This window comes from Babylonia areolata, chromosome 33 (assembly GCF_041734735.1).
Source record: "Babylonia areolata isolate BAREFJ2019XMU chromosome 33, ASM4173473v1, whole genome shotgun sequence".
In the NCBI taxonomy this organism is placed as follows: Eukaryota; Metazoa; Mollusca; class Gastropoda; order Neogastropoda; family Buccinidae; genus Babylonia; species Babylonia areolata.
Window position 1 is genome coordinate 14,423,227 of NC_134908.1, and position 72,089 is coordinate 14,495,315.

General features: G+C 44.6%; 1 protein-coding gene and 1 long non-coding RNA gene across 5 annotated transcripts; both read left to right on the top strand.

The window, feature by feature from the left end:
- Positions 1 to 10,983: 10,983 nt before the first annotated feature.
- On the top strand, positions 10,984 to 56,453 carry LOC143276782 (proton channel OtopLc-like). 4 transcript variants are annotated; one of them, XM_076581429.1, is made up of 11 exons: positions 10,984 to 11,030; positions 29,709 to 29,804; positions 35,125 to 35,215; positions 36,795 to 36,906; positions 38,623 to 38,735; positions 42,059 to 42,198; positions 42,959 to 43,122; positions 44,400 to 44,691; positions 48,800 to 48,952; positions 51,478 to 51,799; positions 52,890 to 56,453. In XM_076581429.1, the coding sequence occupies exons 1-11, from the start codon at positions 11,009 to 11,011 to the stop codon at positions 53,353 to 53,355; spliced, it is 1,971 nt and encodes a 656-aa protein (XP_076437544.1). In that variant the 5' UTR covers positions 10,984 to 11,008; the 3' UTR covers positions 53,356 to 56,453. The 4 variants fall into 4 exon arrangements, with proteins under 4 accessions (XP_076437544.1, XP_076437541.1, XP_076437540.1 ...); XM_076581426.1 differs by lacking the exon at positions 10,984 to 11,030 and adding an exon at positions 16,414 to 18,501 and having other exon boundaries at positions 48,803 to 48,952; XM_076581425.1 differs by lacking the exon at positions 10,984 to 11,030 and adding an exon at positions 16,417 to 18,501.
- Positions 56,454 to 57,438: 985 nt separating this feature from the next.
- Positions 57,439 to 58,689, top strand: LOC143276796 (uncharacterized). The gene is made up of 2 exons (XR_013053636.1): positions 57,439 to 57,572; positions 57,814 to 58,689. It is a non-coding gene; the product is annotated as an uncharacterized LOC143276796 (long non-coding RNA).
- The last annotated feature ends 13,400 nt before the right edge of the window (positions 58,690 to 72,089 follow it).

A 72,089-nucleotide genomic window follows, 5' to 3' on the forward strand; every position in this document is an offset into this window, starting at 1 on the left:
AGAAGAAGAAGAACAACAACAACAATTTTTTTTAAAAGAAAAAGAAAATGGAGGCTACAAAAGAGGGATGGTCATTAAATCTTTCATTCCTGACAAAACTCGGACCAAGGTCGGGTCAAGGTCAGAGCACTCCCTAAGACGACCTTCCACCACCTGACCAGCCTCCCCACCCCGTTCACACCAGTCCTCATGAAATCTGACCCACCCACCTCCACCCCAGACCACAAGTCGCCTTCTGTTTTTTTCATCTTTCTCTGCGGATGAAGTTGTCATTGTACGCTCTCGTTTATCAGATAGAACGCTGGCGCTGACCTGGCTTTCGTACGCTTTTTTTCCATTCATTTCTGTTTTCTTCTGTTCTTGTTTTGATACGTGAAGTAAGGCGTTTGTTGTCGTCTTGGGTCGTGATCCTTTTTTGACCTGTATCTAAAGGGACAGAATTATGCAAGGGTAAAAAAACTGTGGGTGGGGTAAACAGAAATAGTCCAGTGGTTAAAACGTTGGACTTTCAATCTGAGGGTCACGGGTTCGAATCTCGGGCACCTGGGGCCGTATTCAAGACAAAATTCATTTTGCCTTCAGGCAAGATATCTTTGACATGGTTGGGACCCGAGGGTACAGTTTAACTTGAAGGATAAGTTATCTTCGTATTCAAGACACACGTGGTTCGCTAACCCAGCTAACCCATCGTCTTTTTCTTTTTGGGGGGGGGGGGGGGGATTCCCAACGATTGTCTGCTCTCAGTTTCACTTCTCATCGCACCACAGCTCGGAACATTGTCGAGAGAGTTCGCAAAACACGTGCTATCCGTAAAGCACGCCTGAGTTCCCTTTAAAAAAAAAAGAAAGAAAGAAAAATGCTGCAAAAGGATCCGCCATATTTACCTCTGCTTCGTGGGCAGTCACCCTTGCCAGGTAGTAAGGATAAATTGCCTTACCATCGGGCCTTGCCTCAGGCAGATTACCCGCAGGTACACATTTACCCTCAGGCACGATGTTCTCTTGAATACGGCCCCTGGTGGGTAGAGAGTGGAGATTTTTCCGATCTCCTAGGTCAACATATGTGCAGACCTGCAAGTGCCTGAACCTCCTTCGTGTGTATACGCACGCAGAAGATCAAATACGCACATTAAAGATCCTGTAATCCATATCAGTGTTCAGTGGGTTATGGAAACAAGAACATACTTGGCATGCACACCCCCGAAAACGGAGTATGGCTGCCTATATGGCGGGCTAAATAAACAAAATGGTCATTCATGTAAAATGTTACATGTCTGTCTGAGTGTGTAATATGTGTGCCTGAAATCTGATTGAATTATACAGGAAACGAATGATGAGCGCCCAGTGGCAGCCGTCAGTCGGCTCTACCCAGGTAGGCAGCCTGTTGTGCAAATGACCCCGTATTTGTAAAGCACTTAGAGCCTGGTCTCCGACAGAGGATAGGCACTATATAAGTATCCATATCAATCAATCAAAAAATAGGGAACGATGTTGGGTGGATAAAGATGGAGCTTTCTCCCTCTATCACCCTCTCTCTGGAAAATGACTTCAAGCTTAATCAATATGGACAATTATGAAAAGATCTGGATCTGGATCTGGATGTGGTAGTGTACGTCGCAGACGCCACTTCTGGCGATAAATACGCGACGGAACTAGGAGGACGCATGTACCTAGTAGAAAAAAATAGTCTAGGAAGACCTTAGGAAAACTGTCTACCCTGGATTATGACCATCCAAACCCCCCGGTTCGGCCGGAAGGGTCCAGGCCCCACTTCCAGAAGCAAGAACTAAAAAAAAATATTAATTTTTTTTTTTATAAATTAAAAAAAAAAATCTAGTGGTTGCTGGTCACAGGCTCAGATGGTGATCTGGTCAGTGCTGATGAAAATGCACTAAGCCTGCAGTGACAGTGGCCTCACTCAGTTGGTTCCACTCCATGGCAGTCCTGATGAAGAAGGAGCTACGATATTGCTCTGTTCTCGCGTCAGGGACCCGGAATGCACGGGAGTGGTTGATGGCCTGTCTTTCAACTACATTTGTTGTTTTGAATCCCTCAAAACTGGTGGGTTTAATTCTGCGGCGATTTGTGGGGGCCGGAGTTAGGAGTTTATCTGCTGGGATAGCTGGTACAACACCCTCAGCAATCTTATAGAAGAGGCTGAGGCGTTGGTGCCTGCGTCTTTCCTCCAGGGACGGCAGGTTTAGTTCCTTCAGCAGCCACTTATGCATCCGGGATTCCTGGACTTGTAGTCTCCGGTAATAAAGCGTGCTGCTTGTGGCGTTGCACTCTCTCCAGCTTTTCGATGTCCTGTCTCTGGTGCAGGTCCCACACTGTCGCGCTGTATTCCAGCTTGGATCTGACCAGTGCTGTATATGCCAGGCGCCTGCAGTCTTTGGGACAGTTCCGGAGGTTCCGGCACAGGAATCCTAGGGTCGATCCAGCTTTGCGGCTGATATTGGAGATATATGGGGACCATTTCAAGTCGCTCGCGATTTGTACTCCTAGGGTGTCTCTTGTACTTGTTTCAGTATTACTCATCCCAGGCTATAGAGGTAGGACTAAGTGCTTTCTGGGCGTTGAATCGCATGCCCCACTTCTTTGCCCATTCTAAGATTAAAATATTCTGAGTTTCTGAGATCCGCCTGCAGGGTAAGATGGTTCTGGAAGCTGTGGATTTCCCGGTACAGCAAGCAGTCATCAGCAAAGAGCTGTACTGTTGATCTTACTGATTCCAGCAGGTCATTGATGTGGCAGAGGAAAAGTAATGGACCGAGCACTGTGCCTTGTGGGACGCAGGATACAACGGCTGCTTCTTCGGATGCCTCGCCATCCAGAACTACCCTCATCTTCCTCCCTCCCAGGAAGTTGCTGAGCCATGTGTAAACTGGGCCTCTGACACCATAGTGATCCATTTTATGCAAAAGTTTGCTATGGGGGACCGTGTCAAAGGCTTTACTGAAGTCAAGGACTATCACATCTGTCTGCCTCCCGGCATCATTTGACTTATGGAGATCATTCGTCATGGTGAGGAGTTGCATCTCGCATGATTGGCCAGCCCTGAAGCCATGGTTTTTGTCCGATAGGATTCCATGCTTCTCTAAGTGTGTTCGGAGGTGTCGGCAAACGATATGTTCCAGAAGTTTACAAGCCACTGAGGTAAGCGAAACTGGCCTGTAGTTTTTCTGCTCGGTTTTTGTCACCTTTCTTATGGATGGGCGCGATGTTTGCTGAGCGCCAGTCAGATGGTAGTTGTCCAGTCTGGAGAGAATGGTTGAAAATGGTTGTAAGGAGTGGCGCAATGGATTCTGCGCAAGTTTTCAGCACTCTGTTCGGTATGCCATCGGGGCCAGGGGATCTGGATGGATTCAAATTCCTCAGCAGTTTCAGGATGCCGTTTGCCTCCACGGACAAATTGTCGATGGTCGGGTAGGCTGGTCTGTCCATTGCTGGTAGTGCTGCTTCATCTTCTCTCGTGAATACCGAGCAGAACTGCTGCAGGAAGATCCGAGCTTTGGTGATGCTGTCACTATGAAGTGTAGAGCCTTTCTTCAGGGGTACTACTCCGACACTGTCCTGGCGTCTCGCTTTCACATATCGCCAGAATGGCTTGGAGCTGTTCTCCTTCAGGCCTTTTTTCAATTATAGCGTTTACGTACTCCCACTCGGTCCCCCTGAACTCTCTCCTGCATTCTTTTTGACAGAACTTGTAGTTTTTCCATTTACTGTATTTCTTTGCTTGTTTGTAATTCATCTTCAACAACTTCACATATATCACATAACCTCTCTTCTCTGGGAATGTTTGCATATCTTCCTCGTTCGATATTAAAAATGATAATAAAGATTTTTTATTTCGTACATTCCGAGTTCAAAGCAATGTTACTACATAGCTTGTGGATGAACAGCTGGATTGCCCACTCCCTCTTTCCCTATTCCCCGCCCCATTCCCTTATGTGTATCAAACCATCTGAATCTGTCTGTCTGTCTGTGTCTGTGTCTCTGTGTGTTTCTATCTCTGTCTGTACCACCCTGTTTATGTGACTCGCTGTCTTCCTGTCACCAGATCAACGTGTCTTTCTCTCCCGTGTCTTTGTCACTCTGTGTGTCTCTCTCTATGTCTCCCTGTCAATACATGTCTCTTCCCTCTCTTTCTTTCTTTGTGTGTCAAAGTGTCAATGTCAGTTTCACTCTCTGTCTCGCTGTCACTGTCGATGTCCATCTCTGTCTCTCTGTCACTCTGTGTCTCTCTCTGTGTCTACAACAGAGGGCACGCTGCACTGTCTATGTATTCCTCTCTCTCTCTCTCTCTGAGTCGCTATACCCAGTGCTCTGACCACCCAGCCATCATGCCCATGGATAGAAAACCATAAGAAATGAGCTTTACGGCCATCGGGGCAGTGAATTGATAGTCACTCTTTCTAAGGCACGGCATAGGAAGGCGGAGCCCAGTCCTGTCCTTTCGCTGTACTGACCTTCCCCAACCCCAGTCTGGTTCAATGCCGAAACGGGGGCCTCGAACCCTGATCACTGCTGAACGCTGGATCAGAAGTCCAACGCCTATCCAGAGACGACACATCTATCTCAGCACCTCGTGGTGTGACGACACATCTATCTCAGCACCTCGTGGTGTGACGACACATCTATCTCAGCACCTCGTGGTGTGACGACACATCTATCTCAGCACCTCGTGGTGTGACGACACATCTATCTCAGCACCTCGTGGTGTGACGACACATCTATCTCAGCACCTCGTGGTGTGACGACACATCTATCTCAGCACCTCGTGGTGTGACGACACATCTATCTCAGCACCTCATAGTGTGACGACATGTCTATCTCAGTACCTCGTGGTGTGACGACACATCTATCTCAGCACCTCGTGGTGTGACGACACATCTATCTCAGCACCTCGTGGTGTGACGACACATCTATCTCAGCACCTCGTGGTGTGACGACACAAGCTGGAGAATCAGGCGGTGGCCCAGTGGTAATGCGCCAGCCTAGGAAGCGAGTGCTTACGGGTTCGTGTCCCATATACAGACCAGAATTTTTGAATGGTGGTCTGGGTGCTAGTCTCACGGATGGGAGGATTGACCGAGGTCCCTTGTACAGTATGCACTTGGTGCAAGTAAAAAACACACGGCAATAACAACAACAAAATTTGCTGGTCCGTCATATCCATCTTTTCAATGGCATTACTCCCACGCCGCTCATTTCGAATTCCCCCACACACAATAACACCCGGGTTCGTCTGTCGCAGTTCCGGCGTCGGTAGTCCACAGGGAACCGTGGAGGTTAGGTCGCAAGGGGCCATACAACAGAGGGCACGCTGCACTGTGGCCGAGCCACTTCGTATTCAGGACAAGCCCCACTGATTGATTGATATGGATACTTATATAGCGCCTATCCTCGGTCGGAGACTAAGCTCTAAGCGCTTTACAAACACGAGGTCATTTGCACAACAGGCTGCCTACCTGGGTAGAGCCGACTGACGACTTAAATTCACATTACGTCAACAACTAAGAAATAGATAGATACAATTCTGGAAACGGAGAAAAAATGAATACAACAGATTAGACTTCTACAAAAAATTAAAAAAAACGATTATCAAATTGAGAATTATCTAACTCACAAACAAGCTCTTTGTCAACTCAGAATAAGCGCACATTATTTCAATATCGAACGAGGAAGATATACAAACATTCCCAGAGAAGAGAGGTTATGAGATATATGTGAAGTTGTTGAAGATGAATTACATTTCTTAGATACGTGTATCTTATTTCATAATTTGCGAAACCATCTACTTACAACTGTACAGCAGTATGATCATCAATCAAATGTGATCACTAGAAAAATACAAAACAATATCCTAAAACCAAGTGATTTATTCAGCTGCGATGACTGTCAAAATGCACTCGCCAATTACGTATTTCATTGCATGCGTATTAGATGGCCGTTTATTTCTTTGTTCCTTTTGTTCTTTGTTGTGTCTGTTAATCCTTCAGGATTTTTTGACAATAAATGAAGTCGAGTCGAGTCGAGTCGTATCACACACACACAGACACACACACAGACACACACACAGACACACACACACACACACACACACACACACACACACACACACACACACACACACACACACAGAGGAAAGCTAACCGAATTTCACAAAGAGAGATCTGTAATGGCATAGAGTAACACAACACAACACAACACAACACAACGCAAAGCGATGCAGTGCAAAGCAGTACAGTGTGTACAGTATGTACGCTGCCATGGAAGACGACCCGATACGACGCGACACGATGTGAAGTGAAGCGATGCCATCCAAAATGACCAGAAACAACTAAAGCACCAATGCACGACGCCGCACCAACCAAAGCACTTACCAGAATGCAGACAACCCACAAACACACTGATAAACCCAAGACACAACCAACTATCCAAGCAAGCAAGCAAGCAAGCAAGCAACCAGTCAACCAAGCAACCAACCAAGCAACCAGCACCAACCCAACCAACCAGTCAACCACAGCTACCTATTATATTTTCACCTATGAAGTAACACATGGCCTCCCCTAACCCCCCCTTTTCTTGAAAGAAGTGTCCCAAGCGTTTTTGAGTGAAAACAACAACAAAAAAGACCGCACAAAACGCGCACACACACACACAAAAAGACCGCACAGGAAGCCATGACCTTCCCCTCTCTCTTCTCGCCCCCGTGACATCAGAAATGACCCCCACCCCCTCACACACTGGACATCCTATGCCAGGTCAAAAATGACCCCCACACGAGAAAAGTACCTGGAGTTATTCTCTTTCCACACAACCCTTCCTGCCCACACCCTCTCTCTCTCTTTCTCTCTCTGTGTCTGTGTCTCTGTGTGCCTTCCTCTCCATTTCTGTATCTATCTTCACTCATTCCATCGTACCCCTCTCTTTGTTTCTTAACTATTTGTTTATTGTCCTTTTTTTCCTGTGACGTTATTATTGTGTCGTTCGTCTTTGTTGTTCCTGTCCTTGATACGTGTTTGTTCTTTTTCTTTTTAATGTGTTCGTGGGCTTTAACTACCACGTCCACATGTAAGAATGGGCTTTGATGTATATAACCACGTTTAGCCCACCATGGAGGCAGCCATTCTCCGTTTTCTATGGTATGCTGGCTGAAGGGGGTTGTGTTCGTGTTTTCATCACCCACCGAATGCTGACACGTTTTACGGGATCCCTAAGGAGCATATTTTGATCTTCTTCATGTGCATAGACAAGAAGGGGTTAGGATTAGTGCTTTCTGTACGTGTGCTGACCTTCACACACCGGGCGACTATACTGGAATCGTACTCAGGACACTCGGACTGAGAGTTCAGTACTCTATCTATCTATCTATATATTTCTCTCTCTAACTATCTATCTATTTTTAAGTTACAGATATAACTGTCCACTAAAAAGATTAAATATCTATTTACTTATATCTATATCTTTTGATTTACCTTAACACTTTCGCCCTCAGCTTCCTCAGGGAAACTTAAATTGAGAAGCAGAGTCTGAAAGAGATCAATACAGCATCCGTGTATCAAAGTGTTTAGCTATACGGTCACCATCCCACCTTGTCAAAAACAGCTCTAGCCGTCCTGTGTTTGTCCCACCCATCTTCTGTTGTTTGTTTTTTTAAATGAAACTCTTGATTAACTTTCTTGAAAATGCCTGATGGAGGAAGGTGGTACACTGGTTAAGACGTGTCATTGGCAATGCAGTGTCCATGAGGATCTGGGGCCTCACCCTGTTTCCAAAGTTGAACAAGAAAATCAAAGCGAGCGTCCAGTCATTCGGTTGAGACAATAAACCGAGGTCCCGTGTGCAGTATGCACTTGGCTGCACTGAAGAACATAAAGGCAACGTCAGTGTTGTCCTCTAGCACAAACTCCTGTCGATAGAACAGCTACACCTATTTTAATGCATGCACTCATGGCCTGACGAAGTGTATTGGGTTAAGGTGCTGGTCAGGCATCTGCCCAACAGATGTGGTGTAGCGTATATGGATACTGTCCGAACGTAGTGACGCCTCCTTGTGAAACTAAGAAACTGCTGGGACCAGTTCTGACTGGAGGGGGTACAATACTAAAGTGACATACACACACATACATACAATCCTTATCACCTTCCCTCCACCCTCTACCTCGGGTGGCAGGTAGGCGGGTATATCTGGGTGATGTTGTCTCCGCTTCAGTGACTGGTGACACAGTGGCATTGGCAGAGGCAGAGGACCCGCCGCTAAACACCGCAACGAGGGGAAATCAGCACTGATTGATACAGAGATTCGGCTATTCTCCGGCAAACAGACACACGTATTCTCTGCGGTTCTGCTGTTGTCACTGCTGCGGACCTCGGCTCCTCTGCTTCTGTTGGTTTGGGCCTGGCATTTTCCATTGCAGGCTTGTGTCACCAGCTTCCAACTGCCGTGGGGTCTTAACTTGTTCTGATCAGCTGTTATAAAAGTCGGTTGTGTCTGTCTGGTCCGACAGAAGGAGGTTCCAGCGAGAGGAGGGGGCGCCAGCAGCCATCTTGTTTTCTGTACTTTCGATTCCGTGTTGAGGTAAATGGATGAATGAGTGCGAGTGTTCATTTGTTTACAGACTTTCATGATTACACGATAAATAACTGGTGAAATGCATACATTTTTAAAACTAACGAATAGACGTTTTCTGCTCTCCTCCCCCCTCCCCCCCGGCCCCCTTGTTCCCTTCCTTCTTGTCTGTTACTGTTGTTGACATGTTTGTTTTCATTCATCTTTGCGATCAACTAGACTATTCACAATATGAGCAGCATTTCGAAAAATGATTTCTATTCTGTGCGCTGTTTCCTTTGAAGTGAAAATTTGAGATTCTGATGCTGCTGAAGATGAAGATGAAAATGATTGCTGTCATCATCATCATCGTCGTCGTCGTCGTCATTTTCTCCTCCTCCTCGTCCTTCTTCTCTTCCTCCTTCTTCATCACCCTCTTCCTATCCCGCCTCCTCCTCCTCCTTTTCCCATTTGTTCTTCTGAAAGACATTCTTGCTGCAGTTGTTGCATCGTTGTTTTAGTCGTTCTGTTCTGGAGGCGGAGAGAAGGGGCTGGAGGCTGTGAGGGGGCGGGGGGAGGTGGGACAGGGGGACGGGTGGTGGTGGTCATGGAGGATCAAGTAGTTTGGAGATGGGAGGAGGATAATATTTTGTGTGTATGTGTGTGTACGCGCGAGTGCATGTGTGTGCGTGTGCGTGCGTGCACGCGCGCGTGTGTGCGTGTGCGTGCGTGCACGCGCGTGTGTGTGTGTGTGTGCGTGCGTGTGTCTCTATGTGAGTGTATAGACAACAGACCAGTCTTGAGCCTTACAGTGATTCTGTGTACCTGTGTATAGACAATAAACCAGTATTGAGTAGTTTGTACTGCTGCTGCCTTTGTTGTGACAAACACTGGTCGGTGGTTCCAGCAATTGTTCTGTTTGTTTACCGGCGCGGCGGCCACATGCCATAATTCACACATATCTCAATGCATGAAAAAGTTATGCAATGTATTGGAAAAACGTGGCCCTAAACTTTTAATTCAAGTGGTGTGTTTTCTTTTTCTTTTCATCTGCTTCAGAGATAGCACAAGAGAAAGAGAGATGGGAGGGGGCTAGGGGGGGGGAGGGGGCGGACAGACGGGCAGAGAGAGAGAGAGAGAGAGAGATAGAAAGAGAGGAAATACTGATTTACCCAAAACCAAAAATTATTTCAGACAAACTGCACTTTGGACTGTACTTCGTGGGCATCAAAAACTTTGAAAAATAATTTGAATTCCATTTCATTTAAGTAATGTTCTCAGTACGCACACTGACAATTAATATTAGCCACACACATACAGACTATCTGTTTCAGCTAGAGACATCAAATCATGACACAATGTATCAAAAGACTGAGTTTCGTTGAAAAGTGTGCGTTTAACTATTATTTTGCACTACTGTTAACAATTGCTGCTTCTGCGTTATGTATTGCCCATCTCACCCTGAATGTCCACCTTTCCTGAACACTATCGTAGGGATTTTGTAAATGAGGGAGGGAAGGGGGAGGGAAGGAAGGGGAAAAGGTAGAGAAAGAAAGAGAGAGGAGGGGGGTTGAGGAAGCTAGGGAGAGGGGATGAAGGAGGGAGGCAGAGAAAGGGAGGGAAGGAGAGAGAGAGAGGAGCAGGGTGGTAGGGAGGGAGACAGAGCGAGACAGAGTGAGAGAGAGAGAGAGAGAGGGAGGCAGGACGGCAGAGAAAGAGAATGAGAGAGAGAATGAGGGAGGGGGGTATAGAGAGAGAAGGGGAGGGAGGGAGGTATTTAGAGGGAGGAGTGACTGACGGAGGCAGAGAAAGAGGGAGAGAGAGAGGGGGGGGGAAGGGGGATATATATATATATATATATATATATATATATAGAGAGAGAGAGAGAGAGAGAGAGAGAGAGAGAGAGAGAGAGATTCTTTATTTTCGAGGTTAATAGATAAGCAATGGCGAGCTTTTTTTTCACATCCAGTCCCCGCCCTGAAACAGGGTCTACACTACACAATGCTACATATAGATCATAGCGTGCACCACACAATACTACATCAAGTCATAAGAGAGACACACACAGAGACAGACAGACAGACGCTTTTCTTTTTTTTCCTTTTTCTTTTTGACGCTTTGGCACTTTAATGTTATTGGCCATGAGGTCCTTAGAGAGAGAGAGAGAGAGAGAGAGAGAGAGAGAGAGAGAGAGGTGTCAAACATGTTTTAATTGTCAAGCCTCTGGCCCATAACAACAGGAGTCACAGGAAAATGTAGTGCATGCAACATGTGTTGATTTACATATCGTTCAGGCATTTTCTTCACAGAGAAAGAGAGAGAGAGAGAGAGAGAGAGAGAGAGAGAGAGAGAGAGAGAATAAGTTATAATTTTGCATGCATCCACAGGTACCAAAGACCACCCAAACTTGGAAAGCGGACGAACGGAACAGAGCTTTTCATTGGTTGGAGACATGGACAAGGTACAACCTACAGGTAAGTGAGCATCATCAAGACGTCAGCCTGCGTCATCACCACGTCACCTGACCCTTCCCCATTAAACTGCGGGATTTGTCGTCTGGTGTCGCCTGGTGTCGTCTGGTGTCGCCTCGCTCCTCATTGTTGTATCGTCTTTCCAGTCTTTTTTGTTCGGGGCTTTTCGTTTTTTTTCTCTCTTTCTCTCTCTCGCTCTCTATCTTTGTGTGTGTGTGTGTGTGTGTGTGTGTGTGTGTGTGTGTGTGTGTGTGTGTGTGTGTGCACTGTAGCCTACTTCTTTTGAATCCTTAGAACAAATGCACCGAAGCCATACCGACTTTTCAGGTTCCTCAGGACAGCTTCAGTTTATCAACAGCCCCCAGGCACACAGACCATGACACCTGATGGGCTGTGTGACGTTCCTGAGGGGGTCAGGGGGTGGGGGTCAGGGGGTGGTCTTTCGTACAGACAGTCTGAGGACGTGCTCCTCTATGCTTTTCAATGCCTGGAGATTTGTTGTTGTTGTTATGACTGCATAGGTTATGACTGCATAGAAGAATCGCGAAATAACTAAATAAATAGATGAATAAATGAATACATACATAAATACAAAAATGCATAGATGAATGCATAAATTAATAAATAAATAAATAAACAAATAAATGAATCGATAAATATATGAATAATAAACTAAATGAAACAATGACGATTACAGTAGGGCAGTTGATGAATTAAAAAAGAAAAGTAAATAAGAAACAGAAATAACAGCCACAACAGAAGTAACAGCATAAGTAGCAGTAACAGTTATAGTATTACCAGTAGCAACAGCGGTAGCAGAAGCAGCAGTCGACAATAGCAGTATACAGCAGCGATAGCAGCAGCAGTAGACAGCAGCAGTAGAAAGCAGCAACAGCAGCAGTAGAAAGCGATAGAAGCAGCAGTAGAAAGCAGTAGAAAGCGATAGCAGCAGCAGCAGTAGAAAGCAGCGACAGCAGCAGCAAAAGCAGCAGCGATAGCAGCAACAGCAGTAGAAAGCAGCAACAGCAGCAATAGAAAGCAGCAGCAGCAGTAGAAAGCAGTAGAAAGCGATAGCAGCAGTAGAAAGCGATAACAGCAGTAGAAAGCGATAGCAGCAGCAGCAGTAGAAAGCAGCAGCAGTAGAAAGCAGTAGAAAGCGATAGCAGTAGAAAGCAGCAGCAATAGCAGCAACAGCATTAGAAAGCAGCAGCAGTAGAAAGCAGCGACAGCAGCAGCAGCAGTAGAAAGCAGCAGCAGCAGCAGTAGAAAGCAGCAGAAAGCGATAGCAACAGCAGTAGAATACAGCGATAGCAGCAGCAACAGCAGTAGAATACAGCGATAGCAGCAGCAGCAGTAGAAAGCAGTGACAGCAGCAGCAGTAGAAAGCAGCTACAGCAGCAGCAGTAGAAAGCAGCGACAGCAGCAGCAGCAGTAGAAAGCAGCGACAGCAGTAGAAAGCAGCGACAGCAGCAGTAGAATACAGCGACAGCAGCAGTAGAAAGCAGCGACATCAGCAGCAACAGCAGTAGAATACAGCGATAACAGCAGCAATAGCAGCAGCAGCAGCAACAGCAGTAGAAAGCAGCGATAGCAGCAGCAGCAGTAGAAAGCAATAGCAGCAGCGACAGCAGCAGCAACAGCAGTAGAATACAGCGACAGCAGCAGCAACAGCAGCAGAAAGCAGCGACAGCAGCAGCAACAGCAGTAGAATACAGCGATAGCAGCAGCAAGAACAACAGTAGAATACAGCGATAGCAGCAGCAACAGCAGCAGAAAGCAGCAGCAGCAACAACAACAGTAGAATACAGCTGCAATAACAACAGTAGAATACAGCGATAGCAGCAGCAGCAACAACAGTAGAATACAGCGATAGCAGCAGCAGCAACAACAGTAGAATACAGCGATAGCAGCAGCAGCAGTAGAAAGCAGCGACAGCAGCAGCAGCAGTAGAAAGCAGCGACAGCAGCAACAACAGCAGTAGAATACAGCGATAGCAGAAGCAACAGCAGCAGAAAGCAGCGATAGCAGCAGCAGCAGCAGCAACAACAACAGCAGAATACAGCGATAGCAGCTGCAACAACAGTAGAATACAGCGATAGCAGCAACAACAGTAGAATACAGCGATAGCAGCAGCAGCAGCAACAGCAACAACAACAACAGTAGAATACAGCGATAGCAGCAGCAGCAGTAGAAAGCAGCGACAGCAGCAGCAGCAAGAGCAGTAGAATACAGCGATAGCAGAAGCAACAGCAGCAGAAAGCAGCAGCAGCAACAACAACAGTAGAATACAGCGATAGCAGAAGCAACAGCAGCAGAAAGCAGCGATAGCAGCAGTAGAAAGCAGCGATAGCAGCAGCAGCAACAGCAGTAGAATACAGCGATAGCAGAAGCAACAGCAGCAGAAAGCAGCGATAGCAGCAGTAGCAACAACAACAACAGTAGAATACAGCGATAGCAGCAGCAACATCAGTAGAATACAGCGATAGCAGCAGTAACAGCAACAGAAAGCAGCGATAGCAGCAACAACAACAGTAGAACACAGCGATAGCAGCAGCAGCAACAACAGTAGAATAGAGCGATAGCAGCAGCAGCAGCAGTAGAATACAGCGATAGCAGAAGCAACAGCAGCAGAAAGCAGCAGCAGCAACAACAACAGTAGAATACAGGATAGCAGCAACAACAGTAGAATACAGCGATAGCAGCAGCAGCAACAACAGTAGAATACAGCGATAGCAACAGCAGCAGAAAGCAGCAGCAGGAACAGCAGTAGAAAGCAGCGATAGCAGCAGCAGTAGAAAGCAGCGATAGCAGCAGCAGCAGTAATATTAGTAACAGAGGCGGGGAGGGCGGGGGGGGGGGGGGGGGGGGAGATGAATGAAGAGGAGGAGAAGGAGGAAAAGGAGCAGTTGGAGGCGAAAGATGAGGCTTATCGGCAGCAGAAGAAGTAGCACAGTGGCAATAATTCTGTCATGAGAAATGATAGTGACGGCAGCAGCAGTGCGGTGGTACAGTCTCCCGGGTGAAGCGCGCCACACGGACTGGTGTCGAATTCCATACAGACATGTCATGACCACACAGCGCTGCGGACAAGTGTGACATATTTTCTGTGTCATAAGCTTTCTATGACATAAGCTTCTGTGACACGTTTTTTTCTGATGACAAAAGCTTTCTGTGAAATGCGGTGTTTGGCATAACTTACTGTGACGTAAGTTTCTTGTGACATAACTTTCTGTGAGATAATTTCTCTGTGACACAGCCTTCAGAGACGTAGGTAGGTTTTCGTAGACACAACCTGCTGTTTCGGTGACGTGAATTTCCTGTGACGTAACATTCTGTGGAGTGATGACCTAGAGGTAACGCGTCCACCTAGGAAGCGAGAGAATCTGTGCGCGCTGGTTCGAATCACGGCTCAGCCGCCGATATTTTCTCCCCGTCCACTAGACCTTGAGTGGTGGTCTGGACGCTAGTCATTCGGATGAGACGAGATCCCGTGTGCAGCATGCACTCAGCACACGTAAAAGAACCCACAGCAACAAAAAGGTTGTTCCTGGCAAAATTCTGTAGAAAAATCCACTTCGATGGGAAAAATAAAACTGCATGCAGGAAAAAACAAAAAAATGGGTGGCGCTGTAGTGAAGCGACGCGCTATCCCTGGGTAGAACAGCCCGGATTTCACACAGAGAAATCTGTTGTGACAAAATTAGAAAATACAAGTTCTCTGTGACAGACACTGAGACAGGGCGCTGACACGCATTTTGACCCGATGATAAAAGTCACACACGCCTCGCAACTGACAGAATGCGTGGGAGGGGAACGACCACGCTTTCTCGCAATCACACGCTTTCTCATAAATTAATACCCCACCCACACCCCCAAACCCACGATTTCTTTCAAAGCGAGAGAAATCTTGGGATTTAGAGAAAGCGTGGGCTTACACCCCCTTTCCCCTAACGGTGGACTCACGGTGAAGTGATTGACGAAATGGGTGCCACAACAACAATACTAATTGAGTATTCATATAGCGCAGAATCTAGTGTACAGACGAATCGAAGCGCTTTCACCCACACGACTTTCACGCGTATACCTTGATCTGAATCAACGGGATGAAAGACAAAACTCCTGTCACGTGACAGGATGATCTCAAACTAGGTCAGCGGGGCATCGTTCAGTTAGGGGATAGAGTGCGGTGCAGAAACAAACATCTGGACGTGTTCAGAATTGGGTCACGGGCACGTGGGTGTTTTTCACCTTCGGGGTGTCAAAGCTCAAGGCACTGTGGGCTGAAACTGATGTTCTCTCTCTCTGTGAGAGGATATGTGTGGTGTTGTGTATGCGTGTGGGTTTGGGCATATTATGTGCAATGATGTGCGAGTGTTGGTGTTGCCAATAGCAATAACATTTGTGTCATTGTCACTGTCGGTCTCTCTCCCCCCCCCCCCTCTCTGTATACCAATGTGTATGTGCAAGTTAAACGTTTCACTGTATATCCCGCTTCTAAGGTCTTTCTGAATAAACCATGTGTGTGTGTGTGTGTGTGTGTGTGTGTGTGTATGTGTGTGTGTTCCAGTTCATGCCTGTTTTCATGATTATGCCTAAAACCCAAGATGATGGAAAATTCGCCAGTCATTGATTAAATGGTTTAAAATGAAGGCTTTCTGGATTTCCCAACTTGTGCTTAATATGAAAGATCTATCTGCTTAAAACATTGTAAAATAAAACAATCTTAAGACGAGTTTAAAATGAAAGAAACCCGCTTTGTCAAAGGCTACTTGTTATGATGAAACAAAAAATCAGAAGGGAGATGCAAGTTGTGCAGCCAGAGTTTCGTATCACTGACGTCAGCAAAAGTGTCAGCGACACCGTCACATCATGAAGGCAGCACGCTCTGCAGACACCTGAGCTGAACGTCGCTCACACCTGCCGTCACCTTTCCCTTGTTGCACAGTACGGGGTGAACCCGATACCATTGTCTCCAGAGGCGCAGAGGTCACATCCCTTCTCCCTCTGCCTTCAGGACTCCATCACAGTCACGTTAAGTGCCTTTTGCAATTCAGGTCAAAAAGAAAAAGGAGAAAAAAGAAAAGAAAAGAAAAGAAAACCAAAGAAGAAAGAAGAACAAAAGAAAGAAAGAAGAAGAAGAAAAGGAAAAAAACAACGAAAGAAGCAACCACTCTTTAACTACGTATCATGTAAATGTTGGATGTCAGCAAAGAGCACCTTTTTCATTTTAGAAGTGGTGACGTACGCTTGAGGGGATGGGGAGAGAAGGGACAGGGTGGTGGTAGGTAGGGAACACGGTTTGAGGGGTGGGTTGGGTTGGGGGCGGTAAGTGGATGGGGCGATACCGAATCCAGTGAATACTGGCACACCTGGAGGAGAAAGAGGAGGAGGAGGAGGGAAGTGGAGTGTTCCGGTTCACTGGATCATGTACTTTCTTAGGCCTCCAGCCAGAACAAAAAGGGACAAAGTGACTTTTACCATGTCTGTGGGGTGTCACCAGCCGGACCGGGTTGTGTGAGGTGATCTGAGGGTGCACCACTTCAACACACCACACAGCGGACCTGGGCACACAAAGTAAGCCACAGGCACCTGATCACCCACATCCTTCAACTCAACAACAACAACAACAACGTGTACAGCGTAACAGAAACATCCCGTGTTGAGAAGGAAAGTCATGACAATGATGTAACCAGCAGGGGCCTACACTTTCCCAGACCAGCCATTTCGTGTGTCCAGTTGAAGACTTCAGTTACCGAACGAAAAAAATCCATCCGTTTCTAAAAAGTGGTGACAGAATTAATTTACCAAAGCTGCAGTATTCTTCAGGCACTTTCAAGCCACGTTTTCCTGTTCAACGCGTCGCCGGTGGGCTTCGTTGTTTTGACGCACACGAATGGTTGCATGTCCCACTGTACACTGTCTCAACAGGCGAAGTTTCTGCTTTTGAACAATCACTTTTTGCTTAGATTTTCTGTTGTATCTCTTAGCTTTTAGTTTCTTCAGAAATGGTTTGACGCGGTGATCTAATTTTCGTACTAACAGCTCGCCTTTGTGATTTGACACATATTTGTTCATTTAAATTTGTATCAAAGGTCACTGACAGTTTTATGTAGGATGGCCACAATAGAACACGTGGGCGAGGATGTATTTTACGAAGCAAATCAAGGAAATCCGGTGGCTGACAACGGTATCGTGTCTCCATGCGAGTCTGCCGACACAAAGACACATAACGAACCTTCTCACACATCAGGTTCTGAACCCACATTCAGCAGTGGCGTCGCCAAAGACAACAAGGACACAGCGAGAGAACGAGGAGAAGAGGGCACACAAGGTGAGGCACCCAGCAACAACGGCCCGGAGACCCCCGTGACCCCCGCACAGGACGGGGATAACACAAACACAAGTGAGGCCTCTCCTCTGGAACGCTTCAGCCAGGCCTTTTCTCTGCTGACGCAGAAAGCGCACGAAACGTCGTCTGGCTCCACCACTGCCCACCCCCTCACCTTCCTCACCGCCCCGGCAGACCCTAGACTGTCTCCCTCAGACCTGAAAACTCGCCGCTTTTCTCCAGCTGGACGTCAAAGCGCCGTGAAGGAACCGTTCGTTACAGTGTCTGCTGAAGCCCGCACAGAGGCCGAGGGGATTCCCGGTGACACTCATGGTTCTGAAACAGCAGGGAAGGACTCTGAAAACGAAGAAACGAATGGGTCGGAGAGCCTTCCGGCGTTACGCATCACTGAAGACAGCAACGATGCATCAGACAGTTCTGCTGAAAGCAAGAGGATTGGTGACCGGGAGAACAAGCCTGAATCTGGACAGACTGTTAGTGGTAATCAGACCAACGAAGAACATCTGAGTAACGGAGTTCAGTTGAAGGAGAACCCTACCCCCACAAACCCCGAAGAGTCATTCCATGTTCCAGGATTGTCAACACCACCAGCAGCTGCAGAAGGAAGATGGTACACAAAGAAACAACTCAGACCGATCTTTGGCATGTTTAGCCAGTCACAAAGAACCGATAACTTAGCGGGAGGAAAAGCCAGGAATGGGCTGCTGGACCCAAACCAGCCAACGAATCAACCCAGCGTCAACGCCACACCCAGGACCAGATCCTCACTGAACAGAAAAGCGGAAACTGGGACCGAACCGGATAAACCTCTAAACGGAAGCGTTCCCGTTGACGACAACACAGCCAGAGCTTCCTCTTCCTCCCTCCCCAAGTCCAGCAGCAGCACCGCTTCCTCAGCCACAGGCAGAGAAAACACGGGCTCTCTGAAGAACAAAACAAACATGGACGAGAGTTCAACCACAGCAGAGCTACAGGACCAGAGCAGTGAGAAACCCAGAGAGACCGGGCCCTGGTCTTCAGAGAAGCCGTCGGATGACAAGGACGGCGAGGACAGGGGCCAGTCTGAGGACAGGAGCGATGAAGAGGACGATGGACAGTCGTCATGTGACGAGGACCAAAGCCCAGGTGTGATCTGGTTGAGTGACGTGTTGTGGCTGAGTGACGTGTTGTGGTTGAGTGACGTGTTCTGGTGTTGTGGCTGACTGACGTGTTGTGGCTGAGTGACGTGTTGTGGTTGAGTGTCGTGTTGTGGCTGACTGACGTGTTGTGGTTGAGTGTCGTGTTGTGTGGCTGAGTGTCGTGTCGTGTTGTGGTTGAGTGACGTGTTGTGTGGCTGAGTGACGTGTTGTGGCTGAGTGTCGTGTTGTGTGGCTGAGTGTCGTGTTGTGTGGCTGAGTGTCGTGTTGTGGTTGAGTGTCGTGTTGTGGCTGAGTGACGTGTTGTGGCTGAGTGACGTGTTGTGGATGAGTGTCGTGTTGTGTGGCTGAGTGACGTGTTGTGGGCTGATGACGTGTGTGTGGTTAGTGTCGTGTTGTGTGGCTGAGTGTCGTGTTGTGGCTGAGTGTCGTGTTGTGGCTGAGTGACGTGTGTGGCTGAGTGTTGTGGCTAAGTGACGTGTTGTGGATGAGTGACGTGTTGTGGTTGAGTGTCGTGTTGTGTGGTTGAGTGTCGTGTTGTGGTTGAGTGTCGTGTTGTGTGGCTGAGTGTCGTGTTGTGGTTGAGTGTTGTGGTTGAGTGACTTGTGTGGCTGAGTGTCGTGTTGTGTCGCTGAGTGTTGTGTTGTGGTTGAGTGACTTGTCCTGGTGTTGTGACTGACTGACGTGTTGTGACTGACTGACGTGTTGTGGTTGAGTGACGTGTTGTGTGGCTGTGTCGTGTTGTGTGGCTGACTGACGTGTTGTGGCTGAGTGACGTGTTGTGGTTGAGTGTTGTGGTTGAGTGACGTGTTGTGGTTGAGTGACGTGTTGTGTGGCTGAGTGACGTGTTGTGGCTGACAGGTTGAGTGACGTGTTGTGGCTGACAGGTTGAGTGACGTGTTGTGGCTGAGTGACGTGTTGTGGCTGAGTGACGTGTTGTGGCTGACAGGTTGAGTGTCGTGTTGAGGCTGAGTGACGTGTTGTGGCTGACAGGTTGAGTGACGTTGTGGCTGAGTGACGTGTTGTGGCTGAGTGACGTGTTGTGGCTGAGCGTCGTGTTTGTTCTGTTGTTATTTCCCGCTGTAATACAGTCCGGAAAAAATGGAGCAGAGGTGGTTTTATTGTCCTGTGACCGTCTGTCAGTCTCTGTACATCTGTCTGTCTCTTTCTCTCTCCCCCTCTTTCTTTCATCCCTTCCTCATCCTTCCCTCTTTCAAGCCCTCCCCTTCTCCCCTCTCTGTATGTATGTCTGCCTCTCACTCCCTTCTGCCTGTCTCTCACCCTCTTCTGTCCATCTGTCTGTTTCTCACTCCCGTCTGTCTGTGTGTCTGTCATTCCCTTCTGTCTGTTTCTGTCTCTCACTCATGTCTGTGTCCCACTTTTCTTTCCTCTCCCCTCCTACCCTCTTTCATGCCCTCCTCTGTTAAGCAAGAGAGTGAAAGACAGACTAGACTAAAGAGAAGCAACATTTACATGCGAGTTCAGTCTCAATCTCCCGCACTCTTCCGTAAACAAGACATGTATTGCCTCTGAACCTATATAATTTAACAACAACAACAAAAAATCACAAATTGTTCTGCTTAAGCAATTAGTAGACACACGCACACTCACAAACGCAGGCATCCGATTTCGAGTCTGGGGAATGCTGACTTCTGTTCTTCAATGTTTCTGTGGGTCCACGAACTGAACAGTCAACTCATATCACCTCTGGTCTTGTGCCGCACACACAAATTTCGCGGTTCTTTAGGACGCGTCTTAGTCTTCAAGACACGTGTTGTCTCGAGGCTGCACCAGCCTCATCAGACCACAGCCAGGTCTGTCCCGCTCCAGTCTCCCCGGACTGGGCCGCTACCACGTCTCCTCGGACAGTGGGTTGATCCCGTCTCCTCGGACTGGGCTGTCCCTACGTCTGCGCCGGAACTCTGGGACGGTGTATTAAGACCCGTAAGATATATGCTCTATATAATTTCCACATTCCCCTTTCACCTAATTCATCCTTTTCCATTCATGCCCTTACTTATATTAGTTAAAATAATTATTTTTGGGATATCCACGGACTCTCCAATTATCAAATATAAGTTTCTCATGAAGGCCATGCTGCTTACATGACAAAAAGAGGAAAACATTTATTCATAATCCATGCGTCGGGACTAACAAGGGTAACGGAATATCTAACAGTGATTCCCAGGTTATTATGAAAAACATGGCCACGTTTCTCAACATTTAGAAATATAAAGATAGCAGAATTCTATACTGCCTTTGCTCTTCATGCTAGCAATTATATGAACAGAGAACATACTAGCCTTTGGTCAATTTGCGGTGTAGTCAAGTTTACGCAATAAATCGCAAAGCATAGTTCCACCAAAATATGCACAACAAATATTAACTACATTTACGGAACATAAAAAAACATGCTTACACAAAAAGACTAACTATATCTTTAAACTCTTATGAAAAATAATATGTAATTACCTGTAGCCAGAACCTCAGAGCATCAACAACCAGACATTTTTCGTCCAAGCCTCTGCCACAGACTGTGTGTCGCTAGCCAGTTGAACCGGGCAGAGAAAAATATACTCATGGACCAGCACAAAAAACACGTGCAAATAAACATTAGCACTTGAATTCTCCTGCACGAGGAAATCAGATTGTGACACTCCGTAACACCCTTCTCCTTTCTCTGTCACTGTCTGTCTGTCTGCCTGTCTCTCACTCCAGTCCATTCTGTTAGTCTGTCTCTCCCTCCCTCCCTCTGCCTCCCTTTTCCCGTTCCCTCTTCCCCCACTATGTCTCTCACTGCCTGTCTCTCTCTCTGTCTTTCTGTGGTTCGTTTTGTCCACTGTTGTCTGTCCGTTCCTCTCTCCTTTCTCTGTCCTCTCTCAGTTCTCTCTCTGTCCGTTCCTCTCTCCTTTCTCTGTCCGTTCCTCTCTCATCTCTCTGTCCGTTCCTCTCTCATTTCTCTGTCCGTTCCTCTCTCTCATTTCTCTGTCCGTTCCTCTCTCTCATTTCTCTGTCCGTTCCTCTCTCATCTCTCTGTCCGTTCCTCTCTCATCTCTCTGTCCGTTCCTCTCTCTCATTTCTCTGTCCGTTCCTCTCTCATTTCTCTGTCCGTTCCTCTCTCATTTCTCTGTCCGTTCCTCTCTCATTTCTCTGTCCCTTCCTCTCTCTCATCTCTCTGTCTGTTCCTCTCTCATCTCTCTGTCTGTTCCTCTCTCATCTCTCTGTCCGTTCCTCTCTCTCATTTCTCTGTCTGTTCCTCTCTCATTTCTCTGTCCGTTCCTCTCTCATTTCTCTGTCCCTTCCTCTCTCTCATCTCTCTGTCTGTTCCTCTCTCATCTCTCTGTCCGTTCCTCTCTCTCATTTCTCTGTCCGTTCCTCTCTCATTTCTCTGTCCGTTCCTCTCTCATTTCTCTGTCCGTTCCTCTCTCATTTCTCTGTCCGTTCCTCTCTCTGTCCGTTCCTCTCTCTTTCTCTGTCCGTTCCTCTCTCATCTGTCTGTCCGCTCCTCTCTCATCTCTCTGTCCGTTCCTCTCTCTCATTTCTCTGTCCGTTCCTCTCTCATTTCTCTATCTGTTCCTCTCTCATTTCTCTGTCCGTTCCTCTCTCATTTCTCTATCTGTTCCTCTCTCTCATTTCTCTGTCCGTTCCTCTCTCATTTCTCTATCTGTTCCTCTCTCCTTTCTCTGTCCGTTCCTCTCTCTCATTTCTCTGTCCGTTCCTCTCTCTGTCCGTTCCTCTCTCATTTCTCTGTCCGTTCCTCTCTCATCTCTCTGTCCGTTCCTCTCTCATCTCTCTGTCCGTTCCTCTCTCATTTCTCTGTCCGTTCCTCTCTCTGTCCGTTCCTCTCTCATCTCTCTGTCCGTTCCTCTCTCATTTCTCTGTCCGTTCCTCTCTCTCATTTCTCTGTCCGTTCCTCTCTCTGTCCGTTCCTCTCTCATTTCTCTGTCTGTTCCTCTCTCATCTCTCTGTCCGTTCCTCTCTCATTTCTCTGTCTGTTCCTCTCTCATCTCTCTGTCCGTTCCTCTCTCATCTCTCTGTCCGTTCCTCTCTCCTTTCTCTGTCTGTTCCTCTCTCATTTCTCTGTCCGTTCCTCTCTCATCTCTCTGTCCGTTCCTCTCTCATTTCTCTGTCCGTTCCTCTCTCATTTCTCTGTCCGTTCCTCTCTCATTTCTCTGTCCGTTCCTCTCTCTCATTTCTCTGTCCGTTCCTCTCTCTGTCCGTTCCTCTCTCATTTCTCTGTCCGTTCCTCTCTCATCTCTCTGTCCGTTCCTCTCTCATCTCTCTGTCCGTTCCTCTCTCTCATTTCTCTGTCCGTTCCTCTCTCTCATTTCTCTGTCCGTTCCTCTCTCTGTCCGTTCCTCTCTCATTTCTCTGTCCGTTCCTCTCTCTCATTTCTCTGTCCGTTCCTCTCTCTCATTTCTCTGTCCGTTCCTCTCTCTGTCCGTTCCTCTCTCATTTCTCTGTCCGTTCCTCTCTCCTTTCTCTGTCTGTTCCTCTCTCATTTCTCTGTCTGTTCCTCTCTCATTTCTCTGTCCCTTCCTCTCTCTCATCTCTCTGTCTGTTCCTCTCTCATCTCTCTGTCCGTTCCTCTCTCTCATTTCTCTGTCCGTTCCTCTCTCATTTCTCTGTCCGTTCCTCTCTCATCTCTCTATCCGTTCCTCTCTCATCTCTCTGTCCGTTCCTCTCTCATTTCTCTGTCCGTTCCTCTCTCATTTCTCTGTCCGTTCCTATCTCTGTCCGTTCCTCTCTCTTTCTCTGTCTGTTCCTCTCTCATCTCTCTGTCTGTTCCTCTCTCATCTCTCTGTCCGTTCCTCTCTCTCATTTCTCTGTCCGTTCCTCTCTCATTTCTCTATCTGTTCCTCTCTCATTTCTCTGTCCGTTCCTCTCTCATTTCTCTATCTGTTCCTCTCTCTCATTTCTCTGTCCGTTCCTCTCTCATTTCTCTATCTGTTCCTCTCTCCTTTCTCTGTCCGTTCCTCTCTCTCATTTCTCTGTCCGTTCCTCTCTCTGTCCGTTCCTCTCTCATTTCTCTGTCTGTTCCTCTCTCATCTCTCTGTCCGTTCCTCTCTCATTTCTCTGTCTGTTCCTCTCTCTCATTTCTCTGTCCGTTCCTCTCTCATCTCTCTGTCCGTTCCTCTCTCTTTCTCTGTCCGTTCCTCTCTCATTTCTCTGTCCGTTCCTCTCTCATCTCTCTGTCCGCTCCTCTCTCATTTCTCTGTCCGTTCCTCTCTCATTTCTCTGTCCGTTCCTCTCTCTCATTTCTCTGTCCGTTCCTCTCTCTGTCCGTTCCTCTCTCATTTCTCTGTCCGTTCCTCTCTCATCTCTCTGTCCGTTCCTCTCTCATCTCTCTGTCCGTTCCTCTCTCTCATTTCTCTGTCCGTTCCTCTCTCTGTCCGTTCCTCTCTCTCATTTCTCTGTCCGTTCCTCTCTCATGTCTCTGTCCGTTCCTCTCTCCCATTTCTCTGTCCGTTCCTCTCTCTGTCCGTTCCTCTCTCATGTCTCTGTCCGTTCCTCTCTCATCTCTCTGTCCGTTCCTCTCTCATTTCTCTGTCCGTTCCTCTCTCATCTCTCTGTCCGTTCCTCTCTCATCTCTCTGTCCGTTCCTCTCTCCTTTCTCTGTCCGTTCCTCTCTCATTTCTCTGTCCGTTCCTCTCTCATCTCTCTGTCCGTTCCTCTCTCTCATTTCTCTGTCCGTTCCTCTCTCTGTCCGTTCCTCTCTCATCTCTCTGTCCGTTCCTCTCTCATGTCTGTGTCCGTTCCTCTCTCATCTCTCTGTCCGTTCCTCTCTCATCTCTCTGTCTTTTTCTATCATCAAAATAGAGAAAGTAAGAAAGAGCGAGAGCGAGTGAATTAAAAAAAAAAGATGAAGAAGGAGACTACGACGACGAAGAAGACGAAGAGAGAGAGAGAGAGAGAGAGAGAGAGAGAGAGAGAGAGAGACGGGGGTAATTATCTGTCCTCTTCAATTGTTTTTTCTCTGTCCCAAAGAGACTGGGACACTGGGACCTAATGAGGCGTGTCTCTCAGCCTTAAGGTAAAGGAGAGGAGACAAATCATGCCACAAGCGAGAGACAAAGATCTGGAAGCTTGCAGCCAAAGCTAGCTAATCGGTCGATAAAAGTCAGCTCCAGTAATCACGTTATCACCGAGAATATTTATTATATTGTATTGTCTTGTATTATATTGTATGTCACGACAGATTTCTCCATGTTGAAATAATAATAATAATAATAATAATAATAATTCCATATGATTTTTAAATCGTATTGCTTTCCCCGGGGAGTGCTTGTCGACAGGAGGAGGAATTTTGTTTAATGTCCCGTCACACATATCGGTGATTGAAGACATGGAGATGTGAATGAATGGAGGGTTGGGGGAAACTGGGCAAATGAGGGTGAAATGAGGATGAAATTGAAAAAAAATCTAAATACAATTACAGGAAATTACTTAAAGGACTTCGTAAAAGAGAAGTCGTCAAACTGACAAGCGAAACAACTGATAATGAATGCAAAAAGTCAAAAACATCAACGTTCTCAGTCACTTGTGAAGACACACTTTCGTGTACATAAGGCTTCATCAAGCTACAGTAAAAAAAATATATGCTTAATTGTCAGGTTACTAAAGCATATGTACTTGACAGAACAATACTTGGTCCGTAATGATTTTGATAATAGTCTGAGAGCTAAACTCAGAATTGGTCTGCGAATCGGACCAAAGTCTGAGAGAGTCAACTGACGAGGTTTTAGACTTGAATTCAAGCACCTATAAAAGTCTCTTTCTAATATATTGCTTATTTCCTTGTATGACAATGGGCAATATACTTTTATACTATCTATATGATTCTTTGCTCCCCTTTTTGCTGCCCTGTCTGCTTGGTCGTTATAAAGGAATCCAGTGAGGGATAGTATCCACCAAAAATCAACATTTGTACCCCTCACAAATCATCATGGCCTGGCTTCGCTGACGAAGATCTAGGAAGGGCGTTGTCCACGTCTGATGCAGGCACGCTCATGGCTGACAAGGCCAATGCGGGAAAAGCAGAGTCGGCCGCAGCGGCTGCAAGGGAAAGTCTGGTCTGGGTTCGCGGCTGCAGCGTCGTGGTTCTTCCTCCTTCTGCGTTTGTCCTCAAGGCTGGCCCTGCGGTTGTTTTCGAAGGAGGAGACAGCTTGGTGGATGGTGCGTCGCCAGGTCTCTCGATCAGCGGCTACTGCGGACCACTGGCGATGGTCAATGTGACAGGCACCGAGAGCTTTCTTCAAGGAGTCTTTGTATCTCTTCTTGGGTGCTCCTCTGTCACGGTGGCCAGTGGACAGTTCGCTATACAGCGCGATCTTGGGCAGGCGGTGGTCCTCCATCCTGGACACGTGCCCTGCCCAACGTAGCTGGGTCTTTAGCAGCACTGCCTCGATGCTGTAGGGAGTGCAATAAATACCTAATTTCAAACAATAAATCTTCTCTTTGATTATTGTAAAAAAAAGGAGCAAACTTTTTAAAACAGATTGAGAATCAACACAAAATAGGATATTACTTACTATGATCGGTATATCAACAAGATGATTTAAAGCCATAAGGATGGCCACCAATTCAGCTGTAAAAATTGAATGTCCCTTACCTAAATAATATGATTTTTCTGTTTTTAGGTCAGGAATGACAAAAGCAGATCCTGCACTGCTATCATCCAGGATCAGTGTAAACTTTTAAATGATAATCAAAATTTTCTTCTAATTCAATTTTGACAGATCCTGCTATTATATGTGAGATTCTCCTTTTCTTGTGTCAGAAGCACATATGTTGACATATGTTTGCTTTTGTTAACTCCCAGGGAGGCACAGGTGTCACCAGAACACGAGGTGCCATATCATGCAAATCAATGTCTGAAGTATTTAAAATATCTGCCACATATGTGCGAATGGTTTGTAGATTTGAATTATTTTGTGCATTTTTTTGAAAATCAATATCAGACCCAATATTTAATTCCTCAAAATCATCCACTGCTGTACATCTCACAATATATTTAGCAGAACTTAATTTACTGATTTCATCTAGTGGTAGAATACCCGCAAGCTTATAGGCTTCTGAGGTCTTAGTATGCACAGGTACTCCTAATGCCAGTTTCACAGCTTTACTGTCAATTATTCGCAGCTTCTTTAGAAACGTCCGTGGAGCAGAAAAGAAGATTTCTTGACCGTAGGTCAATCTTGATCTTACGAGAGATGTTGCTAAATGTAAAAGAATTTTGGGGTCTTGTCGACAAAATGCAGCGCCAGACTTGATATTTTCTTCTTCTTCTTCTTCTTCTTTTTCTATTTATTATTATCGTATATTATCTTCTTCTTTGTCTTCTTCTTCTGATTCTTATTGTTATTATTTATTATTATTATTATATTATCGTCTACAAGTATATTTGTTTTGTTATCAAAAAAGCTTATTCCACACACACACACGCACACAAATTGCCTGTGACAACCCTTTTGTTGCTGTTAAAAAAAAAAAATTACGGGTGCTAAATTCACGCTGCATGCGGGACCTCTGTTGATCGTCTCACAGAATGACTAACACCCAGACCACAACTGAAGGTCTGGTGGAGGAGAGAGTAAAAAATCTGGGTCAGATTGTGGAACTGGAACCTGTGCACAGCCGCTTCCTAGTCGGTCACAATAATAATAATAATAATAATAGTATTTATATAGCGCTGACTCTTGTGCAGAGACAAATCTAAGCGCTTTCACACCAGTCATTTACACACGTGCATAACTCTAAAACTGAAGAAACTGAGACATGGAAGAGGCAGGGGAGGGAGGCTGTCTTCTGAAGAGGTGGGTTTTAACTCACTCAGTACGGCCAGTCCTCTCTTCTCCTCTACACAGACCCCTCGGATGTCCAGTGGGTGTCTCAATGACCCAACCTTTAGCTTCCGTCGTCAGAATTGTGGTATTCTTTGTCAACATTCATCTCTTCAGTGTAAGAGTTTTCCGCTTGTAATAATTTGATGATGGTAATTGGGGTGAAACGCTGTTAACGTCGTCTCTTTCGCCGTTCGTATAGAGAGAGTTAAGGCCAGACTTGAAAGAGCTGAGTGCGGAGACCTGGCCACATTTTCAAATGTAGATTATATATATATATATATATATATATATATATATATATATATATATATATATATATATATATATATATATTGTATTGTATTGTGACGTGTGTGACCGGTGCTCAGAGTTGGAAGTGTGTGTGTGTGTGTGTGTGTGTGTGTGAATTTTGTGCTGGAGTGTTTGCATGGTTGGCTGACTGTAAAGTGCGATGCATGCTAGTTTTTCTTTTTCTTTTTTTTTTCATTTGAGTGTTTAAATGCATGTTTTAAACGTCTGTATTTACAGTGTACAGCGCAAATGAGCATGTTTTACTTGGAAAGGCGCATTATAGATTAATCATTGTTATTGTTTTTATTGATTCAATTGTGTAACCAAAGTGAGCCTATGTTATAACCTAGTGTTCAATTGTGTGTCTGTGTCTGTGTGTCCACAGTAAAATTTAACATTTTCTCTGGAAATACTTTGTCTGCCAATACCAAATTTGGCTTAAATATAGTATGAAAAAAAACTCTACAGTCATAACAATATCAGATTGTAAATCTCCCGAATTAAGCCGTATTTCCTAATCATTAACGGTTTATTTCGTTGAGATTCGTTCCGAAATCCGAAAATTCTAAAAACTGCTTCTGACTGAGTTACTAGAAGGTAGGTTATGTTTGAAGACGACATGACCTAGTTTTTCTTGTTCACAATTAGAAGGAAAGAAATACAAATTCTGGACAGAACACATACAGTGATATTTACTATACCATCGATGTGTTTTCTGCATATAAATATTCTAAAGTGGACACTGAATTAAATGGAATGAACACAAAAGAAACAAGAGAGGCAAGGCCTCCAAGACTAACTTGTGATACACTTTAAAAAAAATCTAATCGTTAAAATGTGTTTTGTATTTGTTTTTATAAAGCTTCGGGTTAAAAGAAAAAAAAAGAAAAAAAAAGAAACAAAAAAAAAGTCCTAAGGGCAGATTCGAATCCTGCGTGTTCGGGTGAGAAAAAACTGTCTTACCCATTACACTATCGTGGCTCCTTACTGACGTTCAAAAATATAACATTTAAACATGCTTTTTTAAAAGGGCGATAAATCGATTGCGGTATTCGCAGTGAGAACGCTGTTTAAATCATGTTATTCTGGTGTATCTTGGGCATTCAAAAAATCTTTAAGGGCAATTAAAAATTCTTTTACGTTTTACGTTTCATCAATTCAAGGGTATCAACTCTCATAGTTTATTATTTTTACCTGTGAATTCCGACTGATTTTGTTGATATTTTTATGGCAGCTTGGGGCATAATCCAGTAAGTGATGAGGCGTTCACAAATCTTTCTCTGAATAAATATTTAACGGTCTCCTTCTCCAACTTTCCATCACATGTTATCGTGTATTGTCGGTTGAATATAGGATTGAACGGACAGGTCAACAACTTGAAACAAAATGGCGTCGTTCGCGTTCGCGAAGAATATGAGCACGCGCTTTGAATGTGTATAAATATGTGTACGCAATTGATTTTTGCCCATGACCTTCAGGGCTCAGCCAACAGATCTGTAAAGTCCACTCGTCGTATTGATTTTAGTATTTTCCGAAAAAGACCACTTGCGCGAATGAACATAGTGAAAGCCCTGTACACTGAGTGTAAAACACACAAGCTTTTTATGTATTGAGTATAAATTCAAAATGTAATGTGTAAGATGAGAAAGATCAGTTTAAAGCAAATTAAGCCCCCTAGCATTAATTAATCGCTGTCTCTCTCTCTCTGTTTGTCTTTCTGTATGTTCTGTGTTCCTCTGTGTGTCACTCTATTTTTCCATTTCTCTCACTGGCAGAGATGTATTTTCTTGATGATTTATTTGTTTGACATGGCCATTGATAAGTATGTATAACGTTTGTTACGGTTGTGATTTGTTTGTATATCCACACGTACACCCTTCCATGAGGGGCTATGGTCTGATAAGGAATAAATCATTCGCATTCGCATTCTTTCTCTTTCTGTGTCTCTGGGTCTCTGTCTGTCTGTCTGTCTCTGCTCTCTCTCTCTGTCTCTCTGTCTCAGTCTCTCTCTCCCTCTGTGTTCAAATGGGTCAAAGAAGTGCACGTGTTGTGTTGACAGAGGACAAGGCCCTGGCCACGTTCTTCGTGGGGAATGATTCCAACCTGGCCAGTCGTCAGAACAGCTACCCGGACGACCACACGCTGCTGACTAAACGTGAGTTGTACCAGCAGCAGGTGCGCTGGCAGCACCTGCAGTAAAAATCATAATCGTCGCCGTGGGAGTAAAACCCTGGAGCCAGTTTCACTGCTTGGTTCTAACTTTTTGACAGTTACACGTGACTAAAATAATGCCTACGTTGACCGAACTACGCCATTGGTCACCTCCATACTACACACAGTTAGTAGCGGGTTACGACCATACTAGGTTCTTCCGTCCGAGCAATGCAACTGGGTCCTGGTCCGTATGTGGGGCAGGAAACTGCGTTCCTGATCGGACACTGTTCCACTGAAGTACTGGCGGCAGTTACTGTAACAGCATCAATGGTTGTGGGGTTTTGGAGGGGGCCGTGAAGGGGTAGGGAAACGGAAGGGGGGTAGGGGGCTTGTTGAAAAAAACAAAAACAAAAAGAAACAACAACAACAAAAAGCAAACACACACACACACACAACAACAACAACAATAACAACAACAAAAACCAAAAACCAAAACAACAGCAAACAAAAAAACAGGCAAAGAACTATCCTTTATATCATGTAGTAGAGGATCCTGTTGGATGCAAGAGAAGTCAGCTTCAGTAATTACTAAGAATGCCCTGTGTATTTCACCACAGGTATTGGTTGGGAAACAGTATTTACACGTGGAGAGTCGTGCAATGACCCAAATGACGTCTTTAGTTCCTCCAATATTCAGTCCATGACCTCTTTCGTCCAAAGTCATGATATGATGCATGGCATCGCGCACATTGTGTTCGTGTACTTGTGGCTGAACTTTCACATTTACTGCAGTCGTTCCGTCCTCACACCCCCCGTCCCGCCTCCCCCATTCCCATCCCCTCCTTTTTTCTTACTCCTGACCTTGAAGTACTCGCCGTTTTCCAGTCCAAACTACCCCTGCGACATCGCGGACCCAGATCCAGTGTCATTAGATGTTACAGCAAGACAATCATGACACAAAGCGGACATAGATACCTGTGCCAGGCGGGACAAGAAAGGGATGCGATCCCTCAAGGAAGGTGGCAGCATGATGAGAAAGCGACTTTGGATATGAAATCTGTGACAGACTCATGAATAATGCATAACGTAGGTGAAAGAATACGTTACTTTTAAGCTGAATTCCCAACTATGCTGAAAAAGGCTGAAGAGGGCTTAAACTTCTGTTCTGTACGGTAATACTTTTGTAGGAACTGGTTCATACTCTCTCTCTCTCTCTTTCTCTCTCTCTCTCTTTCTGTGCGCAAACCAGTATATACGTATATAGACAGAAAAGGACACTGAAACAAACGAAGCAGACACAGAAGTGATGACGATAATTTTCAATTAAACACGCCATGTTGAAGGGTATCGCTGAAAAGGAACACCTCATACCGAGTATCACGTGTCTCCGTAAGGAGAGGGAAACAAAGGGAGATAACTAGACAGCCAGCACGCACTGTCACCAGATCCCGGCATTGTCATCCCGGCGTGCTCAACCACAAAGACAGACACGTCCAACAGGAAAGATTGTATTTCCCGCTCTCCACTCTGATTCTAAGGTCATTTCAAAGTTTTCTTCCTTCTCTGCGTATTTCACTCGGGTCCTCGCACTGTCAACACCCACAGCAGCTGGTGCAAACCGCTGACACCAGTCCTGTCCCGGACAGAGAGTTCGAACCTCTCGGTGACTGGTTGCTGATTGGATTTCAGTTTCCGGAACGCCATCTGAGGATCTGCCTGTCTGTCTGTCGCCTGCCGTTGTGTGAACCATGTGGTGTTGGAAGGACTGGGCTGTTGAGGGGTTTGTCAGAACGGTGTTCAGTCGGCAGCTGTGTTGGTGCTAGACAGTTTGCTGCCGGGATTTAAAAAAAAAAGAGCTTATGGAATTAGTTGAAATGTGCACGTATATTGAATGAACTGGAGTTTTGTTCTTTTCTGGAAATATAGACGAGGAAGATTTATCAGAGGCAGGCGTGCTGTTATGGACTTACGACTTTCAATAATCAAAAAGAGTCAACCGTGGCATACCTGTGTCAGATCAGTATGTAAAGTGTGATTGTTCCTAGTGAATCACAAAAAAAGAAAAAAAAAGAGAAAAAAAAGAACGATTCTGCATTAGAAGTCTGAAATTACCTGGTCAGTAGCCTCACTAGATCACTGGTCTAAACAGCATCGTGATCATCCTCTAGCGTTCAGTCAAGAACCTGCATGTCTACCTGTTTGATTTTTAGGGCGGGTGATAAAATATGATGTTATAAAGAACATCCAAAGCAAACAAGTAAATAATAATAATAATAAAAAGTAAATAACGAGAAATAAAAATGACAACCAACCAAAAAAATAAATATATGAGAACTTCCCAATTCATTCCGTTGAAAGATTTATTGTCCAAAGATACTTTTCACAACACTGTGTAGGGAATTGACGAGTGTGGAATTAAAATAGTGAGTCGTACAAACCAGACTCTTAACAGTTTTCCGGGTTTTCTGATAACGAAGAACGAAGTGGTGGTATTTCCACAGCGGAATCGGCGAACAGTATCTGTGAAAAAGAGCTCAACGTTCGCCCAGTTCCCTCACGTCAACCTCGGGGGAAAAGAGAAGAAGAAGAAAAAGAAGAAGAGAAGAAGACATCTCTTGGAATATGACAAAGTACGTTTGCCCATCTCCATCACTTCAACCTTGAGGATAAAGAGAAGAAGAAACAGAGGAACTCTGTATAGGACAGTGTACGTTTGCACGTCCGCATTACTTCAACCTTGAAAATAAAGAGAAGAAGAAGAAGAAGAAATTGTTTGGGAATAGGACAGGGTACGCTTGCCCATCCGCATCACCCTAGCCTCTGGAACAGGGGAGAAGAGGTCATCAGGGCACGGCAGTCATGGGGTCCCTGCCCAAAGAAGCTTCTTACCTGGGGGTGTCCCTGGAGGTGACCAAGACGGACCTGATCCGCAACACGCACTCCTTCAACGCTCTGGAGCAAGCGGGGGACGGCAGCGTGCAGTCCTCCTCCTCCACCCTCCCGCACGGCTCCCTCAACAACATCCAGGAGGTGGAGGAGGGCGTCACGCTCTCCAGGACCGCCTCCGAAGAAACACACACGTCACTTCCGGTGGAGGAACCCCCTGCCGGAAGCGGAAAGCACACCCTGAAAGGCGTCTTGAAGAACATCCGGCGCGGAAGTAAGGACATCCGGGCGGCGCTGTCTCTGTCCACCCGTGGTAGCCGCAAGTCGAGTATTTTTAGTAACGTGGCGAGGCGGGTGTCCATCCACCGGAGAGAGTCCACCCCTAACGGTCGCATCGCTACTTTCTTTTTCGGCAAGGACGAGAAATCTGATGACGAGAATGGTAAGGATGACGTGTCTTATGTGGTGCTGTGTCACACCTTTTCTTCAGGCGAACACTACAGTCATGAATGATTTGTGTTCTTTGTTGCCCAGCCCTCTCACAGAAGTTACAAATTATATTATCTAAAAATACTGTGACATGTGAACTCTAGGTGTACCTGTGATCGAAAGTTTATTGCTGTTCAAATAAACGCTTAAACGGGAGTGTTCACATTTCTTTGAAATTTTACCTGGGTCAATAGATCTCCATACGATCTGTCATTTCTTTTGAAGTTACAAATTATATTATCTAAAGTACAGTGACATGTGAACTCTAGGTATACCTGTGAGCGAAAGTTTATTTCTGTTCAAATAAACGCTTAAACGGGAGTGTTCACATTTCTTTGAAAATTACCTCGGTCAAGATGGGAGTAAACTTGTTTCGTTCTGGGTGAACCCCGCTTTCGAAGCGAGAAGATACCACGTTCACTACACGGTGAGCCGTGGGCTGGGTGCTTATCTTTTGAACAACACAGTAAACATGTATGGCATACATTCAGAGCTGTGAAGGGAACTTACGACAATGAAAGAGTGGTCCCAGGCAATTTTTTAAAGATAAATTCAATCTGATATGTATACATTCATAAAACAACAACAACAACAACAACAACAAAAATCGAATATTAACAAACTAATATGGAAAACCGAATAAATAGTTATTTAAGTGTAAGAATGACTGGATAAATAAACAGATAGGTAAACAAATAAGTAAATAACTAGTTAAATTAATAAATAGAGAGAAAAATAAATAAACAACCGATCCCTTTCGTTTCCCGCTCACTTCACTTCTCACCGCCAAAGCATCACAAATCAGATGTAATGTGCATTCTGCCCTGCTGTTTCTTGTTCACAGTCGTTCGTCGCTCCTTCTCCCTGTCTCTAGATATACTCGGAACGCCCCCCCCCCCCCCCCCGCCCCCGCCCCCCCCTCACCCCGCCCACACACACCCCTCTCCGCCCCCTTTCGCTTCCTCAGATCTTCAAGTCTGGCCATAAAATCCCACCTCTTTCCAAAGTACCCCCACCCCCATCCCCCCGCCACATGTACACATCCCCCCCCCTCCCCTTATTGATCTACATTCCTGTCTACAGGTGGGTTTTTTTGTGTGTGTGTGCACATGTATAGCTTTACATTTTTCCTTCTTTCTTTTTGTGTGTGTGCGTGCTTTTTGTCATCCTCCCGAATCAAAGCTTTGCGTGCGTTGTATGTGTAAAAGTGTTTTGTTCATACACGCAGACGCCTGTGTTTAGCTGATCGGTTGTAGTTTGATTTATATCGTTGTAAAATTTTTGCATCTTCTTTTACCATCTATGTGGAGTGATGGCCTAGAGGTAACGCGTCGCCTAGGAAGCGAGAGAATCTGAGCGCGCTGGTTCGAATCACGGCTCAGCCGCCGATATTTTCTCCATCTCCACTAGACCTTGAGTGGTGGTCTGGACGCTAGTCATTCGGATGAGACGCTAAACCGAAGTCTCGTGTGCAGCATGCACTTAGCGCACGTAAAAGAACCCACGGCAACAAAAGGGTTGTTCCTGGCAAAAAAAAAAATTCTGTAGAAAAATCCACTTCGATAGGAAAAACAAGTAAAACTGCACGCAGGAAAGAAAAGGTGGCGCTGTAGTGTAGCGACGCGCTCTCCCTGGGGAGAGCAGCCCGAATTTCAAACAGAGAAATCTGTTGCGATAAAAAGAGAAATACAAATACAAATAATTGTGACAGTGTTGTTATTATTGTTGTTGTTTCAACCTTTATAACGGTGTCACTGTTGTTGTTTTAACCGTGACAATGTTGTTATTGTTTATTTTATTTTATTTTTTTTTAAACTGTGACATCGATGTTTGAGTTGTTGTTATTTTTACAGTGATAATTGTGTTGTTGCTGTTGATGATGGTGGTATTGGTGGTGTTTAAAACCCATGACAATGCTGCTATTGTTGCTGTACCTTCTCGGACAGACGAGAACGGTAACGCCAACGGAAATGACGATCATGGTGATGAGCCTGTCACCATGCGACATGGCCGCAAGAACCAGACCTCCCTTCTCCTGTAAGTGTTTGTTGTTGATGAAGTTGTCGTTGTTGGTGGTGGTGATGGTTGTGGTGATGGCTATCCTGTTGTTTTCTTTTCGATGGTAGCGATGAAAGCACTGGGGATGTTTCTTAAACTGGTGTCATCGTTGCTGTGGTTAACGTTCTTGCTGCCATGGTTGTATCTGTTGTTGTTGTTGTCGCTCTGTATCTGTAAAGCGTCTTCACTGTGCGGCTGCTGTTTCCTTGATGATGATGATGATGATGATGATGATGATGATGATGATGATGATGATAGTGATGATGATGATGATGATGATGATGATGATGATGATGGTGGTGGTGGTGGTGGTGGTGGTGGTGATGGTGATGGTGATGGTGGTGGTGGTGGTGGTGGTGATGGTGATGGTGATGATGATGGTGATGGTGGTGGTGATGGTGATGGTGATGATGATGGTGGTGGTGGTGGTGGTGGTGGTGATGGTGATGATGATGATGGTGGTGGTGGTGGTGGTGGTGATGGTGATGGTGATGGTGATGATGGTAATGATGATGATGGTGATGATGATGATGATGATGATGATGATGATGATGGTGATGATGATGATGGTATTGATGGTGATGATGATGGTATCCTCACCTGGCCATAGCTATTGTGAGTGCTGCCGTTGTTTTTTTTGTGTTGTTGTGGTGGTTATTGGTGGCTGTGGTGGCGATAATAATGGCGGAATGTTAAACATGGGGTGGTGATGGTGATGGTGATGGTGGTGGTAAAGGGTGCTTGAGGCCCGTCAGATAATTAAAAAACAACAACAACAACAACAAAAACTAAGCACGTATTATTTACAGTTGTGTAGTTTTACCCAGCCATCCTCACTACTTCCCTGTCACGCCATAATCCACAAATCGTATTCACTGGTTGGTAAAAGGATGAATGAATGGATGGATAATTGATAGGTGTGTAGAAAATGGATGGATGGATCGATACATTTTTTTATGCAGAATTTTTCATTTTGACTATATTGTTTACAGCCCATCTGACCGCTAAGAGTTATCTTTGTGATTATTTGATTGGTTCAATAATTAATCTAATGATTTGTCGCTGGTGTGATCGATTCATAGAATGGTTGATTGATTGATTCATTCATTCATTCATCGACTAGTGGGCTGATGGATTGAATGATGGATTGAATTAACGTGTCGGTGAACTGACTGATTGGCTGGTCAGTGGATGGGTTGGTTGACTGATCGATTGATCGATACAGCGATCGGCTGAAAGACTGACTGGTTGGTTGGTTTGTTGGTTGATTGCCTGATGGAGACTGGATGGGTTGATTGAAAGTTGGATTGATGGATGGGTGGACGGGTGGATGGATAGTATGACGGTGAATAATGGTGATTGTTGGGTGCATTGATGGGCTGATTGATGAAGGATTGATAATGGATAGATTGATGGATGAATGTGTTGGTGGACCGATGATAAATGGACCGAGTAGATGGATGGATGGATGTATGGGTGGACGGGTGGATGTACGGACTGATGGATGAATGTAGCGATAAATGGATGGACTGAAGGATGTGTTGCTGACCGGTGGCAGGGGCAGCCTGTTCATGATTCTGTCGGGCCTGTACGGCATTCTGATCGTGGTGCTGGGAGCGGTCATCCCCCTTACCGAAATCTTCGTCACGGAGGAGGGAACGGCCTTTGAGGTTCGATTCTTTTGTCCTTCATTCCTCAGTTGTCTGTCCCCCCGAAAACGGATTATGGCTACCTACATGGCGGGGTAAAAACGGTCATACACGTAAAAGCCCACTCGTGTACATACGAGTGAACGTGGGAGTTGCAGCCCACGAACGAAGACGAGATTGGTTGTCTTCACAAGGGTGTACCTGTAGATTGACAGCAAGCGTGGAGTGTCTGTGTGGACCTCATGGTGGTGGTTCTGTCAGGATGTCACGTAAACAGCTCGAACAATTCTTTAGACCTGAAGCAGTCAGGCCTGACAGGGCTTTGTGTGGTCGGCTTGACTTGAACCAGGCTGTGAGAAAGGTGAACTTTTATGCACAGAATGAGGAAAGCTGGTTATAGTGATTGCCGACGTTTATGCAATCTGTACATCTCAAGAAAAAGTTAAAAGTATTTCGGAAAATCAGAATTAATATCTTTTGATCAAAATTGACGGGGCATATGAGCAATACAAGTGAATGGAAATAAAACTGACCGCAGCATCAACATAAACAGCCGTAACGTTGTTTTCCCCCAGTTGAGCAAGAACAAAAATTTGCGTCACGAGTTTAAAGCTCGATTAGAAAATTCAAAATCGTACACCAAAAATATCCAGTCTTCAATTCTGAATGCCACTTATTTTTATTTATTTTTTTTTTAAGTTGTTTTTCATAAACATACAGCTTATCATGATAAGTATTCTGACCAATGATGGAACCCGAGGTAATAGTGACTGCATTCCAGAAGGCCCATGATGTGTCATTGCATCACGTGCCGTTGCTTTGATCCCTGATAAATTATGATCTTTATCGTTCTCAGCTTGGCAGTAAACGTTATGAGTTGAATTGCTTTGCTGTGCTTTCTTTTGTATTTTAATGCATTGTTTTGCTTTGTTATGCATCGCCCGGTCTTGTATTGTGCTGTGCAGCATTGATCTGTGTTGCAGGGTACTGTACTGTCCTGTACTGTACTGTACTGTACTGTCTGGCACTGTAGTGCAGTGTAGCGTAGTGCAGTGTAGTGTAGTGTAGTGTAGTGTAATGTGGTGTACTGTACGGTATTGCACTGTACTGTGCAGTAATGCACTGCACTGCACTATACCGTTCTATACTGTACTACACTGTATCCATCTTACTGCACTTCACTGTGATACATTGCACTGTACTGTGTTGTACAACACTGCACTGCACTGTGCTGTACTATACTGCACTATACTGTATTGCACTGAACAATAATGTACTTGACTGTGCCCTTCTGTATTGCAGTGCACTGTACTTCACTACACTGTACTGTACTGTCCTGTTCTGTACTCCTCTGTACTGTACTTACTGTACTGTACTGTCCTGTACTACACTATGCTGTACTGTGCTGTACTGTACTACACTATGCTGTACTGTGCTGTAATGTACTACGCTATGCTGTACTGTACTGTCCTGTACTGCACTCCTCTATACTGTACTGTGTTGTACTGTTCTGTATACTATTACATTATACTGTGCCGTACTACTGTACTACGCTATGCTGTACTGTACTATACAATGCCGTACTGTACTGTACTACACTATGCTGTACTGTACTGTACTGGGGGGCGGGGGGGGGGAGCGTTCTTTATAATACTTCCTATTGTCAGTATACATATCATGGTCCCGAGATCGTAGTACGTCCTTCCGGTTGACCCCTGACCTCCTGGTATCGTGCAGGCATTCTACATCTACCTGTACTCGGTCAGCATCATCTTCCTGTGTTACGTGTACATCTACCTGCTGAGGAGGAACCGGCTGAGGACTGAGTTCTTGACTCGGACCTTGTCCAGGTATTGGAACGTTCTACCTTATTATCCATGTATTGATTGTCAGGGAAGTACCTGGACGTTTTATCTCTGTATCCACGTATTGATTGTCATGCGCAACAGCCGAGTGGTGAAAGCGTTGGACTCTCAATCTGAAGGTCCCAGGTTCGAATCTCGGTACCGGCGCCTTGTGGGTAAAGAATTGAGATTTTTCCTATCTCCCAAGTCAACATATATGCAGACCTGCTTGTGTTTGAACCCGCTTCGTGTGTATACGGCATGCAGGAGATCAAATACGCACGTTAAAGATCCTGTAATCCATGCTAGCGTTCGGTGGGTTATGGAAACAAGAACATACCAAACATGCACCCCCCCGAAAACGGAGTATGGCTGCATACATAGCGGGGTAAAAACGGTCATACACGTAAAAGCCCACTCGTGTACATACGAGTGAACGTGGGAGTTGCAGCCCACGAACAGTGAAGAAGAAGATTGTCAGTGAAGTACCCGAAAGTTTTATTTCAATTTCCATGTATTGATTGTCAGTAAACAGTGTTTTATTTTGAAAATATTTCTTTTTCTCGTTGGTTTATTGTCTATTCATTACAAGGTGATTTGACACACGCACTCACTGTCTTCAGTCATGCATACACACTTACACAATGTGTGCGGGTACTGGTCAGTCGCTCGGGTACTGACCATTGTACAGGGTATTGACTATTATCCCGGGTACTGATCCGTGTCCAGGGTACTGACCATTGTACAGGGTATTGACTATTATCCCGGGTACTGATCCGTGTCCAGGGTACTGACCATTGTACAGGGTATTGACTATTATCCCGGGTACTGATCCGTGTCCAGGGTACTGACCATTGTACAGGGTATTGACTACTATCCCGGGTACTGATCCGTGTCCAGGGTACTGACCATTGTACAGGGTATTGACTACTATCCCGGGTACTGATCCGTGTCCAGGGTACTGACCATTGTACAGGGTATTGACTATTATCCCGGGTACTGATCCGTGTCCAGGGTACTGACCATTGTACAGGGTATTGACTACTATCCCGGGTACTGATCCGTGTCCAGGGTACTGACCATTGTACAGGGTATTGACTATTATCCCGGGTACTGATCCGTGTCCAGGGTACTGACCATTGTACAGGGTATTGACTACTATCCCGGGTACTGATCCGTGTCCAGGGCACTGACCATTGTACAGGGTATTGACTACTATCCCGGGTACTGATCCGTGTCCAGGGTACTGACCATTGTACAGGGTATTGACTATTATCCCGGGTACTGATCCGTGTCCAGGGTACTGACCATTGTACAGGGTATTGACTATTATCCCGGGTACTGATCCGTGTCCAGGGTACTGACCATTGTACAGGGTATTGACTACTATCCCGGGTACTGATCCGTGTCCAGGGTACTGACCATTGTACAGGGTATTGACTATTATCCCGGGTACTGATCCGTGTCCAGGGTACTGACCATTGTACAGGGTATTGACTACTATCCCGGGTACTGATCCGTGTCCAGGGCACTGACCATTGTACAGGGTATTGACTACTATCCCGGGTACTGATCCGTGTCCAGGGCACTGACCATTGTACAGGGTATTGACTATTATCCCGGGTACTGATCCGTGTCCAGGGTACTGACCATTGTACAGGGTATTGACTACTATCCCGGGTACTGATCCGTGTCCAGGGCACTGACCATTGTACAGGGTATTGACTACTATCCCGGGTACTGATCCGTGTCCAGGGTACTGACCATTGTACAGGGTATTGACTACTATCCCGGGTACTGATCCGTGTCCAGGGTACTGACCATTGTACAGGGTATTGACTATTATCCCGGGTACTGATCCGTGTCCAGGGTACTGACCATTGTACAGGGTATTGACTACTATCCCGGGTACTGATCCGTGTCCAGGGCACTGACCATTGTACAGGGTATTGACTACTATCCCGGGTACTGATCCGTGTCCAGGGCACTGACCATTGTACAGGGTATTGACTACTATCCCGGGTACTGATCCGTGTCCAGGGTACTGACCATTGTACAGGGTATTGACTATTATCCCGGGTACTGATCCGTGTCCAGGGTACTGACCATTGTACAGGGTATTGACTACTATCCCGGGTACTGATCCGTGTCCAGGGCACTGACCATTGTACAGGGTATTGACTACTATCCCGGGTACTGATCCGTGTCCAGGGTACTGACCATTGTACAGGGTATTGACTACTATCCCGGGTACTGATCCGTGTCCAGGGTACTGACCATTGTACAGGGTATTGACTATTATCCCGGGTACTGATCCGTGTCCAGGGTACTGACCATTGTACAGGGTATTGACTACTATCCCGGGTACTGATCCGTGTCCAGGGCACTGACCATTGTACAGGGTATTGACTACTATCCCGGGTACTGATCCGTGTCCAGGGCACTGACCATTGTACAGGGTATTGACTACTATCCCGGGTACTGATCCGTGTCCAGGGTACTGACCATTGTACAGGGTATTGACTATTATCCCGGGTACTGATCCGTGTCCAGGGTACTGACCATTGTACAGGGTATTGACTACTATCCCGGGTACTGATCCGTGTCCAGGGTACTGACCATTGTACAGGGTATTGACTATTATCCCGGGTACTGATCCGTGTCCAGGGTACTGACCATTGTACAGGGTATTGACTACTATCCCGGGTACTGATCCGTGTCCAGGGCACTGACCATTGTACAGGGTATTGACTACTATCCCGTGTACTGATCCGTGTCCAGGGTACTGACCATTGTACAGGGTATTGACTACTATCCCGGGTACTGATCCGTGTCCAGGGCACTGACCATTGTACAGGGTATTGACTACTATCCCGGGTACTGATCCGTGTCCAGGGCACTGACCATTGTACAGGGTATTGACTACTATCCCGTGTACTGATCCGTGTCCAGGGTACTGACCATTGTACAGGGTATTGACTACTATCCCGGGTACTGATCCGTGTCCAGGGTACTGACCATTGTACAGGGTATTGACTACTATCCCGGGTACTGATCCGTGTCCAGGGTACTGACCATTGTACAGGGTATTGACTACTATCCCGGGTACTGATCCGTGTCCAGGGTACTGACCATTGTACGAGGTACTGACCTTGGGTACTGACCCATGTTTTGTGCACTGATATATGTCCTGGGTACTGATCATTGAACCGGGTACTGACAATTATCCTGGGTACTGATAATTGTCATTGGTTATGACCCATGCTTCGGGTACTGACCATTGTCGCGGATACTGACCATTGTCCCTGGCATTGACCACTGTCCACCAGGTCCATCTCCTTCACGCGGGGCTGGGCCAGCTCGTGGGCACGTGCAGGCAGTGACCGCAGCAGGACCCGGAAGCGGATGGTGTCCCTGGACGAGTCCAATCATCACACGGGCACCTTCTACCTGCGGCTGGGGGTGTTGGGTAGGCTGCGTCTGTGTTGTTATTTTTTTGTCTTGACACTGAGTTTCATGGAGCTGTTATGTTGTGCTGCATTGTGTTGTGTTGTGTTGTGTTGTGTTGTGTTGTGCTGTGTTGTGTTGTATTGTACTGCTTTGTACTGTATTGTACTGTACTGTATTGTACTGTATTATACTGTACTGCACGGTGTTGTGTTGTACTGTACTGTACTGTACTGTACTGGGCTGGACTCGACTGGACTGGACTGGACTGTACTGTACTGGACTGTACAGCATTGTATTATATTGTATCATACTGTATTGTACTGTACTGTACACTGTATCATATTGTTTTGTAATGTATTGTACGGTACTGTATTGTATATTTGTATTGTATTGCATTGTATTGAATTGTATCATATTACTTCTTGTCATAATACATTTCTCTGTTGGTATGTATTGTTTATGTATACAGGCATTATTTTTGTTTTTGCTTTATTGCAAATTCTACATGAGCATCGATCATGTGTAATTATCATCATCATCATCATCATTATTATTATTATTATTATTATTATTATTATTATTATTATTGTTATTATTATTATTATTATATTGTTATTACTACTAGTAGTAGTAGTAGTAGTAGTATCATATGATTACGATGATTATTGTTCCATTCTTCTTCCTCATTACCATCCTCCTCCTCCTCTTCCTCCTCCTCCTCCTCCTCCCCATCATCATCATCATCGTTGTTGTTGTTGATCGATGACGTCATGGTGCAGGTTTCGGCATCGGCAGCATGATTCACAGCGGGCTGAACTTCGGCAAGTTTTTCGGGTCCATCACTGAGGGCCAGTGTTCCAGCGGTGTGGCTCTGCTGGTCAAACCTCTGCTGCACCTCATCTTTACCTTCTCTCAGCTCTACTTCATCTTCATGAACTCCAAGGTGTGTGTGTGTGTGTGTGTGTGTGTGTGTGTGTGTGTGTGTGTGTGTGTGATTTAGGGTTGGAGGTGGTGGTTAAAGGGGGTTACACAGAACAGAAAGGAAAGTGATAAACTAGAAGAATGGAATCAACAATTCGTAAATATCTGTGTAAGGGCTGTTAACAAAATAAACACCAATATGAAAAAAAAAATCAATAAAATTCAATATCGGAATATCGCATCACAGAAACACTCCTATTGGACTATGTAACATGGATGATTCGACAATTTCAGTCAACAGTAATTGGTTGGACATTATTTCTTTTACGTTTTGTTCTGAAAATGTTCTAACTTTACATGACTTTGGAAGGAACCTGGCAATCGTTTGACACTGAAACAAAATATTATTTCGTTTGATCTGTTTACCACAAACACACACACACACAAAAAAAAAAACGTTTTTGCTAATCTTTGTCTTGAAAGCGTCCAGTCTTATTCCAGACACCAAAGAGGTTACCAGGCTATGATAGAACAATGGGAAATTCATCAATCTGTATCGTGTAATTTCAGTTGTAAACCCCATTTCCTTTGGGAATGAAATCCTTTCATCAGCACTAGCTTGACATCTGCTCCATATTGAAGACTCGAGAAGTCTCCAACATTCTGAAACTGCTTGTTTGATTACTATTTCAAAAGTATTAGGCCCACATTACATACATTGTTGTATAAACGACTCCTTGTTTGTAAAGCGCTCAGAGTTCTTATTCTGATGAAAGAAGGGCTAGATAAGAAGTACTACTGCTGCTGCTGCTGCTACTACTGAACAGCTTTGAATGATCCGCAAAATTAGCTGTGTATAATTGTGCATGCAAATATGATGATGATGATGATAATAATAATAATAATAATGGATACTTATGCAGCATACTATCCAGAAATCTGCTCCAGGTGCTTTACAAAACACTTTTGTTTACATAACACATTGCATCAATGTTACATACACAAACCAAAATGTGACTAACAGACCACACACACACACACACACACACACACACACACACACACACACACACACACACGCACATGCACGCACGCACGCACGCATGCACGCAAACACGGACAGACAGATACACAGACATACACACAACACACACACACACACACACACACACACACACACACACACACACACAAATATGTGAATATCCAGGCATTCGAATATGCATTGTTATTTTTTAACCACATCCATCCCCGTCAGATTTTCACGTAACGGCCCAAAATGGAATCCCTCCCCAACAGATGTGCATCCATCGCAAGAAGGTGCTGGCCCGTTTCGGGTTGATGCACATGGCGGCCACCAACATCTGTGTCTGGTTCCGCTCCATCGTGGTAGAGACGTTGCACGAGATCCATCACCACCACCACGCGCATCACCATGACGACCACCACGTGGCCGGCCACGACACGGACCACGTGACGGATCACGTGCTCTCTCACGGGGCCCATGACGCCGCTGGCTATCAGCAAACCTCGCATGAGCCGGGGGTTCCAGAGAACCTGACGGTGTCTGTAGGAAGGAAGCTGCTTGCAGGTACAGACATCAATACATGTTGGGGGAAGGAAATAAAAATTAAAAAAAAAGAAAAACGTATAGAAAAAAAGGAGGAGAAGAAGGAGAAGGAGGAGGAGGAAGAAGAAGAAGAAGGAGGTGGAGGAAGAAGGAGGAGGAGGTGGAAGAAGAAGAAGAAGGAGGAGGAGGAGGAAGAAGAAGAAGACGGAAGAGGAGAAGGAGGAAGAAGAAGAAGAAGGAAGAGGAGGTGGTGGAAGAAGAAGAAGAAGAAGGAGGAGGAGGTGGAAGAAGAAGAAGAAGAAGGAGGCGGAGGAAGAAGAAGAAGACGGAAGAGGAGAAGGAGGAAGAAGAAGAAGAAGGAAGAGGAGGTGGTGGAAGAAGAAGAAGAAGGAGGAGGAGGTGGTGGAAGAAGAAGAAGAAAGAAGAACGTAATGAGGGAGAGGGAGGAGAATGATGCTGGATAACGATGATGGCTGATGACGGTAGATGATAATGATGGATATTCATGATGGATGATAGTGCTTGTAAAAACGATGGATAATGATGATGATGTTAAACGATAATTATGGATAAGGTCGATGGATTATGATGGTAGATTACAATGCTGTATAATGATGACGGCTGATGATGATGCTGGATAATGGCGCTGGAAAATAATGCTAGATAATGATTATGCATTATGATTGTAGATGACAATGATACATAATGATGTTGGATGATGGATGATGATGATGATGATGGAGGTGGTGGTGGTGATGATGATGATAATGATGATGATGATGATGATGATGATGATGAAACTTAGATCTCTTCCTCCTTAAAGCTTCGTCACCACTCTTCCCACACCCCCTTTCACCACCACTCACTACCCTTCCCACACCCACTTTCACCACCACTCACCACCCTTCCCACACCCCCTTTCATCACCACTCACTACCCTTCCCACACCCCCTTTCACCACCACTCACTACCCTTCCCACACCCCCTTTCACCACCACTCACTACCCTTCCCACACCCCCTTTCACCACCACTCACTACCCTTCCCACACCCCCTTTCATCACCACTCACTACCCTTCCCACACCCCCTTTCACCACCACTCACTCCTTCACCACCCCTCATCATCACTCACTCCTTCACCACCCCTCATCACCACTCACTCCTTCACCACCCCCTTTCCCCTCATCACCACTCACTCCTTCACCACCCCTCATCATCACTCACTCCTTCACCACCCCCTTTCCCCTCATCATCACTCACTCCTTCACCACCCCCTTTCCCCTCATCATCACTCACTCCTTCACCACCCCCTTTCCCCTCATCACCACTCACTCCTTCACCACCCCTCATCACCACTCACTCCTTCACCACCCCCTTTCCCCTCATCACCACTCACTCCTTCACCACCCCCTTTCCCCTCATCACCACTCACTCCTTCACCACCCCCTTTCCCTCATCACCACTCACTCCTTCACCACCCCTCATCACCACTCACTCCTTCACCACCCCCTTTCCCCTCATCACCACTCACTCCTTCACCACCCCCTTTCCCCTCATCACCACTCACTCCTTCACCACCCCCTTTCCCCTCATCACCACTCACTCCTTCACCACCCCTTATCACCACTCACTCCTTCACCACCCCTCATCACCACTCACTCCTTCACCACCGCTCATCACCACTCACTCCTTCACCACCCCCTTTCCCCTCATCACCACTCACTCCTTCACCACCCCTCATCACCACTCACTCCTTCACCACCCCTCATCACCACTCACTCCTTCACCACCCCCTTTCCCCTCATCACCACTCACTCCTTCACCACCCCTCATCACCACTCACTCCTTCACCACCCCCTTTCCCCTCATCATCACTCACTCCTTCACCACCCCTCATCACCACTCACTCCTTCACCACCCCCTTTCCCCTCATCACCACTCACTCCTTCACCACCCCCTTTTCCCTCATCATCACTCACTCCTTCATCACCCCTCATCACCACTCACTCCTTCACCACCCCCTTTCCCCTCATCATCACTCACTCCTTCACCACCCCTCATCACCACTCACTCCTTCACCACCCCTTATCACCACTCACTCCTTCACCACCCCTCATCACCACTCACTCCTTCACCACCCCCCTTTCCCCTCATCATCACTCACTCCTTCACCACCCCTCATCACCACTCACTCCTTCACCACCCCCTTTCCCCTCATCACTACTCACTCCTTCACCACCCCTCATCACCACTCACTCCTTCACCACCCCCTTTCCCCTCATCACCACTCACTCCTTCACCACCCCTCATCACCACTCACTCCTTCACCACCCCCTTTCCCCTCATCATCACTCACTCCTTCACCACCCCTCATCACCACTCACTCCTTCACCACCCCCTTTCCCCTCATCACCACTCACTCCTTCACCACCCCCTTTCCCCTCATCATCACTCACTCCTTCACCACCCCTCATCACCACTCACTCCTTCACCACCCCTCATCACCACTCACTCCTTCACCACCCCCTTTCCCTTCATCACAACTCACTCCTTCACCACCCCCTTTCCCCTCATCATCACTCACTCCTTCACCACCTCTCATCACCACTCACTCCTTCACCACCCCCTTTCCCCTTATCACCACTCACTCCTTCACCACCCCCCTTTCCCCTCATCATCACTCACTCCTTCACCACCCCTCATCACCACTCACTCCTTCACCACCCCCTTTCCCCTCATCATCACTCACTCCTTCACCACCCCCTTTCCCCTCATCATCACTCACTCCTTCACCACCCCCTTTCCCCTCATCATCACTCACTCCTTCACCACCCCTTATCACCACTCTCCTTCACCACCCCCCTTTCCCCTCATCACAACTCACTCCTTCACCACCCCTCATCACCACTCACTCCTTCACCACCCCCTTTCCCCTCATCATCACTCACTCCTTCACCACCCCTCATCACCACTCACTCCTTCACCACCCCCTTTCCCCTCATCATCACTCACTCCTTCACCACCCCCTTTCCCCTCATCACCACTCACTCCTTCACCACCCCCTTTCCCCTCATCATCACTCACTCCTTCACCACCCCCTTTCCCCTCATCATCAGTCACTCCTTCACCACCCCCTTTCCCCTCATCATCACTCACTCCTTCACCACCCCTCATCATCACCACTCACTCCTTCACCACCCCCTTTCCCCTCATCATCACTCACTCCTTCACCACCCCCTTTCCCCTCATCATCACTCACTCCTTCACCACCCTTCATCACCACTCACTCCTTCACCACCCCCTTTCCCCTCATCATCACTCACTCCTTCACCACCCCCTTTCCCCTCATCACCACTCACTCCTTCACCACCCCTCATCACCACTCACTCCTTCACCACCCCCTTTCCCCTCATCACAACTCACTCCTTCACCACCCCTCATCACCACTCACTCCTTCACCACCCCCTTTCCCCTCATCACCACTCACTCCTTCACCACCCCTCATCACCACTCACTCCTTCACCACCCCCTTTCCCCTCATCATCACTCACTCCTTCACCACCCCTCATCACCACTCACTCCTTCACCACCACCCTTTCCCCTCATCACCACTCACTCCTTCACCACCCCTCATCACCACTCACTCCTTCACCACCCCTCATCACCACTCACTCCTTCACCACCCCTCATCACAACTCACTCCTTCACCACCCCCTTTCCCCTCATCACCACTCACTCCTTCACCACCCCCTTTCCCCTCATCACCACTCACTCCTACTCGCCTCAAGATCATTATCCCCTCCTGGCCATGAACCTCATCATCCCCACCCACGTTGTCCTCACCCTTCCTAGCCGACCTCCTCATTCCAGGCATCATCATGATTATGATAACTATGATGATAACAATGATGATGAAGATCTTGATGATGATGATAACAGTGAGGATGGATAATGATGATGGACAATGATGACGATGATGATAACAATGATCATGGACGATGATGACGATGATGATAACAATGATCATGGACAATGATGACGATGATGATAACAATGATCCTGGACGATGATGACGATGATGATAACAATGATCATGGACGATGATCCCGGATGCCATCGCTTACTGCAGCAGCGTCTTCCCACGGAAACGGGAGCGGGGGTCACGCGACGGGCGGCCTGCTGGAGCTGAAGTGTTCCTGGGACAACATGATGGGCAAGGCTGTGGACTCGGCAGGACCCTACCTCTACCCCTGCACCATAGAGTACAGCCTCATGTGTGCCGGTACTCACGTGCCTTCCGTCTGTCTCTGTCTTTTTGTGTCTGTGTGTCTGTCTGTCTGTCTCTCTGTCCCTACCTCCCTCTCTCTGCCTCTTAGTCTCTCTGTCTCTCTCTGACCCTACCCCCATTTCTCTCTGTCTCTCTCTGTGTCTCTGTATCTCTCTCTGTCCCTGTCTCTGCCTTTCTCTCTCTCTGTCTCTGTATCTCTCTCTGTCTCTGTCTCTCTCTCTGTGTCTCTGTATCTCTCTCTGTCTCTGTCTCTGTCTTTCTCTCTGTATCTCTCTCTGTCCCTGTCTTTCTCTCTCTGTCTCTGTGGCTGTCGATCTCTTTGTCCCAGTCTCTCTGTCTGTCTCTCTCTATTTCTTTGTCTCCCCCTGTCTGTCTGTCTCTGTCGTGTCATCACCACGAGTCATCAAAACATGAAGAGGGCAGAATAAGATGCATCTGCATCATTCAGCAGGGTGTTTCCCTTATTTTGTGTAGCTAGGAAGGGACCGCGTTGAAGCGGAAGTGGCATGAGTCTTTGCGTTTATCACAATAATAGTCCTGGAAAAAACGTTTGTGTTACGTCGACTGATGTGGACTTTTATGCAGTTTTATTGGTGGCAGTCATGTTTGTGGGAGTGTTGGAAAATCACCTTTGACTCAATGGGCACAGACATCTTCAACGTCATGAACGACCAAACTTCAAACATCCTCCTCCCCATCATCAACTTGTTCATCGTCACCCCCCTTTCCACCATTACTCTCCTTACCACCACCCCACACCTTCCATGTATCAGATATCTTCAACGAACCAAATTTCAGACGCCCTTCATCGTCACCCGGACACCCCCCCCCCCCCCCCCCCCCCAGGCATCTTCAGCGTCATGTACGACCGAAGTTCCAACCTCTTCCTCCTCCTCGCCATCTACCACCCACACCTACACCCCTCCCCATCCCCCCTCCTTACCGTCATCCCTCTCCCAGACATTTTCAAACGATCAAAATTAACGCCCCTCCTCCCCTCCTCCCCATCACCCGCTTTATCGTCACGCCCACCACCCTCACTCTCCCCTCACCCCACCCCCCTCTCCCAGACATCTTCAGCGACCTCATCCTCACTATCATCATCGTCACCCCCACCTCCCTCACTGTCCTCACTCTCCCCCCCCCCTCTCCCAGACATCTTCAGCGACCTCATCCTCACTATCATCATCGTCACCCCCACCTCCCTCACTCTCCTCACCTCCCCCCCCCCTCTCCCAGACATCTTCAGCGACCTCATCCTCACTATCATCATCGTCACCCCCACCTCCCTCACTGTCCTCACTCCCCCCCCTCTCCCAGACATCTTCAGCGACCTCATCCTCACTATCATCATCGTCACCCCCCACCTCCCTCACTCTCCTCACCTCCCCCCCCTCTCCCAGACATCTTCAGCGACCTCATCCTCACTATCATCATCGTCACCCCCACCTCCCTCACTCTCCCCCCAGCCCACCCCCTCTCCCAGACATCTTCAGCGACCTCATCCTCACTATCATCATCGTCACCCCCCACCTCCCTCACTGTCCTCCCACCCCCCCTCTCCCAGACATCTTCAGCGACCTCATCCTCACTATCATCATCGTCACCCCCACCTCCCTCACTCTCCCCCACACCCCCTCTCCCAGACATCTTCAGCGACCTCATCCTCACTATCATCATCGTCACCCCCACCTCCCTCACTCTCCCCCACCCCCCCCCTCTCCCAGACATCTTCAGCGACCTCATCCTCACTATCATCATCGTCACCCCCACCTCCCTCACTGTCCTCCCACCCCACCCCACCCCTCCTCTCCCAGACATCTTCAGCGACCTCATCCTCACTATCATCATCGTCACCCCCACCTCCCTCACTGTCCTCATCCCCCCCCCCCTCTCCCAGACATCTTCAGCGACCTCATCCTCACTATCATCATCGTCACCCCCACCTCCCTCACTGTCCTCACCGCCCCCCACACATGTGGAGTGATGGCCTAGAGGTAACGCGTCCGCATAGGAAGCGAGAGAATCTGAGCACGCTGGCTCCAAACACGGCTCAGTCGTTGGTATTTTCTCCCCCTCCACTAGACCTGAGTAGTGGTCTGGACGCTAGTCATTCGGATGAGATGATAAACCGAGGTCCCGTGTGCAGCATGCATTTAGCACACGTAAAAGAACCCACGGCAACGAAAGGGTTGTCCCTGGCAAAATTCTGTTGAAAATATCCACTTCGATAGGAAAAACATAAAACTGCACGCAGGAAAACACACACACACACACACACACACACACACACACACACACACACACACACACACACACACACACACACACACACACACACACACACACACACACACCCCAAAAAAAAAAATCCCAAAAAACATACACAAAAAAATGGGTGGCGCCGTTAGTGTAGGATGCGCTCTCCCTGTGGAGAGCAGCCCGAATTTCACACAGAGGAATCTGTTGTGACAAAAACAAAAACAAATACAAATACACCCCCCTTCTCCGTGTGTCAGGCATCCTGTACGTCATGTGGAGCAACGTGGGCATGAGGCCCCGCTTCCGTACCAACAGCGAGATCGAGGACGCGGAGCAGGACCTGAAGCAGCAGCGGATGAGCGTGGACTGCACGAGCTCCTCACGAGGGCTCTTTCTGGGCATCTTCCTGACGGTGTGCGCCATCATCTCCATCATCGCCTTCTACGTCATGGTCGGCCAGCCTCACCTGAGGTCGGAGGCGCTGCTGCTGACTCACCTGTCCGAGACGCTCATCTACTGCGTGACCACCTTGGCTCTGGTCATGGCCACCATCAAGATGCGGCACTTGCTGTTCCACAGGTGAGTCCTTGACTTTTATGTTAACCTTCGAACACCTGGTGAGTTCGTGTTCTGTCTGACTGTTGGACTGTCTGGTTGACTGTCTTCTTTCTTTACCTATCCTTCCTTCCTTCCTTCCCTTCCGTCCTTCTATCTCTGTCTCTCTCGTTCCGCACACGAGGAGTCCGTGTCCAGTCTAGCTGACTGGTTGTCTGGCTGACAGCCTTTCTATTCTTTTTGTTCTTTCTTTCTTTTTTTCTCCTTCTTTCTCTCTCTCTTTCCTTCTTTATTCCCTCTTTCTTTCTTTCTCTCTCGCGTTCCACATTGAACCCGTGTTCCATGTGGCTGTGTTCCTCCTCTCTTTTCCTGAATTATTTACCTCTTTCGTTCTTTTTCATTTTCTCTTTCTTTCACTGCCTCTTTCTATCTATCTTCAGTTAGACAATGACTAACAGAGCAGTTTATTTTGATGGCGTGTTGAATATCTTTGTGAGATTAATCGTTTAATATATCGAAATGTTTCTTAGTTCTTCTGCGTCCAAGGACAAATCATAAATAGTGTACGAGTTGAGCTTTACGTGCATGACCGTTTTATACCGCTACGATTAAGCAGCCATACTCTATTTTCGGGGGGTAAACATGTTTATTTATTTAATGATTTGTTTATTCTGTTGGTTTGTTCATTCGCTCGTTATTTCATTCATTTGTATTCACCTTATCCGCTTCAGTTATTGTAATTTTTGGGGGGATGTAACGATGTTTATGTACTTGTTAACGCATTTATGTACGAATTTATTTATGTATCAGTTTGTTCATTCACTTATTCACTTTTTCGTTTCTTTCATTAATAATGTTTATATATATATATATATATATATATATATATATATATATATATATATATATGTTTATTTATTTATTCATTTATTAATTCATTTATTTATTTATATATTCATTTACTTATATCTATGTTCCATTTCTTTATTCATTCATTCATTCGTTTATTCATTCTTTCTATCATTTTTTCCCCTTTATATCTGTTTTTATGTCAGTTTGTCCACCCGTTGATTGCTTCATTCATATTTTTCATCTTATTCCCCACGCCCCGCAGCGATCACAAGTCTGACCTGGAAGAGACGCTCATCATCATCGCCTACACGGGCCTGCTGGCGTTCAACATCTTCAGCCTCATCGCCGCCATCCTCATGGCGCCGGCAGAAGGTGCTGCTCTCACCATCATGTCCAACTTCACCATGATGCTGCAGTCCGCATTCCAGACCATCTTTATGCTGGCCGGGGACCGCATGTCGGCTCGCAGCTCCGTGCAGGAGCGGAAAAAACCTGGACGGGAATACGTCACCTTCCTGCTGCTCTGCAACTTCGCCATGTGGATCATTAACACTTTCGAAACGCAGAAGCCCGAGCATAATCCACTCCAGGTGGCTTTTTACGGCCCCGAAGCTTGGTCTATTTTTAGCCACATTTCTGTCCCGTTGGGGATTTATTACCGCTTTCATTCCACTGTTTGTATTTCGAATATTTGGAAAAACGCGTGGAAGATGCGGAAACACCATTAAGGTTGTGGGTTAGGGCTTCTGTTTAGGCTTCTGAGTAGATACCCGCAAAGTGGCCGCGCTGTGACCTGTCTGTAGCTGACAAGAAGAAGCCGCTCTTGCAGGCGATGTCAAATCACCACGTCTACCGTGTGACCATAAACAGCAGAAACAGGAACTGAAATGCCAAGGCTTTCCAAGAACACTCAACATAACCTTTTTCCACCCGGCGCATTGTTTTCTTAAGGGTAGTTCTTGCGAAATGTTTATTTGATGAAAAGGTCTGTGCCTTGGTCTCCTGATAGTGGTGTTAGCGCAGGGTTAAGATAAGTTGTCACAGTCTGATAAAAACAACAACAATCCAAACAACAACAACAAAAAGCAAACAAAGCACTATTGAAGAAACAAACGCAAGGATTAAAAAAAAAAAAGAGAAGATTTTTGGGGTATGTGTTTAATTTGATTTTTATTCAGTACAATGCCTCGACCAAAGTCAAAGTCTGTGTTACTTTCATAAAAACAACAACCCCCACGCCCCCCCTCACCCCCCGAATCCCCCCCCCCCAACCCCACCCCAACAAAAATAAAATAAAAATAAAATAAAATTGTCATTTTTCCGAAGATATAAATAGATTTTGCAGTGCAGATGCAACACTCAAGAGCGGGGTAACTCAGTCATCTAACTCTGGTGCAGACACTGAGTTGCGGGGCATTGTGTCTGCCGGCTTCAGAGCCAGTGACCAAAGCGTCAGTGATGGTTTAGAGAAAAGGAAAGAAATCGATTGTCTGAAACATCAAACAGAGGTGAAAGACCTATCTGGTTAATTCAAAATAGCCACTTTCTTGGACGCATCACAGAAACATGAAAAAAAGAAGAGTAAGACACATGAAATAAAACAAAACAAAACAATAAGTAAGATAACAATATAAGAAAAAGCAAAATAAAAAGAATGAAATAGTCAAACATAAAAACGCCAGGCATATTTTTATGAAGCGGAGTCCATTCTGAATAAAGCCTTTGTATCAGTCGAGCAAGCATTGTTTGTTCATTGCTCTTAATTTGATTTGATCTAATTTTATTTTATTTTTATTTTATGGTAAGCAAAACACCAGCCTTTTCTGACATACCCATTATTCTTTTTATTTTATATGCGTTTAGCTTGTTGCTGAATGTGTGACTGAAAGAAAATCTTATTTTAATTAACCACTGTTATTTTTCTAAATATACTATAATTATGATAGTAATAATAACAATAATGATAATGATATTGGTGATGATGATTTTTCTTCTTCTTCTGATTATTATTATTATTATTATTATGTTAGCAGTAATAGTAGTAGTAAAGTTGCTGGTGTTCTTGTCACTGATATCGTCAATGTGTTTCTCTTGCTGTTTTGCTATTTGTCTACTATCATATGATTTGATTTTTTACGCTGTTTTAGGACACATTTTTGTCTCTCTCCGCCAAAGACTGAATCAAATTATGTTTTTATCTATCCATCTGTTTATTCATTTCTTTCCTTACTTATTGATTTATTCAGTTATTTTTTTGTTTATACTTTTAATCATATATCACGAAAATGCATTTTTCCTTTTATCCTTCCGTCTCTCGCTTTCCTGAATGGACACGATATCCAATAACTACCAATTAAAGTTATTTTGGCGGAAAATGATATTGTCCTGAAAAAAAAGAAGATCCAATGAAGATGTCACCTACACATACGCGACAGGCGGATGATTTGATTTTGAATAAGATTGGAGTTCATGGACATGCACATAATGATGGTCAATTGCAAAACTCGAGATTAAGATATGGTCATTATATCTGATTGCCTTGATTAGGAACAAAAAGCACAAAACATCAAAACCAAAACAAACAACAAACAACACCAAAAAAGTAGAAAAAAAAGAAAAGACAAAAAAACGAAAACAAAACAGAAACAAAGAAACGAAACATACCAACAAACATAAAAAGAAAGAAAAAAGAAACGCATGTTAATGGTAGTGATCGTAGTTTCGGAATTGTGATTGAAAGATGAACAACCTTCATCAAAATATACAACAGAGCCTACCATTTTGATTGAAAGATGAACAACCTTCATCACAATATACAACAGAGCCTGCCATGGGAGGACATGAATGATTAGATCAAAACCGAACTTCAGGAGTTGAATGATTTAAGAGACAAGGTTTCCTTTCACTAAAAATAGTGTCAGTTAGATTCAGCCGTTACTAACTGGTTTAAGAAACTTTTTCTTATAAGTATCTTCGGTTTTTCTTTTCTATTATGTTAATAATGGCGGTGTTTTGTCGCTGATTTATATAAAAACAGAGTTATAGTATCTTTAGAGAGATGAGGTATTGATGCGATAATTGTAACATTGACGATTTCACTTGTTACTGAGCGATATTCTGAAGATTCCCGGTCTCTTGCGAGAAGTGGGTTACTGACTGGTATCAGAAGTCTCGTCAAGTCTTGCGAGAAGTTGGTTACTGACTGGTATCTGAAGTCTCGTCAAGTCTTTCGAGAAGTGGGTTACTGACTGGTATCAGAAGTCTCGTCAAGTCTTTCGAGAAGTGGGTTACTGACTGGTATCTGAAGTCTCGTCAAGTCTTTCGAGAAGTGGGTTACTGACTGGTATCAGAAGTCTCGTCAAGTCTTTCGAGAAGTGGGTTACTGACTGGTATCTGAAGTCTCGTCAAGTCTTTCGAGAAGTGCAGCTCTGTGCTTTGCAGTATCGTGTTCTGTATGTGAATAGTTCGTTATGTTATGTGCGCTTGTTCTTGTTTTATTTGTTTCGACTTTATCATTTTAAAAATGATAAATATTTGTCTTATTTCTGTTTCCTCATGTTTCTTTTTATTTCTTTATTCTCGTGCTGGTTCTGTGGGTTTTTTTTTTTTAAGAAAATGTTTCAAGCGAGGCATGCATTAAATGGCATTTTTACGATGAGATTCGGTGTATCTTTAGTTGCACAATGTTGTACATAATCAGTTTTCTGGTGATATTACCAAGCATTATCTATGTTAATTAAACCTGATTCATACTCATGTACAATCATCATTTGATCTGGATTTGGTATTCAGGGAGATATGCAGGTCTTAATCCCCACCTCTCCCCCCCCCCCCCCCCCCCCCCGCCACCCCCCCCCCCCCCCCCCCCCCCGATTTAGAAGATGTTAATCATGTGTTTAAATTGATACATTTTAAGCTTGTGAATGATTAAACGGTAAACCAAACGGATTTACAAACTTTGAAAAACAAACATTTCTTATATTTTGAACTCCAGATTTCACTGGGAGCAACAAAAATGTCATAATTTCATATGGCAGTATTGGAAAGGGATAATCAGTTATATTGGTAACTCTCTTCTCTGTGTCTGTCTGTGTGTCTGTCTCTCTCTTTCCCAGTTGCGAGGCGTCCGTACTTTGTATGTATATTTTCTTTGAAGTACATTCATTATCTTGGCTTTCAACATTTTTATGTTCCACGGCAAACTGATTTTTCATTAAACAGCATCTTCGTCTTCTCTTTCCTTTTCTCCTTCCCCCCCTTCTCCTTCTTCTCCTCCTCCTCCTTTCTCTCCTCGTTCTCCTTCTTCTCCTCATTCTCCTTTTCTCTCCTCGTTCTCCTTCTTCTCCTCATTCTCCTCCTCGTTCTCCTTCTTCTCCTCCTCCTCCTTTTCTCTCCTCGTTCTCCTTCTTCTCCTCCTCCTCCTTTTCTCTCGTCGTTCTCCTTCTTCTCCTCCTCCTCCTTTTCTCTCCTCGTTCTCCTTCTTCTCCTCCTCCTTCCTCCTCGTTCTCCTTCTTCTCCTCCTCCTCGTTCTCCTTCTTCTCCTCATCTCCTTTCTCACCTCGTTCTCCTTCTTCTCCTCCTCCTCCTTTTCTCTCCTCTCCTTCTCTCTGCATTTCCCCTGAAGTGTTGCACATGTTTATTCCAGTCATTTTCGCACAGATCTCATTCCCCATAGTTCACAGTTTTTCTTGTTGTTATTAAGGACTATATGAATGAGGTGGTCACTGTATGTAGCTATGTAAATGAGATGGGCAGAGTATGCAGCTATGTGAATGAAATGGTCACTTTATGTAGTTATGTTATTGGGGTGGTGACGATGTGTAGATAGGTGAGTAAGTTGGTCACAATGATTAGAAATGATCAGTGTGTGTAGCTTCATGAATGATGTGGTCACTGTATGTAGCTATGTCAATGAGGTGTCACTGTATGCAGCTATTTCAGTGAGGTGGTCATATGCATGTAGCATTGACAACGAGGTGGTCACTGTATGTAGCTATGCTAATGAGGTGGTTACTGTATGAAGCTATGTCAATGAGGTTGTCATTGTATGTAACTATGTGAATGAGGTATTTGCTGTATGTAACTATGTCAAAGAGGAGGTCACTGTATGTAGCTGTGTCAATGAGGTGGTCACTGTATGTAGCTATGTCAATGAGGTGGTCACTGTATGTAGCTGTGTCAATGAGGTGGTCATTGTATGTAACTATGTGAATGAGGTATTTGCTGTATGTAACTATGTCAAAGAGGAGGTCACTGTATGTAGCTGTGTCAATGAGGTGGTCACTGTATGTAGCTATGTCAATGAGGTGGTCACTGTATGTAGCTGTGTCAATGAGGTGGTCACCGTATGTAGCTGTGTCAGTGAGGTGGTCACTGTATGTAGCTATGTCAATGAGGTGGTCACTGTATGTAGCTATGAAGTGGTCACTGTATGTAGCTATGTCAATGAGGAGGTCACTGTATGTAGCTATGTCAATGAGGTGGTCACTGTATGTAGCTGTGTCAATGAGGTGGTCACTGTATGTAGCTATGTCAATGAGGTGGTCACTGTATGTAGCTATGTCGATGAGGTGGCCACTGTATGTAGCTATGCAAATGAGGTGGTCACTGTATGTAGCTATGTCAATGAGGTGGTTGTTTTTAAGAACTGCGTGAATGAGGTGGGAACTGTGTGTAGCTCAGTGAATGAGTTGGTCACTGAGCTGTGTCAATAAGGTAGTAACTGTATGTAGCTATGTGAATGAGGCAGTGACGACGTGTAGTTACGTGAAGGAGATGGTCTCGATTTGTCAATGAGGTGGTCATGATGTGCAGCTGTGGAAAAGTCACTTTGTGGCCTTTTATATTTTTCCATGTGTAGGGATGTAAATTTTCACCATGTCTTGCTATATAATTTTCACTGTGTGTAGCTGTGTAAATATTTCGATGCATGTAGCTAACAAAGATGTAATCTGGAGCACAGGGAAAAGATGTCACATCAAAATGAAAGACGTTGCACGGAGTGAGTTTCTTCTTCGCTGTCAAGGTTTTTCAGTGTGCAGATAAACGACATGGAAACCATGTGTTATTGTGTTATCGTTTCGCATTAATCAGCTGAAAAAAAAAAAAAAAATTAGCTGCCCCAGGAATGGCTGACCCAAAGAATAATGAAAATACAACAACAACAACAACAACAACAATGATAATAATGATAATTGAAACAAATATAGCTCTCTGTCCACAAAACTGCTCGAGGAGGTATTACAAAGCACGAGATATTATACATAATACATTACATCAAAATTACGTGAAACAGCAAAGACGAACCGTTACTCTTGATAAGCCTAATCCAAAGGGAAACAACGTGCTGGTCAATAAGAGATTCAAAGAAAGAAATCCTGGAGCGTCTTGAAAAATAGGTGTGGGGGCGGGGACAGGGGGGTAGGGAAGCTTCAAGTCCGTTCACACAGCTTTCATTTGAGATGCACACACACTGACACAGCAACATCGGTGAAAAACAAAAACAACAAGAGAGGCAAGGCCTTCAAGACTCACTTGTGATAAATTAAGTCCCCTAGCATTAATTACAGAGTAATTTCCCTTTTTTACTACCTGCACCAAAACGTTTGCAAAATAAATAAAAATTCCATGCTTAGCAAAAGAAGTTCCTGTTTGAACAAAAAATGATAATAATGACTGCTCTTGTTGTTGTGTCAGAATATCAGATTAAAGTGCCAAGTTTAGAGAATACAAATAATATAAATATAACAGTAAATGCAGTTTGCATATAATTAGGCTTCATTTTTTATTTTTTTGTGCCCATCCCAGAGGTGCAATATTGTTTTAAACAAGATGACTAAAAAGAACTGAATTTTTCCTATTTTTATGCCTAATTTGGTGTCAACTGACAAAATATTTGCAGAGAAAATGTCAATGTTAAAGTTTACCACGGACACACACACACACACACACACACACACACACACACACACACAGACAACCGAACACCGGGTTAAAACATAGACTCACTTTGTTTACACAAGTGAGTCAAAAATGACATGCAAAGATCATTTATTCAAGACTAGATCTCTCTCTCTCTCTGTCTCTCTCTGTCTCTCTCTCTCTCTCTCTGTCTCTCTCTCTCTGTGTCTCTCTCTGTCTCTCTCTCTCTCTCTCTGTCTCTCTCTCTCTCTGTGTCTCTGTCTCTCTCTCTGTCTGTCTCTCTCTCTCTCTGTCTCTCTCTCTGTCTCTCTCTCTCTCTGTCTCTGTCTCTCTCTGTCTCTCTCTCTCTGTCTCTCTCTCTCTGTCTCTCTGTCTCTCTCTCTCTCTGTCTCTCTCTCTGTCTCTGTGTCTCTCTCTGTGTCTCTCTCTCTCTGTGTCTCTCTCTCTGTCTCTCTCTCTCTCTGCGACTCACTTGATTTTTCATCGTAGCAGCAGGACAGGTAGCAACCTGTTGTAGTGTGTCATCTGTCACCACACTGTCTCCCCCCCCCCCCCCCCCCCTCTTCCACTGTCCTGTCTCTTCTTGCTCCCTCCTCCTGACTGTGTTCTCTGACATTGTCTTGACTTTTTCCTTTTCTTTACCTTTCTTCCTCCTTTTTTCCTTCTTTATACGGATAATGACACATGATGACGCAATAGAGTATAATGAAACATACAAGACCTACACCGCAACACCTTTCGTTCACGAACAGAGCACCATATTAAATCTCACTGTCCGCACTCAATGCGTACGCATATTTCACCTTACAAATATCTCGGAGGTGACTTATATGAAAATCCACAAGACACACTCATTAAATGATTATATTGTTTTTGAAACAGAAACTGACAAATATAAATTTCAGTTACAATAAGCATCTCAGTTTTTTTCTCCCTTTTTCCCCGTCAGCCACTGAACTGCACCGCCCTATACCATCCCAGCGCCAGGAAAGAAATCGGGACATGTCCTTCCTGTCAGTGAACAGGTGTCAAGTCCGGCCACGTATGTTCTGTTATGGATCACCGTTTGTAATTACTAGATTTCAGAGAAACACAAGATAGAGAAAGAGAGAGAGAGAGAGACAGAGAGAATGCGATTGTAAATGCAAATGCAAATGCATATATTTCATTCAGATTAGGCCATAGCCCCTGTCTGAAGGGGGTATTTCTTAATTGTAAATGGATAGTAGTTACATACCAATGTAAACAAGATTAACATAAAAGAAACAAGAATACAATGTTAGTTGTACTAATGGACAATAGCCTCAGTGCTTTGTAGATAAGTAAAGCCTTGTTAGTCAAGACATTTTCATTTTCAGATGCCGCAAGCCAATTAAATCTGAAAAGACATCCAGTTTGATAGTACTTAGGTTGAATTAGTATTAACCTCAGGTCATGTAAACAGGACAACAAAGCATAATAGTGGTTTCTTTTTTCTTTATCTGCATTACATACACGATATAAAGCATTCATAAAACCCTTTTTCCTCTTATCTGAGAAGATGAAAAGCAATATCTGACACACCAAATCTGAATTTAGATGATGTGCTTCTAACATACCTCTTCATATGAACTAAAATATAAAGTTCAACTTTGAAAAAAGTCTCATGCATTAAAAACCTACCATTAGTCTGGATATGACTGTGCCAGTCGTGTCACCCACAATCAACAATCCTTAGTTTGGAATATTTAAGAAATCCACTTATGATTTCAACAACAATCAACAATCCTTAGTTTGGAATATTTAAGAAATCTACTTATGATTTCAACACCATGATTATCCTACACACAACCGTTTATACACACAAAATTTCGTATGTTAGTTACCAGCGTCTTTTTACCGTTATTATCTCAATTCACTAAGTCACTTCAGATAGTATTTTGATTATCTATTAGTTCAGAATGGGATTCTAGCCATCTACGAAGTTCAGTTTCATTGGCTTTTCTTTTCTTTTCAGCCAGAGTGTTAAGCGTGTACATGAAAGGATTGACAGCAGAGTTTAACGGTAAAACAAATACAGCCAGTGCCACATTCACTTCTACGGGAATGGCAGTTCCTGCCAATGCCAATGTGCCACACAAACCAATAGGAAACCAACACATCAAATCTGACACTGCAATCGTGATCAGCCGACGAGCTATAGTCATGTCCTGTGACGCTTTTGAAGAATTAATTTTCAGAGCATTGTCCTGTATTGACCAATAAATGAACGCCTGACCAGCACAGATAAATAAAAAGAGAATAAAATTAAGGTAGATTAAAATACTGAGTGAATATATTTTCCCTTTGAAACCTCGTCTTGTAACTGGTAAAGGAATACAAATGCCTGTTTGGCTGTAGAATTCCCAATGTGATGTGATTGGAAGTAATGGTACCAAGGCTATTGACCAACCAGCCAACCAAGTACACAGACAAGCCACTGCTGCCGATGTTCTGTCAAACTTGTTGGTGCTGAAAGGAAAGCGAAGTACAATGAAACGATCCAGTGTAATAAGCCAGATACTGAAGGCTGATACCTCACTGGACAACAGAGACAAAAACCCAGCTGCCTTACATGCAACACTGCTTTTCCATGCGTCATCGTTGTGAAGGTATTGTCCACGAAACTGTTCATCGGCCACTCCAATTATAACAATGTACACACCCATAAGAAAATCGGCCATGGTGAGGCTAATGACAAACACGCTGAATCCACTTGAAGACGTCATGCTCTTCACAAACATACGACTACTGAAACAACAGACATTACCAGTCAGAGACAGACAGGCGACCATCCACAGAAACCCACGGTACGTCCATGACTGCAACAGATCTTTACATGAAGAAATTTCGTTTTGGGGAGAAATGCAAGCAGTTTTGACATCGTCAATGGTATGGGGAAGTATTTCATGGCAGCATAGTTTATAGTTTTGTGTGGATATAAAGCGTAGTTTAGAAACGGCTTTAAATATGTCAGGTGGAAAGATTTTAACGGGACTGCCATCCATGTAGAGTTCAGTTAATTGTGGCGTGAAGCGAAACCCAGCTGTGCTGACTGTGTGAATGGAAGTAAACGTCAAATTTAGTTTCTCCATACGATGAAATAGTGACAGGGCTTTTGAGTCAAACACTGTCAGCATGGTGTGGGACAGATCCAGCACTGTGAGTGTACTGTGCTGGTTAACAGGTGAGAGGCCAGTGTGGAGTGAGGTAAGGGGATTGTTGGACAGGGAGAGTACTTGGAGATTTTGTAGCCCAAGAAAATAAGTCATGTTGATATGGTATAGTTTGTTACTACTAAGGTCAAGGAACTTAATGTTTACCAACTTTGCTTTAGGAAGGTGGGTTATAGAACAGTGTGCAAAAACAACAGCAATAAGGAGGGTGTTGTTAATCACATCAGTCAGTGTCATACCTGAACCTGTAGCATCCAGGTAGCGGATGTGAGGGAAGAATGCTGTGGAGAAAGGCTGTGAACACATAAAGGAATGACCTTGACATAGACAGTCTACAGGACAGGTCACGTCACATAATAATTCATCATCACTCATAGGGCAGTGAGGCCAACCATCACACATGTGGTCACTATGCAGACATGTTGTTGAATGTCTGCATCGAAAAAGTCCTGGACATTTCAGTTGTTCACACCCCTCTTCATCCTCGTGCTCACTACAGTCGTACATTCCATTGCACCGTGTATATACAGGCAGGCAGTTATTGATCTCACCAGGACAACGAAAGTGGTTGTCAGGACAGGACTCACTGCTATTCATTGGAGTGGAGATAAAGTATCTGATGCTATCAAATTTAACAAGAGCTGGTGGTGGACTTGACTGTTTCGTGAAGGGTGTGCGTTGATATGCACCGCAGATGTCTTCATCTGACTCATCCAGACAATGAGACACTCGATCACATACCCTGTCATATGGCACACACTCACTGTTCAAACATTCATATTCATTGATACAAAGAGGGTGTTTACAAAAGGATTCATCACCTTTATCACTGCAATCATTTATAAAGTCACACACCAGAGTGTATGACATACTTGTGAAATCAGTTTCACACACAAATATATCATCGTGTACATAATACTCAATATCAGAGGGGTCAAAGGTACTGATACGTGACAAATCATCAGAAAAAGTGCAAGTCGTTGTGTATTCTTCACCACACACTTTATACTGGTTATAGCCACACAGAAAAACAGAATGAGTTAAATGGCCATCAGGACATGTATGCAGCTGTCCCTCAGACAGCAAAACCTTTGTGTTGGTCAAAGAAATTTCCTGTTTGTGATAAATGTTTGTCTCTGTTTTGTTTTTTGTAAATTCACAAACTGCCCCTATTGCCGCTTCATGATGGCTAAGATCTTTATAGTCACATTGTAAAAATTGTAAGCAAACTCCAGCTGTGTAAAAGCAGAAATGTGACGTTTCCTTCAATTCAAAGCTAGAAACGCCACATTTGTTAATGGAATTATGAATGACTGTTCTATCTTCGTGGACCACACAGTGTCTATACATATTTGGCAATGACATGTCTCCAGTGAGCAAACCAGTCCAAAATGAATATATCGAAGAGCCACTTACTTGTGTTCTCACTTCGAATTGCCAGTCATAAACACACTTTGGCATACCTAGTCTGCCTCCAAGAGATTTACAGTAATCATTGGCTCTTTCATTGAAGTTCGTTGTTTCACTGACAAATCCACTGAGGATGTCAACAATTTCATAGCATCGGTCACAGACCGATATAAGTCCATGGCAATGATCACTGCTGTTGAGCCAGGAACGTCTTTTATATTGTCCATCCTCACCTTCTGTTTTAAGATAACATACCACATCTTGACAGAAGCTTATATTATTATGTGACAGTTCCTAAGATAACAGTGTGCCTTGAAAGTCCTTAAAATCTCAGGTAAAAATGAATATGAAATCATAATTTTCAAACATACTTTTAATGAGTGAAGTGGGGTTAATGTCATGAAGAGATCTCGGAAAATTGGGCAGAAGAAGAAGAAGGAGAGGAACAAGACCAAGAAGAAGAAGAAGAAGAAATGGGTAGGTGGGAGAGAAGAAAGAGGAGGAGGAGGAGGAGGAAATGAATACTGATTGATTGATTAATTGAATCTTTAATGGGTAATGAACAAGGCTTTTTCACAAATCTGCCAAGTTAATGAAACAAACCGTAAAAATTGATGATGATAATAATAATGATAATAATAATAATAATAATAATAATAATAATAATAATAATAATAATAAAAATAATAATAATAATAATAATAATAGTAATAATAATAATAATAATACAAAAAAAGAAAAGAAAAGAGAAACGGATCAGAAAAAAATACTGGAATATTCCACTAACAAGATAATGAAAATAACAACTATTAGTATTACATTATAGTACTGTCATTCTGCACTGAGCATCACTCTGGTGTAATGAACATCCTTCAAGTCCTTCTGGCTAGTAAAACATTGTGTATGAGGTGACAATGTCTCGACTTGGGTGCGTCAAGGTATTTTTTAGGTGGTCTCTTTGTTGGAATTGAGTGTTCACGATGTTGCTGTTCTGCAGTGACAGGAAAGTCTTGGGAGAGCTGGACAGTACAAGGTCTTCAGAGAAGTGTTTCGGCCCTCAGCTCCTTACACTCTAAGGGGGCCGGGCGCACCCAGGTCATGACTCCTGGATGCCCTTGTTCGGACCCGCGCCTCCAGGTTGGTCGCCACTTCAAGACTGAGTCACCTTTTCTGGCAGACGCTTTAACCACTGAGCCATTGTACGCCTAGTTTGAGTAGGGAAATTTAACACTTATGAAGTCTACTTTCATTCCTCCTCGACCAGATCCAACTGGAACTCTTTTCTGCTGCTTCTGCCATTGCTTTGAGAGCCTGTGTCCTTTCTCTACCAGAAATCGGCAGCTGTTTCATGAGGCTGTAGGCAGATGCGCCCACAAACCCTCTTGGTGAGTCCATGGTGAGGACTTTGGCTTAGAAGCCAGATTATCTCAGGCTGCTGGCTGGACCAGCACACTTCTCAGTAGATGTGGGCTTCCTCCATTCTGCTTTCGTATGGCACAGTGAGCTCAATCAGAATCGCTTCTTTCGTTGCCTTGGAGTGGGGTACTATGTCAGGTCTCATTACGCTCTTGATGGTTTCTGGGTGGTTTTTCTCTTCTGGTAGGTCAGCTTAGGATTGTCATAGCCGGGGCGGTAGCGGGGATAAGCTCCCACCACCTGTAAAGTGCTCCCATATGGCGTGCGTCTCAAATAGCCTCTGAAAACCAAGCCCAACTCCTGGCCTGCCTGAAATGTGTAAATCAATCATATAAACATTATTTAAAGTGCACTGTTAATTTTTTTCTTGTTTGTTCACTCTTCCAGTTACCTGGGGTCTTTCATTTACTGTTGATGAACGGAATTTCTAATTTCTATAGTGTGGGGTTGTTCAGGAGTAGAGTTGAGTGAGGGGTATAACAATAATTGTTCACATTTAAAGTTGTTTGTTTTTGTTGAGAAAAGATGATGTGATCATCAGCAAATAAATGTGTTTAAGATAGAATTGTGATATTTGCTGTTTCACCATGGGAAGGGTCACCAGGAGTGTACTGCCTTGGTTATACAAGAAGACGCTTGTGTGCTAAGCTTTCGGTGTGAATGTGTTGTGCAGACTTGCATGTTTCTACGTTTGAACACCTTTGTTTCCTATGTCTTCAACTTTCTGCATCATCAGTCCCTTCTATGACCTCACTTATCCTTTTCCCCCTGTCCCACATTGTCCCCTTTTCTCCCTTCCTTTCCTTGGATCGATGAGGCCAGGATTGAACTGAACTCTTTTTCGGACGGAGTTTGGAAACGTCCAGAGGAGCGGGAAGTGGCCGCCATGTTCTACAGCTTCAGGGCATTTCAGGATCTTGGAGAGTGTTCAGTGAGCCGGTTCCACAACCCTACTTGAAGTGTGGTATGTACTTTGTTCCCTCACCAGTTAAGATTAAAGAGCCGAGGACAACATTGTCAGTGAGGCGAACTCCATTTACTTATCATATTTTGTCAGCTGCCTAAAATCGCTGTGTGAGTGAGCAGTGTGATGAGCACTGTGTGACAACAAAGGCATTGTCAATAGCAGAAGACTCTTTCAAAACCAGCCAGAATACTCAACAGTGTTTTGTCACTTGCAATAATCTTGGTAAGTCTCTTATTGATTCTATTGGCAATGATTCCTGTGCAGTTACTATTGCCATTTTTTTCTCATTTACAAAATAGTTTTTACAATAAGCTGCATATTCTGGCAAACTGGATTTTGATATGTTCATCGTTTATCATATCTACACCAGCGGGATATCCGTTCTTCGGGTGTTTAACGGTTCGTTTAACGTGAACACTGTGGGACAGTACTAGCGAGAGAACATTAAAACCACTGGTTCGGAGTTATGATCGTGCCTTTAAAACTGTCTTCGTAATGTCAAGCTCATTAACAACCGAAGATTACAGGTTGCTTGACATCATATCCCTGAACCACAAACTTAAACACAACAAAGGTATATTGATACGTAAGTTAATGTCGGGAATGAATCCCGCTGGCTGATATAACAGAGAAGATCCCATCAAACAGCAGAAGACTTTTTTTTTATGAATCTAAATAGCAAATCCACCAAGAATAGTTGTTGTTTTTTAAAGTAACTCACACACACAAACAAAAAGAAAAAAAAAGAAGAAAAATGAAGAAAACAACAACAAAACATACATGCGCGCACTCACGTACTTGAACACTCAAATGCTTTCTGTGTATGTATGCATGTTTGTATGTATGTATGTATATATGTATACATATGATATACAAACACGATAGCTATCTATCTATGTATCTATCTGTATGTATACATCTCTCTCTCTCTCTCTCTCTATATATATATATATATATATAACATATATATATATATACATATACAGAGAGAGAGAGAGATTACACACACACACATACACACACACACACACACACACACACACACACACACACACACACACACATATATATATATATATATATATGTATATATCGTGTGCGTGTGTGTGTGAGAGAGAGGGGGGGGGGGAGGAGAGATAGAGAGTCAACAATATATGCCTTTTTTGCTGTACCTATCACAATGAGCGTGTCTGTTGACAGGTGACATTTCAGGAAGAAAATATAAATATAACAAGGATGCTCTGTCACGCTGCAACAAAGCCAGGGGGGAAGGGCAACTAACGGTGCTTGTCGACAGAACAGATCCAAGTATTTGGGGCTAAAGGAAGGGTTAAAAGATTGAAAATAGTGACAAACAGAATCAAATTCGTTTCAGAGTCTCTGGTAAACAATTCAGTTATGACACTCGAGAGTGGTGAAGGCTTGCTTTGAAAAGACCTGTTGGTGGCTTTGCTTTTTAGATTTTATGAAATATCTTCTGCTGTGTAGTGGAATTTAGCCATCATATTAGCAAGATCCATTCCTTAAGCCTCAAAATACCTTTATTTTGTTTTAGTTTGTATTTCAGGTGTAAGATGTCAAGTGATCTACAATCTTTGGTTGTTAATGAGCTTGATATCACAAGGACAAGTTTAACTCACTCAGTACGGCCAGTCCTCTCTTCTCCTCTACACAGACCCCTCGGATGTCCAGTGGGTGTCTGAATGACCCAACCTTTAGCTTCCGTCGCCAGAATTGTGGTATTCTTTGTCAACATTCACGTCTTCAGTATAAGAGCCTTCCGCTTGCAATATTTTGATGATGGTAATTGGGGTGAAACGCTGTTAACGTCGTCTTTTTCGCCGTTCGTATGGAGAGAGTTAAAGGCACGATCATAACTCTGAGCCAGTGCTTCTAGTCAGGTTCTCGCTAGCACTGCCCCAGAGTGTTCTGTATTTTGTGAATGATCTGAACAGACAGTTGCTTTCCAGTGAATATTCACACCTAAACAGCAAATAATGATGAACATAGTACATTAGTTTATTTACGTTTGCTAACACTTTTAGGAAGGTGGCAGAATGGGTAAGACGCTCAGCTGCCAATATAGAGAGTCCATGAAGGTGTGGGTTCGAATCCCGCTTTCGCCCTTTCTCCCAAGTTCGACTGGAAAATCAAACTGAGCGTCTAGTCTTTCGAATGAAACGATAAACTGAGGTTCCGTGTGCAGCACGCACTTAGCGCACTGAAAAAGAACCCATGGCTACAAAAGTGTCGTCCTCTGGAAAACTCATGTAAACGAAATCCACTCTGATAGGTACACACATGATTTTTATTAATCGCACGCACTCAAGGCCTGAGAAGTTTGTTGGGTTATGCTGCTGTCAGGCATCTGCTCAGCAGATGTGGTGTAGCGTATATGGATTTGTCCAAACGCAGTGACGCCTCCTTCAGAAACTGAAACTGAAACTAACGCTTTTATATGCAGGTGGCATGATTCCTCTCTCAGAAAGCACGAAATGCAGTATTCCCAAGGATAGAATCTGGATTATAATGTCACTTCTTCATCACATAGAGTCACTGGGCACAGAACTGACGGAATATTTACCAGATTCCTACAGCTCAGTCAGTTGCGTGCCACAGCATGGGTCAGTGCAGGTAGGTTCTCCGTCCGTGCTGTGGCGTTGTCAGTCCATCGTTCTTTCTGTCTTCTTTCTGTTTCCCTCCTCTACAGTTCCTTGGAGATCTTGTTATGTGACTATACCAACAGAGTTTATTCATTCATTTATTCATTCTTTATATTAGTGGAGTGATCGCTTACAGGTAACGCGTCCGCCTAGGAAGCGAGATAATTTGAGCGTGCTGGTTCGAACCACGTGTCAGTCGCCAACATTTTCTCCCTCTCCACTAGACCCTGAGTGGTGGTCTGGACGCTAGTCATTCGGATGAAACAATAAACCGAGGACCCGTGTGCAGCATGCACTTAGCGCACGTAAAAGAACCCACGGCAACAGAAGGGTTGTCCCTGGAAAAATTCAGCAGAAAAATCCACTTCGATTGGAAAAACAAATAAAACTGCAAGCAGGAAAAAAAAAAGAACAAAAAGGGGGGTGGCGCTCTCAGTGTAGCGACGCGCTCTCGCTGTGGAGAGCAGCCCGAATTTCACACAGGGCAATCTGATGTGACAAAAAAGAGAAATACAATACAATACAATACAATACTCAATACAATACAATACAATACAAAGCAATACAATAGGTTACGATCCGTAATGAAAAAATGTGAGAACAGTTCACAGACTGAGCTGAATGAAGAGAGAGAGAGAGCGAGAGAGAGAGAGAGAAGCTTGTTTTTGCACCAAGGAATGAGTCATTAAGAGAAGTACAGACTGTTCCTGTTACTGCATGAGGCAATGTGTATTGATGAAAACAGTGCTGGCACTGTACCTGGTGATTTTAAAAAAAAAATTTTCATTCTTCCTTTATTGCTTCAGATATCTGTTTCTATTTTCTTTTGGTACAGTTATCATTGAAGATTTTAACAGATATACACGAATACATGCATATGTATCTAGATACCTATACATATATAAACACAACAACCAAAACTAAATATATATCATATAGTCCGCTGTAAATATTACAGAAAAAGACATGTGTGTTCGTCGACTTGATAGTCAATAATCATAACAAGAATTTCTTGTTATGTACACAGTTGCTTTGATTGTATTGACATATATTGACAGCAATTAGCTAATTGAATGAACAGGTTTAAGTAACATAAAATATGTAGCTATCTGTGACAGTACTGTATAATATTCAGCACGTTTTATATCTGTATTTCACGTTTTATCAGAGATACATATGACAGCCATTTAGTGTTGAATTCACAGTGTACAGTTTTTTTTGCGGCCCCATCGTTTGCACCATTTCAGTGACGTTACTGCTGCGCCGCTCATTTCAAGTGCTTCACCCGAGTTCGTCAGTCGCAATTCAAACTTGGGCAGTATACAGGGAATCATCGATGTTAGGTCGCCAGGAGGCCACACACCAGAGGAGACCCCACACAGAGCACAGTTTACCTTTGCATTATATGCCTGCATATTATATTTTACAGTGATACAATTTTTAAAACAATAAACGATTGGCAAGCACTTATCATGTTTTTAAAGCCATTTTATTTAACAATGGCGGAAAACAACAACAACAACATACAACAACACATACACACACGGCCAGTCTGGATGTGTGCATGGTGGTGATGATTGTGAAGAGGGACTGGGGGAATGAGTGCACTTCCTTTTGAAGCGGGGTGTTTCTGCTCTCTCACGGCCCTTTCACACTTCTGTATGTCTGTGTTTCCTATACATGGACACTTTTTTTTTGCCGTTTTCGTATTTCAGATTGTGTGTGCATATGTTTGGGTTTGTTAATGTTCTGGTGTGAGTTGAGTAATGTGTACGCATCTCATTTACTAATTCTTCCTCGATACTCCACTTTTCCCCAACGGAAAACAGCTTTCAAACAATAACATTAAATCAAACATTCCTTAAGTCGACTTCATTGTAACCTGTTTCTGATAGCAAGCTCCTTCTCGAAAATAAGCTGAAGAGGAGCTGATTCTGTTTTTTAATGCTGATACACATTTTACCAAGTAATATAAGATAATTGATATACTTATCATGCTCACTGGAAATATTAGGATTATCGATACCAAATAGATTATCTATGTTTGATAATTTTACGTTAAAGTTTGTTTCTGCAAATATTTTCTTCTCAACTAATTTCCAAAAACGACACACAGTTGGACACTCACAAAAGAAGTGTTCAATAAAGTCAACAGTATTGTAACAGTATGAGCATTTGTTAGTTTCTTTTACTTTCAATTTATTTAGCAAGATTTTAGTGGGATATATATTGTGTAATATTTTCCAATGTAATACTCTAAGCCTTGTGTCTTTGGTTGTGTCCTTTGCTTTAGACCAAGTTAATTTGTCAGTATTAATGTCAAATTTTCTCTTCCAAAAAAAAAAAAGAGAAATTTTTTTTTTTTAAATTCAAGCTTTTTATGTATTGGGTATAATTTCAAAATGTAATGTTTAAGATGAGAAAGATCAGTTTAAAGCAAATTAACTCCCCTAGCATTACAGAGTAATTTCCCTTTTTTACTATCTACACCAAAACGTTTGCAAAATAAATAAAACTTCCATGCTTAGCAAAAGAAGTTCCTGTTTGAACAAAAAATGATAATAATGACTGCTCTAGCTGTTGGGTCAGAATATCAGATCAAAGTGCCAAGTTTAGAGAATACAAAAAATATAAATATAACAGTAAATGCAGTTTGCATATAATTAGGCTTCATTTTTTTATTTTTGTGTGCCCATCCCAGAGGCGCAATATTGTTTTAAACAAGATGACTGGAAAGAACTGAATTTTTCCTATTTTTATGCCAAATTTGGTGTCAACTGACAAAGTAGTTGCAGAGAAAATGTCAATGTTAAAGTTTACCACGGACACACACACACACACACACACACACACACACACACACACACACACGCACACACACACACACACAG

Excerpts from the sequence above, each read along its gene's own strand:
- LOC143276782 (XM_076581425.1), top strand. The coding sequence starts at position 17,142 with ATGGCCACAATAGAACACGTGGGCGAGGATGTATTTTACGAAGCAAAT. Across the intron at positions 48,953-51,477 it reads GTACAGCCTCATGTGTGCCG|GCATCCTGTACGTCATGTGG; the intron begins GTACTCACGTGC and ends TCCGTGTGTCAG. Across the intron at positions 51,800-52,889 it reads CGGCACTTGCTGTTCCACAG|CGATCACAAGTCTGACCTGG; the intron begins GTGAGTCCTTGA and ends CACGCCCCGCAG.